Source organism: Humulus lupulus, chromosome 9 (assembly GCF_963169125.1).
Source record: "Humulus lupulus chromosome 9, drHumLupu1.1, whole genome shotgun sequence".
Classification (NCBI taxonomy): Eukaryota; Viridiplantae; Streptophyta; class Magnoliopsida; order Rosales; family Cannabaceae; genus Humulus; species Humulus lupulus.
In genome coordinates, this window is record NC_084801.1 from 163461082 (window position 1) to 163533170 (window position 72089).

The 72089-nt window shown below is 38.6% G+C and overlaps 4 protein-coding genes across 5 annotated transcripts; all 4 read left to right on the top strand.

Annotated features, from left to right (window-relative positions):
- Positions 1 to 4748: 4748 nt before the first annotated feature.
- LOC133800893 (pyrophosphate--fructose 6-phosphate 1-phosphotransferase subunit beta-like) lies at positions 4749 to 8673 on the top strand. The gene is made up of 10 exons (XM_062238998.1): positions 4749 to 5256; positions 5467 to 5520; positions 5612 to 5718; positions 5981 to 6086; positions 6755 to 6818; positions 6942 to 7030; positions 7538 to 7669; positions 7787 to 7957; positions 8047 to 8119; positions 8502 to 8673. The coding sequence occupies exons 1-10, from the start codon at positions 5200 to 5202 to the stop codon at positions 8531 to 8533; spliced, it is 885 nt and encodes a 294-aa protein (XP_062094982.1). The 5' UTR covers positions 4749 to 5199; the 3' UTR covers positions 8534 to 8673.
- A 1210-nt stretch (positions 8674 to 9883) lies between these two features.
- On the top strand, positions 9884 to 13079 carry LOC133800252 (cycloartenol synthase 2-like). The gene is made up of 9 exons (XM_062238205.1): positions 9884 to 10093; positions 10214 to 10327; positions 10901 to 11023; positions 11127 to 11249; positions 11325 to 11423; positions 11887 to 11943; positions 12330 to 12385; positions 12501 to 12725; positions 12805 to 13079. The coding sequence occupies exons 1-9, from the start codon at positions 9884 to 9886 to the stop codon at positions 12806 to 12808; spliced, it is 1011 nt and encodes a 336-aa protein (XP_062094189.1). The 3' UTR covers positions 12809 to 13079.
- A 32525-nt stretch (positions 13080 to 45604) lies between these two features.
- LOC133800894 (uncharacterized) lies at positions 45605 to 47401 on the top strand. Of its 2 annotated transcripts, none has more exons than XM_062239000.1 (3): positions 45605 to 45809; positions 46594 to 46794; positions 47116 to 47401. In XM_062239000.1, exons 1-3 carry the CDS (start codon positions 45699 to 45701, stop codon positions 47149 to 47151), a joined length of 348 nt encoding a protein of 115 aa, XP_062094984.1. In that variant the 5' UTR covers positions 45605 to 45698; the 3' UTR covers positions 47152 to 47401. The 2 variants fall into 2 exon arrangements, with proteins under 2 accessions (XP_062094984.1, XP_062094983.1); XM_062238999.1 differs by lacking the exon at positions 47116 to 47401 and adding an exon at positions 46890 to 47023.
- A 4170-nt stretch (positions 47402 to 51571) lies between these two features.
- LOC133800896 (uncharacterized) lies at positions 51572 to 54243 on the top strand. The gene is made up of 2 exons (XM_062239003.1): positions 51572 to 52150; positions 52228 to 54243. Exons 1-2 carry the CDS (start codon positions 51719 to 51721, stop codon positions 52459 to 52461), a joined length of 666 nt encoding a protein of 221 aa, XP_062094987.1. The 5' UTR covers positions 51572 to 51718; the 3' UTR covers positions 52462 to 54243.
- The last annotated feature ends 17846 nt before the right edge of the window (positions 54244 to 72089 follow it).

Below are 72089 nucleotides of genomic sequence, written 5' to 3' on the forward strand. Positions count from 1 at the left end.
AGGTTTTTCGTTAGGGCAAGCCCATTATGTTGAGAAAGTATTGAACAAATTTAACCATCTCAAGGTTAAAGATGCCAATACTCCATTCGATCGTAGTGTAAAACTAGAGAAGAATGAAGGAAGAGCGGTGGCTCAATTGGAGTACACTAGTGCTATAGGGAGTCTAATGTACGCTACCCAATGTACTAGACCTGATATAGCATTTGCGGTAAGTAAACTTAGTAGGTTTACAAGTAATCCAAGTGTGGATCACTGGAAGGCAATTGGAAGAGTCCTAGGTTATCTCAAGAAAACCAAAGGATTATGCCTTCACTAGTCCAAATTTCCTTCGATTTTAGAAGGATATACAGATGCAAGTTTGATATCCAATCTTGGGGACAACTTGTCCACAACTAGTTGTTTACACTTGGTGGAGGTGCAATTTCTTGGGGTTCCAAGAAACAAACCTGTATATCTCATTCCACTATGGAAGCATAGTTCATAGCTCTAGCTGCTACCGGCAAAGAGGCTGAATGGTTAAGGGATCTGTTGATAGAGATTCCCCTAATCAAAGATAATGTATCTACCATATCGATACATTGTGATAGCCAAGCGATATTGGCTAAAGCATACAGCGGAGTGTATAATGGGAAGTCTATACATATTAGTCTAAGACATGGATATGTAAGAGAATTGATTCAAAGAGGAGTCATCTCAATATCCTATGTGAGAACAAGTGAAAATCTGGCGGATCCTTTCACTAAGCCACTAACGAGGGATTTAGTGGCTGCATCATCTTAAGGGATGGGACTTAAACTCCCTAAAGAGATTCACGATTGATGGTAACCTATCTTAACACTAGTTATTCAACTAGTGTTAGGTTCAATAGGTAACAACAAGTCAATCAAGTGAATATTAGTTGTACTCAAAACAAGTCCCATCTGAGATGTTGAGTACTTGTGTGTTACCAAGTCGAGGGTTAAAACCAAATGGTTTTTTAATAGATTTCAGTCTTATGAAGACAAGTATTTTTGGTAACAAAATACTATAAGAATTCTACCTATATGGACCTAGGGGTGGTGCCGCCTCTCATGAGAATTGGGAGTATTCTCAAGAACGTCCATGAATGGAAAGTGCACATGGCCATTAACGGTGCAAAGCGAGACATAAAGGTCTCAAGTGAACATTGTAAAGGTGTGTGTGTTATCACCGATTTGTTATCATGAAAAGATGGTTCAATGCCTAATGCAACCAAATTTTCGACAAATTTTGTGATAATTACACTATAGTAAAGTTCAAGTTGGAAAACACTTTGCTTTATGCACTAATGCAATGACTCCTATGAGAGTTCTTATTTAATCAAGTGGGGGATATGTTATATTTTAAAATATAATGATTGATTAAATAAGTGTTACAATAGATAACTATTTAATCTAGTGGAGGAATGTTATATTATTTTATAATATAATGTAATATCATATTATATTATAATATAATGTTTTAGATTAAATAAATGTGACAAAGAGTGTCACATATTGTAACATATAATAAAGAGTTACAATATTTAGATATATGAGATATATCCAAATAATGTAACATATTTGGTGTTACAAATTTGTAACTTCCAAATATTACCCTTTATTGTGTAAATTTGGTGTTACACAATATTGAGATGAATTTCATAAAGCCATATGTGAAATGGTTGTTAGAGATATGATTTTAACCCCAATAATGTGTTTTGGGAGTTACAAAATCATTTGGGAGGGTTTGGAACCGTTTGGAAAAACAGCACATTTTTAAGTGCTGAAAATGGTCAGTGGCCGCGGCCACTGAATGTTGGTGTTCACAGCCAGTGGGACAGAGAGCAGTAGCCGCAGCCACTAATGTCTCTGGCCGCGACCACAGGCCAAAACTGACCATTTTTTCAGTTTTTTCAATCTTTGTTGAACGGCGCAAAAAACTCAAATAATGCTCAAATCTCTTTTTTAATTCCATATAAATCCAATTAAATATTGGTAACATCCATGGGGGTTGGTGGAATTTGAAATTCAAAGTGTGTCTCTAAACTCTATAAATAGGAACCTATAGCTCACTTGAAAGACACAACATTTCTATCCATTAGAGCACTTAGCTAGAAACACCTTGAGGCTTGATAATTCCAGAAAGCATTTCCAATATTTGAGAGAGATCCCTTAGTGCTTGAGTTAGGGGGAAATAAGCTTTTGGACAAAGGTTTTAAACCTTGTTCAAGTTGGTGATCCCCAACCCTCTTCACTTAGGTTGTGTAAGTGAGAGTTTACTTGTGTTTCTGTTCTTCATTTTATTCTATTGTTTTTCTTCTTATTCTCTTGTTCTATTTACTTGTATATTTTGTTTAAGAGTTGTAACCTTTTATTTTGGTCTAAACACTTAATTTTACTTGTAATCTTTTGCTTAGAGTTGTATTCTCACTATTCTCTTCTTCTTCATCATCTTCTTCCTTCTTTGTTTATTTGTAATTTTCAGTTATAGAGTTGTAACCTTATTTAATCAATCTATATTTATTTGTAATATTATTGCATAGAGTTGTAATATTCTTACCCATTTCCATTGAGGCAATCTATTTTTTCCTAACACTAACTCGAAAGAAAAGGGTGAGGGCCCAGTATATTGGAAATCATAAGGAAAGTATAATTTTGATAACTCGAGCTTGAAAGCTTGAGATAATGAGATTGGGCCTTTGGTTTGATTTGGAATTTGATCCGACGGATGGAGTATGAATATGACATTGGCGGCAAAAAGTTGAGATATGAAAAGACGTGGGTAGAAGTAGGGAGTGCTTAAGTACTCTAAGTGTGCAATCCTTAGCTGATGTGTGTCCATACTCAAGTATGATAGGTGGCACAATTTTTTAAAGTAGAAGTTCAAAAGTTTCCTTCTCATAGGATTCGAACCAACACTTTCGAGGGGGCAAAATGTTACACCCAAATTTTGAGGATAGAAATTATGGTCTCGAAAGACAGGCTCGTAAAATGTAAGCTCGAAATAAGTAAGTGTGTCATGTCATCAACATTTATGCGAATTGGGTTTGGCAGTTTCGCTCGGCATTAAGATGACAACCATGGAATTGGTGATCTCGGAACTACGTCTGGTCTCGAAGATGTTTTGAGGTTACAAATGAAGCTCGAAGCTACAAATACAAGGGTTCACACTTGTATAAATTTCTTGGTTTATTCTTGTATCTCATGTGTTGAGAATTTTCCATCTAGTCTAGGTGATTCTAAGGATACTTTGAAGACTGTGAAGAAATTTAAAGATCGGTTCAGTTTCTTGGTGATACCCAACGACAGAAAGGATTCAAGGGTTAGAGAAATTGAAGGAAGGACTAATACATTGCGATGCGTATAATGTAAGTGTTCTTATCATTATCTTTGTTTAAATTCAATTATAGAAACATGTTCTAGGTTTTCTTATATTAATTTGTTTAATATAAGATTTACATGAAAATAAATAAGATCATGTATAAGTTTCCCCAACAACTGGCCTCAGAGACTTTGGTAATCTTTATTTTCATGAATGAACATGTATAAAATTGATTGATATGTTAATGTATTAATTGGATGGTACATGTTATTGGTGCATGTGTTATGTTTACTTATGTAAATTTAGCAATAATTTCATTTTTTTTGTTTTGTTTTAGGATTGAAAAACTGCACAGATTTTTTTAAAAAAAAAATTGGACTGATTAGGTAGTGTGCGTACTGGGCACGCATGAAAAAGCCACCAGGACCCCGGCCGTACGGATCCGTGCGGCGTCGCTGCCGGACCCTGCAGTGACACTTTTTCGCCAAAAAAAATTAAATTGGATATTTTGTGCAGTTAAGTTTAAAATATTTAAAATTGATTATCATATGATTTTAGATATTTCAGTTTTTATAAAATATTTTGAATTGGTTATTTGATAATCAAGATATTTTTTATTTTGTTATAAATGAAATATTAAAATTAGTTATCTGATTATTCAAGATATTTTTCTTTTTTAAAATATTTGAAATTGGTTATCAGATAATTCTAGATATGTTAGATATTTTAAATTTGGGTAAAAGATATTTTGATATTATAAAATTAGTTAAAATATTAAAAAATAAAATATCTTGTCATTCCTAACTACTTAACAACCTAGTTTAAATTAATTATTTAAAATTGAATTTTGTTTGATAAATTATATTTTAGTTAATTTAATATTTTGCAACATGTTTAATTAATCATATTGAATTTTGTCTGAAGAATTCTATGCTAATTAATTATGGTATTTTTGCAAAATAGTATATTATTTGTGGTATATTTGCATAATTTAATAATACATGCTCATGTAGTAACATGTTAGGCTCATCCAATTAGTAACATATTAAGCATCATTATTAAGTTATTTTTTGTATTTGGGCTTTAAATATAAATATAAGGATGGCTCAATTTTTGTATTTGAAAAATGTGGGAAAACTCAAATAAAACTTTCATAAAATGTTAGGTTTTATTTGAGCCAAATTGAACATGTAAAGTTTAAATTCCTCTCTTGTGAGTGGTTCCACTTGTGAATGCCCATTTGCTTTGTATTATTAGATTGGGTCTATCAACACTACAGCAATATTTAGTATATATTACATTAAAGAATAGCATATATTTAGAAGTGCTATTATTAGTGTGGGATTAAAAACACACGGAAGACATATTTTGGCGCCATATGAATAAAACTCAGGCGCCAAAATGAAATTTTTTTTTTAGTCTCATCTGCCAAATTCCCTAAATCTAAGTTACCCGAAAGATTTCTCTCAGCCTCCATCTCTCACTCTCGTCTCATCTCTCCGCCCTCTCCACCTCACGAAGTCTCACTCTCGTCTCGTCTCTCCGCCCTCTCCGCCTCACGAAGTCTCTCTCTCATCTCGTCTCTCTGCCTCACGAAGTCAACTTTTCGGCCAGCCATCTGCCTTGGTGGTGCCGAGCGATTCTGACTCTAACGATTCGCAGAAAAAGTTGAAAATTGGTGTCGTTTTGTCGGGAGGCCAGGCACCTGGAGGGCACAATGTCATTTATGGAATTTTTTGTTATCATAATTCGTTTTCTTGCAGTTAATAATGTCCAATATGGTTGAGTTCATTCATTCTGTGCTTCCTGGTAGATTACTTGCAGGAGCGTGCTAAAGGCAGCGTATTGTACGGTTTCAGGGGAGGTCCAGCTGGAATCATGAAGGGCAAGTATGTGGAACTTACACCAGAATATATTTACCCGTACAGAAACCAGGTGAGAGTTTGGACTATGGTTTGGTTTTGTCATTTATGCAGTGGAGGTCCATGATCATGTGTAAAGATAGCTGCTTCTGAGTGTTCTAATTTTCTCAGAAGATATAGCGCATCCATTCTATTCTAGTGATTTATACAAAATTCATACATGCGGCTGCTGGCATTTTAACCAAGATATTGTATTTGATTGGAGAAAATTTTCTTTTATCAGGGTGGTTTTGATATGATATGTAGTGGAAGAGATAAGATTGAAACTCCAGAGCAGGTGACTTTTTTTTCTTTCTTCACAGTTTCATGTTAAGTTTTATTGACACATTAAGTTCATAATAAATTGTTTAAATGGATTTTCCTTTTAGTTTCAACAAGTTGCAGATACTGCCGCGAAGCTTGATTTGGATGGACTTCTTGTTATTGGTGGGGATGACTCGAACACAAATGCCTGCCTCCTTGCTGAGAATTTCAGGTATATAACTAATTTTTTTCTTTCTAGAAAAATCTTGCTTGGCAGATGGAACTGTTGCCTGTATTTGTCTTCATATGTCATTCATGTAATCCATGGATCCATCTATTTTTTAGGTGCTTGTATCAGTGTATGGGACCCATCCAAATAGAATTTAGGGATTCTTTATCTAACAGTTCGACAGGGTTACAGGAGTCTTGCCTTTAACACTGTTTCGTTGGTTTGTTTAACACAGTTTGGTTTTTTTTTTCTTTTGTTCAACCAGGGGAAAGAATTTGAAAACTCAGGTGATTGGGTGTCCAAAAACCATTGATGGTGACTTGAAATGCAAAGAAGTCCCAATAAGTTTTGGGTTTGATACTGCTTGCAAGGTGACTGTAACTAAAAGAAATTTTTTATTACTTGAACCCTTAAATTTCTTTGTGGTCCTTTCCATATATCGTGTAGGAAATTTTGGAGCAGCAATCTTTATTTTTTAGCAGATACGAACTTGAACCCCACTAGCTTGAAAATTTTATCCATGTACCTGATGATAATTTTATTTGTTGAAGCATTTTTTTTTTCACTGCCACTGGGTTATATTTATATTCCTAGAATCATCTTATTTACTTGCTAATTCATTATGGTCATGAACTTATGAATTTACTTTAAGCATCAACCTTTAAATGTTAAGAGAAGGAACTTCTCATAGAAAATTGTTTGCAGATCAGTTGGTTAATTGTTGTGTGGGCCATCAACTATAACTAGCAAGAAAGTTTGGTGATGTTGTGTTTGATGAAATAAAGTATATTATTCAATGTACCTTGTCCTGCTTAAAAAACTAATTAGGTGTTAAAGTTATTATTCTAACAGGTTTATTTCCTGAGAAATTAAAAAAAAATGCTTCATTGGATCATGTATATAATACTGACTTGATTAGCCTAAGTCTGGTTCTGCCTGATTTTCCTTGGCATGAATAGCGTGACACTTTCTATGATATGCAACTAACATATAAACTGAAGGAAACTAATAATAATGTGATGCACTTCATTTTATTCAGATATATGCAGAAATGATTGGAAATGTCATGATAGATGCCAGATCAACTGGAAAATATTATCACTGTAAGTATGCTGGTTGAAAGTCATGGAACATGTAGTTATTTAGCTTTTAGATTACATTTTAACCCATCTTATCTTTTGATTTGCACTCTACTGTGCTTAACGAAATTTAATTGTCAACTACAGTTGTGTGGCTTATGGGGCTTGCAGCTTCACACATAACACTTGAATGTGCTTTGCAAACTCATCCAAACATTACAATTATTGGAGAAGAGGTACCTTTGAATGACTTGTCTTGCCTTGTATAGCTGCTCGATTAAAATTTATACAAATGCAGTTGCACATAGATGTTCTGGTATGTAGACAAGGTACAGTGTCTTGATATGGAACACAATTTGAAAAGTTAATTTTGTTTAGTCGGTTCTATTTATAGAATCAGTATCGTTATGTTAAAGGTGTGTCCACATTGGGTTCGAACTATTAGTATTGACAGTATGCATTACTGAGTTACCGTGACCTTAAAATCTATTTTTGCTGATTGGTCAATCTTGTAAAATGTCTCCATTTACTGTGACATGGTGCAAACCTGCTTTGCAGCTATCTGCCATTTGAAAGAAAAATTATGAGACCTTGGTATTTCCTATTCATGGAGATATTTAAGATTTCTGTACCGCATTGAAACTTTTTTTTGTTAAGCAAAAGTCGTTGTTTGTAGATGAACCTGAAGTACTGTAATAGAGCTCTTTAAAAATATAATCTCATCAGGTATTTATCCTGTGCAGGTTGCTGAAAAGAAGTTGACACTGAAAAATGTTACAAATTACATTGTTGATATAATCTCCAAACGTGCCGAACTTGGTTATAACTATGGTGTCATACTTATTCCTGAAGGTCTAATTGATTTCATTCCAGAGGTAAAATTCTTGATCATATTGCTTTGTAAATTTATTCTTCATTTTTTGTTTGTATATATTTTGACCCACATTACAGTCAATTGACATGTACTTTTTTGTAACTTTTGCAATTTGCAGGTGCAACAACTTATCGCCGAATTGAATGAAATTCTGGCCCATGAGGCTGTCGATGAAGATGGGCAATGGAAAAAGAAACTTGTTGATCAATCATTACAGCTTTTTGAATTTTTACCTTCAGCAATCCAAGAGCAGTTGATGCTTGAAAGAGATCCTCATGGAAATGTTCAGGTATGTGCTATACATTACATTCAACTATTTCATTTGTACTGTTCTGGATATATTATGCAGTATTGTTCATTTACACTTATTTTCATTAGGTTGCCAAAATAGAGACAGAGAAGATGCTTATTCAAATGGTTGAAACTGAATTGGAGAAAAGGAATCAAGCAGGTGCAACTCATTTTGTCTGCGATTAGTTTTCTAATGATCCAATTGACTCGATATGGTTGGCGGACAAGATTAGAGCATAAATATTTAATTTCTAACTAGCCAATTCACCATCTATTAATATATAAACAATTTTTATTATATAATTTGCTTTGAAACTTGTAAAATTAGTTTTATTCTGCATACTATTTCATATGCCTACTATTTAATGTATGAATATATCAAACTATTACAAGTAAAAATACGGATTTGGATTGGATGATGGATTTTAAAAAAAAACATTGAATTTGAACTAATGAACACGTCAATTCTTTAGCTTTCCTGCCCTTTCCCATAGTTTTCTGTACAAAGGCCTAAAATTTTGTTAATTTACATGAAATTACAGAACAAAGATGGTGGTTGGGGTTTGCACATTGAAGGGTCAAGCACTATGTTTGGTTCCGTTTTGAGCTATGTTACTTTGAGGTTGCTTGGTGAAGAACCTAATGATGGACAAGGGGCAATGGAGAGTGGGCGTAAATGGATTCTGGACCATGGTGGTGCTACTGCAATTACATCATGGGGGAAAATGTGGTTATCAGTTGAGAATTGACCTCTATCCCTTTTTTACTTGAATATGTAGCTTGATCTAAACAGTGTTCTGTTTATTTGGAAGTCCAGCGTTTTCATTTAAATCTATCACAATTCTTATGTGATGATAGGTACTTGGTGTCTTTGAATGGTCTGGCAATAAACCCCTGCCTCCAGAGATATGGCTTCTTCCGTACATCCTTCCTATTCATCCAGGTCCTATATCTTCCGATTTCAAATTCTGGCCTGAGCATTCTTAAAATTCTCCTATGGTTAAAAATATCTTTACTCTTTTCCATATAGTCTGAACTTGTTGTATAAGAACAATACCATTACTCACGGTCATACTCATCAATCTAATGAATTAATATATAACTTCAAAGTTTGGACTTATGATATTATAAAGCTTGTCTTTTCGTATCCATACTGAAATTCAATTAACCAAAATGTTAAATAAACTCGTGTAATAATTTTTGTTGCAATTAATTTTTTTTTGGGTCTTTTCCCATGTTGCGGAATTTGGTGTTACATGGTGATGCTGACTTCAGTTCAGTTAAAATGTTGAGTGACAATTATCTTTTTCTTGTTTGTGGAATGGCTTTTTTCCTAATCCTGCCAAAATAAAAATCCTTAAAATTTTATTTTCCTTGTACAGGAAGAATGTGGTGTCACTGTCGGATGGTATACTTACCAATGTCTTTCTTATATGGGAAGAAGTTTGTTGGTCCAATCACACCAACAGTTTTGTCTCTAAGGAAGGAGCTCTTCACTGTCCCCTATCATGAAATAGATTGGAATGAGGCGCGAAATTTATGTGCAAAGGTTAGTCAAAAGGTTATTGTATTTCCAATCTAGTTGCATCTATCTAGGAATATGCCAATTATTCCCTAATTTATATCTTAGTGCAAAGTCTTCAACATTCTGGAGATATTGGTAACACATTTGATTGAGTCTTGATCATAGTAAATAGAAAAATAAAAAATATATATTTATTTATGTATACATAAATATTACTTTTGAATTTGATACAGTAACCACAGCAAACGTTTTCTCTTGCATACACAGCAACAATATGAGTTAACCAAAAAAATGTATATCCATTTCTAATGACCAAAAGGATTTCATGGTTGTCGTAAAGTACCAATTTTAGTTCCGAATTAGTTATAGAAAAACTTCTTTCCTCTCTCTTATCAAAATATGACATGTTTGTTTTCACAAGAAGATTTGTATTACCCGCATCCACTAGTTCAAGATATCCTCTGGGTGACTCTTCACAAGGTTGTTGAACCAGTTCTGATGAATTGGCCAGGAAAAAAATTGAGAGAAAAGACTCTCCGCTCAGCAATGGAGCATATACACTATGAAGATGAGAACACTCGTTATGTTTGCATTGGACCTGTGAATAAGGTATTGATGTTTTCAAATAGTAATCCTTATTATGTTGAAACTTACTTTTGTGAAGAGGGGAACACATAAAACCTCATACTTAAATCTGTGAAGGATTATAGCTATGACTATGATTTACAGGTATTAAACATGCTTTGCTGTTGGGTTGAAGATCCAAATTCAGAGGCTTTCAAGTTGCACCTTCCAAGAATCAATGATTATCTATGGATTGCTAAAGATGGCATGAAAATGCAGGTCCAAATGTTTCATTTTTTCTTAGCATTGATATTTGTGTTGCACTTTTTTCGTTTGGTCTGGTGAATCCATGTTTGTGTTGAGTATTAAACAACTTTTAGCTATAAAGAAGCAAGGAACAAAGGAAGAGATTTAACTTTTAGATAGGAGATTTCTTCTTTAGCTATTTTAAGTCATAACATGATACCTGCACAATGTTTGCTGTAAAACTTTACTCCTTTCAAGTAAAGTGATATTTGTTTGTTTTATTCTCACAACTTCTGAGAATCCAATACTTGTGACAATAAGTTGGCCTCTTTCGGTGTTTGTAATAGGATTATTATGTAATAGAGTTAGACTCAGCAATCCTATTACAAACACCGAAAGAGATTGCTAAACTACTACAGGTTTTTGTGCTTTAGGATGTTTGTAATTTCACTTTCTTTCAGATAATATTTCCTCTTTGTGGTGCATTTAAAAGAAAAAAAAATTCTCTGTGGAACACATTTGATAATTGCTTCAATTATGACAAATTTTGCGACTAACAGTTTGAGTGCTATGTTAACTTCCTATACATAAATGACTTTATGGCAGGGGTATAATGGAAGTCAATTATGGGACACTAGTTTTGCTGCTCAAGCAATTATGTCAACTGATCTTGTCAAAGAATACAGCATAACTTTAAGAAAGGCACATGAGTTCATTAAAACCTCACAGGTCAATGCAGCTCTGTGGTTTGAATTCAACTAATGCTTCTAAGTCCAATTTGATGCCTTCCCCACATTTCCTTCGTTGACTAGTTAGTAATATCTTTTTATAGGTTTTAGAAGATTGCCCAGGTGATCTTGATAATTGGTATTGCCACATTTCAAAGGGTGCTTGGCCTTTCTCCACTCGTGATCATGGTTGGCCCATCTCAGATTGTACAGTAGAAGGATTAAAAGTACTTGCATACAACGTTCAATGTTTTTCATTTATTTTATTTACTGGTTAATAATTTTGATGTCTCATTTCTCAGGCTACTCTTCTATTATCAAAACTTCCCTCAGATATTGTTGGTGAACCATTAGAGCCAAATCGTATATATGATGCTGTCAATGTCATTCTCTCATTACAGGTTGGTTATTCAAGGTTTTCACTATTATCTTGCTAGATTTTCTTATTGTTTCAATTAGTAATGAGTCTCATTTGAGATGATTGTAAAGGATGCTATAATGTACTAGGAGAATTTGTTTTTCATAGTGACGAACAGTAGTGGCACATTTAGAGTTACTTTTTAATTATCTTGTAATCTGAGACTGAAGAGCAAGTAATAAATCTCACACAATTTCTGTATTAAGTGTACTTTAAATGGGAGTGTGGGTACCTAATATGTCTGAATGTCAGTGGAATCATGATGCTCTAAGAATTAAGCTCTGTAAATGTATTAAAAGGGACAGATTTTAGCAGACAGTCCTGTTCTTTCTCCACTATCTTCATATTAATAGTTGAGATTCCTGTTTTTTTTTGCTTTGAAAGAAGAAATATCATATTCATGATCAGATCTTTTTTTTTTCTTTTTTGGAATTACAATGTTGCAGAATGGAGATGGTGGCTTTGCAACATCTGAACTCACTAGATCCTACCATTGGTTGGAGGTACTCCCCTTGAATTTTTTTCCATATTACTGTGTATTATGTCGTTCGAATCCGAAGTTAAATGTTTTGTTCCTCATGACATATAAGCTCTCTATTAACTTATGCTGATCGGATATTGTTTAATATCTGGATCTGCATGATAATTCAGAATCATTCATTTGATGTTATATTGCTCTTATGTGTGGAACACATCTTTATTTTTGGATCTGCATGATAATTCAGAATTATCTCAAGTTTAGCAATAAGACTAAATAAACAGCTTAAATTCATTTCTGAACTCAAAATCAAGTAATTTTAAAAATCAAATCATATAGTATATTTTGGTTGATACAATTTTGTATTTACCATTACATAGACTTATCAAAATTTTGTTTTTTGTTGGTTAGAACAGGACTACTAAGTTGGTGATCATGTTGGATAAAAATTGGCTACGCTTCAATAGGTAATAAGAATTAGGGATTTAATTAGTGCTAGCTTAGTAAAATTAGTAACTTACTGTATTTGTTACTAATATATTATAAATATGAACTTGTCTTTGAATTGTCTTTGAATTGTAGAGCCTCAGATGAGTATGGAGAAATTATTGCAGAAGGTTATTTTATCTCAAGTGACCCAAAGGATGAGGTTCACCATGTTCCTCTTGGGCCTAGTGCTATGAAAGTGGGGATAGATCTTGTGAGAAAGAATGATGCATTTTTGTGGAGGCCTTCAACAATTATGTCTACTATAGACGATGATGTAGGTAGTATAATTGCATGGCCAGCTGATAAAGTTATAATTAGGTAATTAACTTTTTTTATGTACTCTTTTAGTTTACTATAACTTTAAGTTGAAGCATTACTTATTTAAATGTTGTTGTAGCTAAACAAATGGACTCACAACAAAGACAAGTGCACAAAGGATGATGAATTGTAGGATGGAGAAAGTTTCACACATGGTTTACTTTTGTGTATCTTGTAATGTTTCTATTTTTCATTTTTGAAGTAAAAATTGTTCAAGATTATAAAATTTTATTATGTTATGCTTTCAAACTTAAGTTAGAACTAAGATCTCATGAAGTAGACACATTCATGGTTTGAATTAGTTATTGTTTAATGTAATACTTATGGTTTATCAATCTATTGAGAATTACATTTTATGATTAATTTTGAATTTTTTTTATCAAAATACAATAATGAAAATCTTTTAATTAAAAAAAAACCATATAAGTATACTTATCAAAATAAAATTTAAAATTTTATTACTATATGTTATGATTTAAAAACATATTATAAGCGTAAAAAATCGTTATGGTTTATATAATATAACAAACTAAAAATGTTATCAAAATAATCAAATGTAACAGTTGAAAAGTGTTATGAAAAAAGTACAAGATTAAACTTCAAATTTATAACCAAAAACTCTATCTAAATGTTATTATTTGAATATTATAGCACCTAAAAATGTGTTATTGAATAGTTTAAGATAACACCGAACATAACATTCAAAAACTGTTATAGTAAAGACTGGACTTTTAATAACAGGGGCTATGTTAGCATTTTCAGAAGTGTTATCAACAGTCCCGGTTAGTAGTTTTTAAGTGTTATGAATACTGTTTTTTCTTGTAGTGCAATTAATAACAATTAATGAAATGAAAGTTTAAACTCATGTCTTTTGGACCTTTTATGGAAGTATGGCAGCTTTAGTAGTGGGAACGACATACTGGACTCAGCCCTCCTCCATACAAGCTCAATTGTTAAGGCCCATTTGCCTGAGTTGGACTTAATTGTATAGGTTCATTATAATAGATAAATCTAAATATTAATTAGCAACAAATTAATTCTAATTTAATTGAATTTTTTTCAATGTGACACTTTAAAATTAATAGAAAACTATAGGACTTTGGTTTTAAAAATTTAATTTTTTTTAATTTTTCGGAGAACCATAGTCATTAATTTTTGGAGAAAATTAATAATAAAAATACTATTTTTAATAAAATAATGAGCTATTTTAATAATTATATTCGATATTCACCGTTGGTTTAACAAGGTTAATAGCTTAATGGGGCCTCGAGACACTTTGATTCGTCCCCCTACGGAAGGTGTTCATTAGTTATTTTGATAATGATAGATTTCGAAAGATAGATAATTATAGGGAAATTTTAGTTTGTATACTTGATAAAGGCTACTATTTAAAAAAAATGCTAGGCATATTAAAGATTTCAAAATAATGCTACTTTTTGGCACTTTACCTAAAATACCCTTACCATTTCCCCCTTCACTTTTCACTTCTCATTTCTCTCTTCACTCTTCCCTCTCTCTCTCTTAGTTCATTCTCTCTCACCTCGCGGCACCACCAACACCACCACCACACTAAATATTTTATTTCAAACAGATCTGGGCATGATTTTTGAGTTTTTTTTTTTTGCAATTTTTTTCAAATCTGAAACTCTAAAATATGCACACAAAAAATTGACCTTGCTTGATGGTGGTTCGATGGTGCTCGATGCCAGCTCAATGGGGCCTTCAAAATCATGATTTTTCATGAAAAAATGACTTTGCTCGATGGTGCTCGATGCAATTCTTGCAAGAGATATAATTTTTCACTCGGGTGTCCGTTTGGGGTGATTTTTTTTTTTTTTTGGGTATTTTTTCAAGATCTACACGTTTGACATGCTCATATGCACATTTGTGAAGTGTAACACTTGTAAAAAATACAAAAGTGCAAACATACCACATGTTTAAGACATCTTTTGGTATGTTTTTAAGTTTTAAACTTCCCAAATGTGCATATGAGCATGTCAAGCGTGTAGATCTTGAAAAAATACCCAAAATAAAAAAATCACCCCAAACGGACACCCGAGTCAAAAATTATGTCTCTTGCAAGAATCACATCGAGTACCATCAAGCCACAATCGAACCACTATCGAGCAAAGTCATTTTTTTCATGAAAATCTTGATTTTGAAGGCCCTAGCGAATGGTTGCTCGATAGTGCTCGATGCCAGCTCGATGGGGCCTTCAAAATAAAGATTGTTCATGAAAAAATGACTTTGCTCGATGGTTGTTCGATGGTGGCTCGATGATGCTCGATGCGATTCTTCCAAGAGGTGTAATTTTTCACTCGGGTGTCCATTTGGGGTGATTTTTTTTATTTGATTTTGGGTATTTTTTCAAGATCTACACGTTTTACATACTCATATGCACATTTGCGAAGTTTAAAACTTTAAAACATAGCAAAACATATCTTAAAAATGAGGTATGTTTTCATTTTTTGTATTTTTTTCAAGTGTTACACTTAACCAATGTGCATATTAGCATGACAAACATATAGATCTTGAAAATTACCCAAAATCAAAAAAAAAAATCACCCCAAACAGACACCCGAGTGAAAAATTATGTCTCTTGCAATAATTGCATCTAGCACCATTGATCCACCATCAAGCAAAGTCATTTTTTCATGAAAAATCATGATTTTGAAGGCCCCATCGAGCTGGCATCGAGCACCATCAAACCACCATCGAGCAAGGTCAATTTTCTGCAGATTTCACAGTTTCAGATTTGAAAAAAAAATCGCAAAAAACCCAAAAATCATGCCCAGATCTGTTCGAAATGCAGTATTTAGTGTCTTAAGTGAAATAAATATCATATAATAGAGAAACAATTAATTACCCATAATTTTCTACTCAAAGAATCATCAAAATGTATGTTTCTTTGGGTATATTGTGTTTATCTTTACAAGGTGGCCAAAGTTATGGATGTTTTTCTGGTGTTGGTGGTGGCGTCGCTACCATGGGTGGTGGTGTCGTGAGGTGAGAGAGAATGAACGGAGAGAGAGAGGGAGAGAGAGGGAAAAGAGAAGAGAGAAGAAAGAAGAGATACGTGTGAAGTGAGGGGAAATGACAAGGGTATTTTGGGTAGAGTGTCAAAGAGTGGCATTATTTTGAAATCTTTATTATGCCTAGTATATTTTTTAATTAGCACCCTCTATGATACATAGAATGTGAAATTTCCCTAATTATAGGTCAAAATTCTACTAGACTCACCCCTACGGTGACTACTGGGACTAAATATATGATTATCGAAACTGTAGGTCTAGCTCAAAAAATAAGAGATTTTGTTTTCTTATTTTTATCGAATAGTAGGTTGTTAATAATGGTGTCCATTATTAAATGAGTTTACAACTCTATTTAACTAAAGATATTTTTTTACTCTCGCCAAACGAGACAACGATATCATAGAATAGTTACAAACCTAAAAAAAATAAAGATATGATTATTTTGGTATTTTTTTTCCGTATCTTACATATTTATGGTATATGTTGTGCTATTTCTTGAAATTATAATGAATAGAAGTTTTATTGAGCAAAAGTGATAGATTTCTATTTTATTGATAACCGGTAATTTTAAGTAGGGTTGTGTTTGGAGAAAACTTCCTTAAGTGGAAGCAGAATATCAACAAGTGTTGATTGGTGACAACGCTAAATTCATCATGACTAAGGAATCCCCGGAAGTTATAGCTGAAGGAGCTACCAAGACTATTAGTGACAAATATGAGTGTTGGCAGGCAGCCAATAACAAGGCACGGTACTACATGTTGACTAGCATGGTCGACACTCTAAAGAAAAAGATGGAGAATGTTGGGACGGCCTACGAAATCATAGATCAGCTCCAAGACATGTTCGGTGCAAAGTCTGTGCATACTCGTTTTGAGGCCACCAAGAAATATGCCAATGCGCGGATGGCATCGTCTCAGCACGTTCGTGATCACTTGATCAAGATGACCAACTACTTTCAGGAAGTTGAACTGCATGGAGCAATTATAGATGAGGAGACTCAAGTCGGCTTAATCCTCAATAGCTTCTCTCCAGCTTTCCTGTTGTTCACCACAAACTATGTGATGAATAAACTCAACTATGGTTTGACGCAGCTCATGAATGAGCTTCAAACTTTTGATTCCATCATGGGTGGACCAAGCAAGGGAGGAGAAAAGAAGACAATTGTTGCTGCTGCTGATCCAGCTAAGGCTGAAGCTAACAAAGCTTCGTCTTCGAAAGCTAGAAACAAGAGGAAAGATGGGAAAAACACCAACCCAAGCCTGCAAAGACGAGTGCACAACCTAGTGCATAGACGCCTAAGGGGAAGAAAAAGAAAAACAAGAAAGGTACAGGTAAGTGTTTTTGCTGCAAAGAGAAGGGGCATTGGAAACAGGATTGCCCCAAGTTTCTTGAATCGTGGGAGGAAGTGGATGAAGGCGGCTTAAAGCTTAGAGTTGGGAACGGAGCATTCGTTACAGTCCAAGCTAGAGGAAGTGCTTGCCTGAAGTTCATAAATAAATATTTAATTTTGAAAGATGGATTTTTTATTCCGAATTTTAGTAGAAATTTAATTTCAGTTTCCATGTTGCAATTAGAACAATTTGTTATGACTTTCACAAGTTTTAATATATCTATTTATTTCAATGGATCACAATTGTGTATTACATGTTTAGAGGGCTTTATATTCTGTGACCTAACGAACCCCTCGCTCTTAATAAAGATTTATTCAAAGTAGCTAAACCTATGACCAATAAACGTCAAAAGATCGATAACGATAACATGACATATTTACGAAATTTGAGACTAGGTCACATTGGCTATGATAGAATTCAAAGACTTACAAAGGACAGGCCTTTGAGGGAACTCACCTTAGGTGAATTACAAGTCTGTGAATCTTGTCTAGAAGGCAAACTGATCAAGCATCCATTCTCTGTAAAGGGTGATAGGGCCAAGGAACCACTTGGACTTGTTCATTCAGATGTTTGTGGACCTTTGAATGTACAAGCCAGGGGTGGTTTTGAGTATTTCATCACTTTCATTGACGATTACAATAGATACTCATGTCTTTACCTAATATGCATAGGAAATTAGAAACATTTTCAAAGTTTCAAGAATTCCTAGCTATGGCTCAGAACCAATTAGGTAAAACGAGGTAAAGTTCTTGCGATCTGATAGGGGTGGAGAATATTTGGATATGCAGCTCCAAGATCATTTAACTGAACTTGGGATTTTATCACAACTTATTGCCCCGGGTACTCCGCAACAAAATGGTGTAGCGAAACTCCAGAACAGAACTTTATTGGAAATGGTTAGATGCATGCTTAGTTACTCAACTCTGCCAACTTCATTCTAGGGGCATGCAATTGAAACTGCAAATGACATTATAAATGTGGTACCGTCAAAATCAATCCCTAAAATACCTTTAGAACGCTGGAATGGTCATGAACCTAGTTTATGTCATTATAGAATCTAGGGGTGTCCCGCTCACGTCTTGAGGAAAAAGGAAGGAAAGCTAGAACTACGAACCAAATTTTGCATATTTGTTGGCTATCCAAGGCACTTGGGATGGACTTTTGTATAGTCATTCAGAAATGAAAGTGTTTACTTCTACGAATGTTAGAAAATGACTATGTCCAAAACATCAAACCGCACAACAAAGTAGTTTTAGTAAAGATGGTTGAAGAATTGACTCCAACCAATGTTCCATCATCATCAATGCAAGTTGATAATGAAATTCCCACTCTTCATGTCCAACCGACACAAGTCGATTTAAACGAAGAAAGTACCACTGTTCCTGAGAAAATAATCACAGAGCCTTGACGTAGTGGGAGGGTTTCTAGGAACCCAGTTCTCTATGGTTTGGATGGTGAAACCAATATGATTTTGGTGACACTAGTGACGATGATCCCTTGTCTTTCAAACAGGCAATGTCTACCCCTAAAAAGGAACTATGGCTCGAAGCTATGAAATAGGAAATGGAGCCCATGTACTCAAATTCTATCTGGGATCTTGTGGGAGCACCTAATGACTTTAAGGCCATTGGGTGCAAGTGGATCTACAAGAAGAAACGAGGTGTTGATGGAAATATCGAAACTTATAAAGCTCGATTAGTGGCAAAGGGTTATACCCAAAGAGAAGGCGTGGACTATGAGGAAACTTTTAGTCCGGTAGCCATGCTCAAGACCATTCGCATCCTCCTATCCATAGCAGCCGCTCTCTACTATGAGATCTAGCAAATGGATGTCAAAACAACTTTTCTTAATGGGAAGCTTGAAGAAGTCATTTATATGGATCAACCAAAAGGATTTAAAGTAGCTGGACAAGAAGGAAAAGTTTGCAAGTTGAATAGGTCCATTTTGTTGGTTTTTATAGATCAAATCATAGATTATACACAGTGGAATAACAATCAAAATTGTTAATTTAACCCCACAAGATTTCTAGATCTACTTCTTCACATATATATATTGAATCAAAGATATGAATAGAAAATTACCTCAAGTCCTTCTTTCCTGCTATCTTTTTGTACGGCAAAAATCCTTGAGATCTCGCATCAGGATCTTCCAAAATGTTCTCAACACACAAAGAACGAGTGTGGGCTCGCTATACAAAATAATAGGTAAAATCTATTTATCAGATGTTCTCAACACATGAGATATGATAAAGTTTGGACCTAAGTTTGTGAAGAACAGTGACCTATGCTTGTAGCACTGTTCTGTTTCTCTCAGAGAGATTTCACGATATGTTTTCTATCACTGAAAAGTATCGCTCTGAAAAAACTGATCTTCTATATTTAATATATCCAATATATTAAAAATAAAATATTAGTTATTTAAAACAATTTAAAAAATAACTAATCAGTTATCAAAAAAATTTTAAATAATAATATTTTAATCATATTACAATATCTCATTATTTATTTAATATTTAAATAACTAAAATTGTTGAACCAAGAATCTTCTAGAAGCTTCTTGTGCGTGTAGCACAGTGACTATGCACTGTGCTACACATCCACCACATGCCAGGGAAGGCATGTGATTTTTCCCAATTTTCATCATTATTTAAATACCAAAAATCTCAAAAATAAATTAATTCAAAATTAATTATATTTTTGTTAAATCAAATAATTAATAATTAATTAATTATATTGTATAATTATGTTTAGTGTATAGAAAAATATTTTGCTTATCAAATAAGTCATTTTGCCTATTTTTGTATTTATCTTTGTCAGTGTTTATTTGAGCCATTTCGGGGACCATGGACCTATAACATTAAGCTCCAATAAATTAATAACTAAATAATTAAATTTTTTAATCATTATAGTCAATTTATTAATCCTGATATTTCTCCACTATAAATTCATAATTGAACTACCCGGTTCAACATTTATTGTTTATTTATTTAAATAATTATTTTCATGTGATTGATAATATGTTCATGCATTTTGTGCCATACATAAAAAACCCACACAGTCATTATCATGCATCTCATTGGTAGAAACATGATTATTAGGATTGTCCTATATGTTCATATGATTTGTTTTGCGAAACCAATTGCATATAAATTACTTAGTTTTTTATTATTTAAAAATTTGGTAAAATATCACACCATTTTCTTAAGTCTTTATGACTTAATTTCTTTAAACTAACTTTATTTTAAAATTGTTTTTTAGTAAAGTTTAGATGAACATAATTGATAATTTAAAATTGGATATGGACCTAGAAACTTGCTTTCTTACCAATTTTAATTATGTTCATACTATTTAAAGGATCTATAATTAATTTGGAATTAACTAGGTTAAAAACACTTATTTCAAAATAGTGAGTGGGAGAGGGTTGATAACTCAACATAACCCGTGGTCTCCATTATTAATATAACACCGTGAGAAATGAATAGCGCCTCGCAGCGACTTTGCTTTCGTCCCTCTAAGGAAGGTGTCTAGACATATCAATATCAAGGCTATATTTCTTACACAGATAGGAACTAATGATGTTTTTTAGGTTTGATCGACCCTAAGGCGGCATGTCCTAAGTTAAGTTATGAACTCTGAAATAATGGGTTACACTCACAAAGTTATGATTAAGCTTTTGCAGTGGATAATCATAACTTGACCAAACTAAGCGGTACTTTAATGTTTAAAAGAGAAAATAATGAGTTATTTTAAGTTTTAAACAATAAATATAAGAATGTCTTATAAATTCTCTAAGATTAATTTGACCGATCCTAAGGCGGCACTTTAATTGTTAGAAAGTTTTATCGTGAAAATTAAACTTTATTTTATGTGTTTTAATTGTGCTCATGCATCACGTTTAATTTCCAACACCTTGATATTTATTTTTATAAATAGAATAATAATAATTGTATTTTTTTTTATTCAAAATATGTCTATCTCTGGTAATCCAATCACTGCATTAATCGCACAAGAAAAATTAACTAGTGATAACTTGTAACGACCCAACTATTCTAGACCTTGGACCATTAATAACTACTATACTAATCTTAAGAAAACGTACATATGAAAACACCATAACTTTATTATGTAAAGAAAAGGTTTAAATACATAAATATTTCGCTTACGATATGGGATCCCATTGTTTTGAAAATAAAGCAAAACATAACTTAAATGAATTGGTTACAAAATTAAGTGCGGAAAAAAAATAATACATAGAAATCATAACTAAAAGACTTAAAAACTTCATCCTCGAATCGAACGCGCAATCCACCGATTCCATCCTGCCTCAATACACATCCCCAAGCTGCCAAGAATCTTTCCACCGCCATAACTATTTTCCTGCACATATAAACATAAAGGAATGAGCCTAATGCCCAGCAAGGAAAATCTACTACAAGCATGAAACATAATCATACAGATAACTATAAGCTATAAACATATAACATATATCTATAAAGACGTACATCATATAAAACTATACTATTAATGGCCATTAAAACATGTGATAAACCATCTATGTCCCCTTTCTAATATCTGAGGTAGGTTAGATCACATGGTAGGTTTATGATAACCCATCTACGTCCCGGTAAATCATAACCATGAAACATAATAAAACATAACATAACATACTATAGCATAACTTATCATAACATATCAACATAACATATAAGCATATAAAACTATCCTATTTTCCTTACCAAAAACCGGGATGTGAGAACAAGATCGGGACTTTGGAACACTCCTAAAAACCATAATAGAAAGGTGAGTATACTAAGGAAAAGAGATGAAAAGAATGAACTACACCATCGAAAAGATACTTACCAACAAGAACCTCAAGTTCAAGAACTTAGATGCCTAACCAAGAATATAAAAGACTGAGTTAGGATTTGAGTAGAGAAGAACTATAAGAACAATACAGAAAGGAACTAGAATAAGGAATACCTTGAATGCTTCTATGACCGAACTATACCTCGAAATGAAATACACTATAACCTTACTTCCCAAGTGTTTATTAAGCTTATAATGATTAACCTTATAACCCAACCCAAGTGTTTATCACTCTATAGTCTCACTAGCACCTGGAAGGCTCTGATTAATGCTTGAAGAATGAATGAAAAAGCTTGGTGCTAGGTCCTATTTATAGAGTTCTAGGAATAAAAATCTTCTTTTTGGCTTTGAATAAAAATAATGAATTTAATTGAAAATATTTGAATATCCTTCAGCCAAAGGCTTAAGACTTGGTCAAATTGTTCAGAGATATTTAAGGAGTCAAAGCTTGATTTTTAAAACAAAAATAATAAAAACAAATAGAATCCTAACTTCTAACTCCCTAAATCTCGTAACTCTAAACTCCCCTGCAGTAAAATCAATATATCTGGATCTGTAGGGATTCGATTTAGACTCTCTTAATACCGTTAGAAAGCTAATTCCATTATCTACAACTTTTTAGAAATACTATTTTTCGAAATTCATAACATAACTAGGTAAAAAATAGGTCGGAAGTTACAGTACCCTAAAATTATGAAAAATCTATTTAATTATCTAAATCTCAAATAAATAAAATTGTGACAAATGTCATGCTCCTAACAAATTCTGGTGAAGACTAAGTCTTGTATTTCCCTTATTTTATCATTAATATAATAATTCCTTAATAATCATACATATGACAAGTGTATATTCCTATTGGCTCTATCTAAACCTTAGGAATAACCATGCTCATGACAAGTGTCATATTCTTATTAGCTCTATCTAAACCTTAGGTTATAATAATTATCATATTAATAACCAGCAATATTAATCAAACCTTATGTTATAATTAATATTCTTAAACTATAGGTTAAACTTATAAAATCTACAAGTGATACTACGAGTGTCCAACTAAGTCCCGGCTTGAACCAAAATCCACTGTCATAAACATACTACAACTACTACTAGCTATTACTATTACTACTATTATCTAAATAGCTAAGTAAAGTTCTTGGACTCTACATAACTTCATAAAATGGAAATCAAATATGAATATGTTGTTGGTTAGCGAAAACCACAAGTTTTTCCTAAATGAGGAATGTCCTGAAGAACCTAGCGCCACTGCCCTAAAACATGTTCGGGACAAATTTGATGCATGGATTCAATCCAATAACAAAGCTAAGTTGTATATGCTTGTGAGCATGAGTGATGTCTTACATACAAAGCATGAATCCATGGAAACTGCTTTTGAGATACTAGAATCTCTTAAGGAAATGTTTGGGCGCCCATCTGATCAAAGTCATCATGAGGCTACTAGAACCTACATGAATGCTAAGATGAAGAAAGGTCAATCTGTGCGTGAGCATGTCTTGAACATGATAAGTGTACTCCATGAAGCTGAGACGCCCGGAGCAGTCATGGATGAAAAGACACAAGTAAGCATTATACTTGAGTCTTTAACTCCTGCTTTTTCTACATTCACAACAAATTATGTCATGAACAAATTAAAATTTAACATGACACAATTGTTGAATGAATTACAAACTTTTGAGTCTTTGAACAAGACAATCTCAAGTCAGGCTGAAGCAAAACCATCTTCTTCTAAGAAGAAAAGGAAAAGCAATAACAATGACTGCAAACCTAAAAAGAACAATCCAAAAGAGGTAAAGAAGTCATCCAAGGGACCTAAGAATAAAAAGAACAATGACCCCAAACAAAAGGCACCCAAAGGAAAGTGTTTCCATTGTAATGTCGATGGTCATTGGAAGAGAAATTGTCCAAAGTATCTCGCCAAGCTGAAAGAGAAAAAGAAAGGTAAATTAGATTTACTTGTACTCGAAGCTTGTATGGTGGAACATGATAAATCATCTTGGATAGTTGATTCTGGTTCCACTAACCATGTTTGTTCTTATTTGCAGATGCTTGAGTCCGCAAAGCAGTTGGAGCAAGGAGAGATGACTATGAGAGTGGGAAGTGGAGCACTTGTTTCAGCTAAAGCATGTGGAACAGTCCGTTAAAATTTTAAGAACAATTTTCTAGTATTGAATAATGTTCTCTTTATTCCTGAAATTATTAGAAACATTATTTCTTTATCTTTGTTGCATGAACAAAATTTTGGCATTTCTCTTTTATAATAATGGGATTTATATTTCAAAGAATGGGAACAATATTTTTCATGCAAAACAAAGAGACAAACTGTACATGCTTAATCCAATTGAAAAATAGCTCAATAATTCTGAATTATTCAAAGTAGCTAAACCACAAAGTAACAAAAGACAAAAGGTTTTTAAAGAAAATGACACGTATCTTTGGCACTTAAGATTAGGTCATATTAATCTCGATAGGATAAACCGGTTAACTAAAGATGGACCCTTGAGGGAACTAACAGTTGGAACCCTACCGGTTTGTGAATCCTGTTTAGAAGGAAAATTGACAAAACGACCTTTCACTTCAAAGGGATATAGATCCAAAGAACCACTAGAGCTTATACATAGTGATGTATGTGGTCCAATTATCATTCAAGCTCGAGGTGGTTATGAATATTTTGTCACATTTACTGACGACTATTCTAGATACGGTCATGTTTACCTAATGCTTAAGAAGTCAGAAACTTTTGATAGGTTTATAGACTTCAAAGCCTTAGCTGAGAAGCAATTAGGTAAATCTTTAAAGACACTCCGATCTGACCGTGGTGGTGAATATTTGGATTCTGAATTCAAAGATTTCTTGTTGGAGCATGGTATTATATCCCAACTCATAGCACCTGGAACACCACAACAAAACGGAGTTTCAGAGAGAAGAAAGGACCCTGTTGGACATGGTCAGGTCTATGTTAAGCTACTCTTCACTTCCCTTATCATTTTGGGGATATGCACTTCAAACAGCTAACTACATTTTGAATGTAGTTCCGTCCAAAGTTGTGACAAAGACACCACTAGACTTATGGAATGGAAATAAACCTAGTTTACGACATTTTCGTATTTGGGGTTGTCCTGCTCATGTGCTAAGACCTAAATCTGGAAAACTGGATTCAAGGTCTGAAGTGTGTATATTTGTGGGCTATGCTCCAGAAACAAGAGCCGGATATTTCTATAGTCCAAGTGATCAAAAGGTATTTGTTTCGACGAATGCAACCTTTTTAGAACGCGAATATATGAATGATTTTAAACCTCGGAGCAAAGTAGTTTTACAGGAACTAATGACAGATAAAATTTCATCTCCATTTTCTTCATCAGTTAATGATAAAATAACTAAAGAAACCACGATTCCTGAAAAGGAAAAACCAGTGCAACGTCGTAGTGGGAGGATTTGTTGGATTAGCTTATACAGGATCTTTATTTATTTTTATGTATATCTAATATTAAACAAATTAATAGGAGATAGCCTAAAACATGTTTCTAAAATTGAATTCAAAGAGAAACAATGAATAGAATACTTACAGCATACGCAGCGAAATTAAAGAGTCATTCCTTCAGTTTCTCTAACTCTTGAATCCTTTCTATCGCAGAGTATTATCAAGAAACTGAACCGATCTTCTATTTTCTTCACAGCCTTCCAATGTATCCTTAGAATCACCTATACTAGTGTGGGCAATTCTCAACACATGAGATAGATACAGAGAAGAAGAAGAGAAAATAATCAAAGAGGCTTAGAAAAGGACTTGTGTTTAGAGAGAATCTAAAACTATCAGAAAACCACTGATTAAACTTATGTTTTGACTTCTCTCTAAGCACTCATTTTATAGACTCAATTAGGCCATATAATTTAATTAAAAAATCAATAAAATAATAGCCATTTTAAAGCCCTAGGTCGAAATTATCATGGGCTTTAGGCCCGTGAAATTTCCCATTTGATTATAAGCCCATTGGACTTAAAATCAAGGCCTATATTATTTTCTATTGATTTAATTAATTAAATAATTATTTAAATCCTTTACCAAATTAATTATTTATAATTTGAACCTTGATTTAAACTTATTTATTAATTTAGATATCAATTTATCTTAATTAATAAATCTGCCATAATTTCTCTTTTCTTCTCAAAATTACACAACCATGTAAAACTATCCAAAATTAACCTGGTCAACTTTGACAATTCTAATTGATAATTAAATCAGTTAATTGAGACTATTTAAATGATTTTATCCAAGGTACAATGGGGACCATGGGCCTATGAAATCAAGCTCCAATAAGTTGTCATAAATCTAACAAATAAATTTACTAACTTATTAATTCCTCGTGACTCCACTATAGACTCGGAATTGCACTCTTGAATTCATAGAACGCTCTATAACAAATATAGATACGCTGTTAATTATCCATTGTTACAACCATAATTGTCACTTAATCCTCTATAGACGGTCTACAATGAGATAGGACTAAAATATCGTTTTACCCCTCATTATATTCTATCCTTAAAACACTTAGTTCCTTGTAAATGATATTTCAGGAAACTAATTTAATTACTGAAATGAGATCTCTATCATTTAACACGTTGAACCAAACTAAAAGGAAACCATCGTTTCGCTTCTTCATCAGAAGCTATAGATGTTCATATCTATGATTAACACTCCCACTCAATTATACTACCGAGTTCCCAAGATGTAAGTATGGGCTAGTCCGTAGGGTAAGCTGGTAACGAACAAGTCAAAGAACTCAAATAATACATTCAATTAGAATACTAACCACTCAGAATTGAGATTGAATTGACCTATGGTCAACTATATGATATGACTAGAATAAATAATAACGGTATGTTTACTTATCTTATCAACTGTCAATATCGGTCCTGTCCAATATAACAAATACATCCGATCTCATCTACTTTGCTAATGTTCTGGAAAGAACATAACACTGTAATGTGTAAGTAGATCATATCGTAGATTGGCAAGTCAATGTAAATCTGGTGCACTTACTAATCATATGACTAACTTATTTTGAACATATAATCATATTTATATTCAACTGTGATTACGTCACTATAAATAAGATTAGCTATATGCTCGGGATTTAATAGAAGTTTATATTAAACAAATAATCATGAAAATAAAACATGTGAGCAAAGTGATTAACCAAGTCAAAAAATTAATACTATTCTTTTATTGATAATAAAATGAGATTACAAATGATTTGGGTTTTAATTAGGGCATAAAACCCGAACAGGATTGTGAGACAACTTATTCGCTACGAACATGAGGCACACGTTCTTGTATCAGATACAGAAAAGGAAGATCCATTGACTTTTAAAGAAGCAATGGAAGACCCTGATGTTGATAAATGGCAAGCTGCCATGAATCAAGAAATGGAATCAATGTATTCCAATTCTGTCTGGGAACTTGTAGATTTACCTGACAATGTTAAAGCAATTGGATGTAAATGGATCTACAAGAAGAAAAGGGGTGCAGATGGAAAGGTAGAGACTTATAAAGCAAGGCTTGTGGCCAAAGGCTACACACACAGAGAGGGTGTAGATTATGAAGAAACATTTTCTCCTATAGCCCTGCTTAAGTCCATTCGCATACTTTTATCCATAGCTGCCATCTATGATTACGAGATCTGGAAAATGGACGTCAAAATTGCCTTTCTAAATGGCCAACTTGATGAAACCATATATATGGAACAACCATAAGGGTTTATTAAGAAGGATCAAGATCAAAAGGTATGCAAGTTGTTGAAATCCATATATGGATTGAAACAAGCATCAAGATCTTGGAACTTAACATTTGATGAAACTATTAAAACATATGGGTTTGAACAAAATGTTGACGAAGCATGTGTTTATAAATATATCAAAGGTAAAGTTGTGGTTTTCTTATTCCTTTACGTTGATGATATCCTACTCATTGGGAATGATGTAGAGACATTATCAAATGTAAAGAAATGGTTGGCTGACAAATTCCAAATGAAAGATTTGGGATAAGCGAGCTATGTTCTAGGCATTAAAATTCTAAGAGATAGAAAGAACAAGCTCTTGGCACTTTCACAAGCAAATTATATTGATAAAGTTCTTGAAATATTCTCTATGGAAAATTCTAAGAAGGGTCAATTGCCGACTAGACATGGAATTACTCTTTGCAAGGATTAGTGTCCAAAGACACCACAAGAGCAAGAGGACGTGAGAAAGTATCCCTATGCATCAGCTGTAGGGAGCCTAATGTATGCAAAGTTATGTACTAGACCTAACATATGTTATGCAGTAGGGATTGTCAGTCGTTATCATTCAAATCTAGGTTTGGAACACTGGATTGCAGTGAAACATATTCTCAAGTATCTCAGGAGAACGAGGAACTATATGCTAATATATTTGGGTAGTGACCTTGAACCTACTAGATACACTGACTCGGATTTTCAATCAGACAAAGATAGTAGAAAATCTACTTCTGGGTCAGTATTCACTCTTGGTGGTGGAGCAGTTGTCTGGAGAAGCATTAAGCAATCCAGTATAGCTGATTCAACCATGGAAGCTGAATATATAGTAGCTTGTGAAGCAGCAAAAGAAGCAGTTTGGCTGAAAAAGTTCTACACGGATCTGGAAGTGGTTCCAGAAGTGGAGAAACCACTTGTTCTTTACTGTGACAACAGTGGAGCAATGGCTAATTCTAAAGAACCAAGAAGCCACAAGAGGGGAAAGCATATAGAGCGCAAATACCACTTAGTCAGAGAAATTGTACATAGAGGAGATGTGTCCATTCTGAAAATCGCATCAGAACACAACCTGGCAGACCCGTTTATGAAGACGCTTCCTGCAAAGCAATTCGAGGGTCATGTACATAATATGGGATTGACAGAAATGTCTTACTTGCTTTAAGTACAAGTGGGAGATTGTTAGGAGTATGTCCTAAAAGTATGTAAAGGACATTTATTATTTCAATGAATAAATAAATACAATGGTCTATTATTGTTATATTTAGATTATTAAATTATTGTTTGAATAATTTTTGTAAATATCAGAAAAATTCCATACTCATTATTGAGGATGTGATCTTGAATAAGTACGAGAGAACTAAGATCACATGAATGAATAAAAATAGTCAACAACAAATTGAAGTTAAGGAATTCTTTAATTGGGGTTGTAAGTACGGTTTACTGAGTATCATGTTGATACAAATAATCTAGATTTGGGTTATTGATGTGGTAAGACATCTCGGTAAAGGTGTTTTATATAATATGATTATATATGACATGGACCGATATGAATAAAAGTCTTTATCCAAAAACCATTTAATAATAAATACTTGTAATTCATATCATACCTGATGATCATTTATAGATCAACCTAAATCCTAAGTGTTCATGAACTCCTGTTCATGTTTATTAAATCTTTTGATTCATTCGTTAAGGCCTCTTCATAAAATGTGGCTAATGACTTTTGTTTTGGAGATTTAATATTATGAATGGCTGGGAACATGTATCAACAATACGGAATCTAATCTTTCCGAACGGATCGTATATTGGTTCCCTTGAGGGTTAATTCTGGAACTGAATGATTTTGAGCTCAAATCTATAATTAGATTATAGATTAATTATTCACTAGTGAATTAATGGTACTTAAGGAATAAGAAGTGAATTAGAAAGGTAAAATGGTAATTCTTCCATTCTAATTTATGAACTAATTAATTAAGGGTTGAACTATGGTAAGATGGTTATATCAATGGACAACTTAAAATAAGATTTCTATAAAAGTATATCTATAACATAAAGAGTTCAATTCTAAATTAATTAGTTCATAAATTAGAATGGAAGAATTACCATTTTACCTTTCTAATTTACTTCTTATTCCATAAGTACCATTAATTTACTAGTGAATAATTAATCTATAATCTAATTATAGATTTGAGCTCAAAATCATTAAGTTCCAAAATTAACCCTCAAGGGAACCAATATACGATCCATTAGGAAAGATTAGATTTTGTATTGTTGATACATGTTCCCAACCATCCATGATATTAAATCTCCAAAACAAAAGTCATTAGCCTCATTCTATGAAGAGACCTTAACGAATGAATCAAAAGATTTAATAAACATGAACAGGAGTTCATGAACACTCAAGATTTAGGTTGATCTATAAATGATCATCAGTTATGATATGAATTACAAGTCTTTATTATCAAATGGTTTTTGGATAAAGACTTTTATTCATATCGGTCCATGTCATATATAATCATATTATATAAAGCACCTTTACTGAGATTTCTTACCACATCAATAACCCGAATCTAGATTATTTGTATCAACATGATACTCAGTAAGCCGTACTTACAACCCCAATTAAAGAATTCATTAACTTCAATTTGTTGTTGACTATTTTTATTCATTCATGTGATCTTAGTTCTCTCGTACTTATACAAGATCACGTCCTCAATAATGAATATGGAATTTTTCTGATATTTACAAAAATTATTCAAACAATAATTTAATAATCTAAATATAACAATAATAGACCATTGTATTTATTTATTCATTGAAATAATAAATGTCTTTTACATGCTTTTAGGACATACTCCTAACACATTTATGGACTTAAGCAAGCTTCTCGTTCCTAAAATCTTAATTTTGATGAAATAATCAAAACCTATGGATTAGAACAAAATATTAATGAGCCTTGTGTTTACCAACTGAAGGCAAATCAAATAGTATCTTTATGTAGATGATACCTTACTCATTGCAAACAATGTTAAGAAATTATCAGATGTGAAGAATTGGTTGAGCACTCAATTCCAGATGAAGGATTTGGGTGAAGCAAGTTATGTTCTAGGTATCCAGATCATTAGGGATAGAAAGAACAGACTCTTAGCTCTATCTCAAGCAGCTTACATTGATAAAGTGCTTGAACATTTCTCAATGACATATTCCAAGAAAGGATGTCTACGTTCCCACCATGGAATTCATCTTCCAAAGAATCAGTCTCCCAAGACTCATGAAGAGGAAGATGCAATGAGAAAAGTTCTTTACGCATCTGCAATTGGAAGTCTGATGTATGCTATGTTATGTAGTGGGAGTAGTGAGCATGTAACGACCCAAATTCGATAATAAGGCTTAAGGGCCTTGATTAGTGTGCCTGGAGGGCATAATGGGAATTATGTGTGACCTTAATGAGTAAAATGCATGATTATGATTTAAAGCATGTTATATGACTATTTGAACATTTGAGATGCATGACTATGTGTATTAGTATGCATGTAGGCCCTGATTAGGTTAGAAGGGCATAATCGTAATTTTGGCCATTATGGGCATAACTGTGCTGATATATGTTATAATTGTCGAGACCACATTATTATGTGGATATATCTATGATCTGGGACTCGAGACGATCCTAGTGAGCGGTTTAGCGGAAAAGTCATGGCGGGGATTTATACCCGGCACGGGGTGAGCCTGGGGGTATAAATGGGAATTTAGTGAGTATATTGGAGTCTATTTTTACATTGAGGAATATTATTGGTGATTAATTAGATATCGGGAATTAAGCGGTAAATATTAGAGACACTCAAGGAATTAGCGGGAATCGGGTAAAATGACCAAAATGCCTTTAAGTGGATTAAAGGACTTGAGATTAAAGGGGAGGGCAGTAAGGTCATTTGGCTTGCAAGGGATAGATATGCTGAGGTTTTATACTTAGTGGGAATTGTAGAAAAGGGTAGAAGGCTGAGGAAAGAAAGAAAAGAAGGAAAAAGGAAGAAAAGGAAAAGGAGAAAACAGAGAGTTTCCTAAGGTCAGTTTATGCTTTCTTCATCAGTTTCTTGAGTATTTTTGGAGCAAAGCTCAGGTAGGAGCTAAGTTAGGTTGAGTATCAAGAATCCTAAGCTAGGCTTTGAGAATTGGCAGAGGTTTAGCAAGAACACCCTAACACTTGAGGTAAGGCTTTGTAGTTTCTTCAGTTTCTGGTTTTGGTTTTTGAACTATGGTGTATAAGCTGAGTTTGATGGGAACTTTGGGGAATTCAGGCCTAAGGTTGAGGAAGAGCAAGCTAAGGAGGTGTAGAGGTTGTCTTGAAATCGAATTCCCATTAAAGGTATGAAGTTCTGAGCTTTAACTTTGATGTTTTGACTGGTTTCTGCTGAGTTTTGAGTTTAGGGTCAGCTATGGTGAATTTTGGGATTAGGGATGCATGTGCTTGAGTTTTGGGTATTTGGGGTGCTTGGGATGAGTGGAGTGTGTTGATAAGGTTGTCTTTGAGTTTCGTGAAGGTTTGGAGAAGTTTTGGTTGAGTTTGGTTCGAGGAAATCGCAGGAGGGAAAATTGGGAGGCTGCCTGTCTGTGACTAGCATTACAGCGCTAGCCTTTGGGCGTTGTAGCGCTAGGCCAAGCTTTCTGGGGGATTTTTCTTCTGCTTGTAGCGCTGTAGCGCCCTCCTAAGAGCGCTGTAGCGCTGCCCTATTTTCAGAAAGGGATTTTAGGGTTATTTTCAAGAGTTTTTGACCAAGGGTTTGGGGTTTGATTCCATCACCTTGTTTGGTGGAACTAGGACTTCCTGGGGGCTCGGGATTGGCCCCGAGGCTAGGTTTTGGACTTGAGGTTTGATGATGACTTTGGCCTATGGTTGTGTTTAGGTGAGCGCTAGGGCTCGAGGGGGATCGTGCTCAAGGAGTCGAGTGATCAAAGCTAGCGAATTGAAAGGTAAGAAAACTACACCCAATTATATGCTTGTGATGGGACTAAGTGCTCCCGATATTTGTATTATGTCTGGTATTATGCCATGGGACATGTGATAGCGGCCTAAGGGTGCCGTACACAATACTTGCGCACAGGGCGCGGCTTGGCCACTGGTAGCCGAGAACAGCTTAATATTCACTGAACTCGGTTTAAGCGAGTCGAAGTCAGTGGGATAACGGAGGGAGCGGCCTGAGGGCGCTAGCCCTAGTTATCATTTGTTAACTGATATATGATATGAGTTGATATGTTTAGTATGTGGAATATTTGATTATACTGAATGCTTATATGGTTGAGAATATGTGATGCGATATGAGATACTGAATTGTCTGTTGATTGCTTACGCTCTGTTGTTGAGTTTTTTTGCTGGGCCTTGGCTCACGGGTGCTACGTGGTGCAGGTAAAGGCAAAGGCAAGTTGGACCAATCCTGAGATGGAAAGCTGCGGGGTTGAATGTGCATAGCCAGCTGTTCGATCGCCATGGTCGAGGAGTGGGTCAGGACAGGGATTGCCTAACTGTCTGTTTTGCCTTAATATGGCTTGATATTGTATTTAAACTTTATGACTTTTGTAAGCAGTCTTTAAACTTAATATTTTTGGGATCCCGTGTAAACAGGAAACGTCTCTTTATAAGAATGTGACTTTTGAGACCAAAACGTTTTAACCCTAGTTCCTTTATAATTTCAATAACACGTTTTTAATTTAACGTCTTGATTAGCAAGTCTAGCACTTTATAAACACACAGTGTAACGGTCTTGGCTATCCAGGGCGTTACAGAGCAGGTATCAGTAAAACCCAGGACCAAAACATTGGATAACAGTTAAGCATATTCTGAAGTATTTATGGCAGACTAGGGATTATATGTTAGTCTACAAGGGTGGTGTTCTAAACCCTGTAGGCTACACCAATTCAGATTTTCAGACTGATGTCGATGATAGGAAATCAACTTCAGGACTGGTGTTTACTCTTGGGGGTGGAGCTGTGATATTGAGAAGCGTAAAGCAGTCTGCGATCTCAGATTCCACCATGGAGGCTGAGTACATAGCTGCGTCTGAAGCAGCTAAGGAAATAGTATAGCTAAAGAAGTTATATTCATATCTTGGTTTTATTCCAAATATGGATAAACCACTTGTGTTGTTTTGTGACAATACAAGAGCGATAGCCAACTCGAAAGAACCTCGAAGTCACAAAAGGAGTAAGCATATAGAAAGGAAGTATCACATAATTGGAAAATATGTGGCCAGAGGAGATGTGAAGGATATGAAGATTGCATTTGAAGACAATCTTGCAGATCCGTTTACAAAGACACTACCAGAAGCTACATTTGATAAGCATATCAAGGAAATGAGATTAGTATAATTAAGGCATTAACTTCAATTAGTGAAAGTGGGAGTTTGTTGGGGTTTTATGCCCTAATTAAAACTCAATTTCTTTGTAATCTCATTTTATTATTAATAAAATAATAGAAATCAATTTTTGACTTGGTCAATCACTTTGCTTACTTGTTTTATTTTCATGATTATTTGTTTAATATAAACTTCTATTAAATCCTGAGCATATAGCTAATCGTATCTGTAACGACCCAAATTTACTAATAGGGCTTAGGGCCTTGATTAGCGTGCCTGGAGGGCAATAAATGATTTAATATGTTAATATGTGAATTTATGTGGGTATGTGATAGAGATGCATGTTTAGTTGAGTTAAATGTGCATGTGGGTCCCGTTTGGATATTAGGGGCATATTTGTGATTTTAGCCCGTTGATGGCGTAAATGTGATAAATATGATATGCATGTGATATATTTCTGTGTAGCATGATCTGAGACAGTCCTGGGGAGCGGTTAGCCAGAAAGTCACAACGGGGTTGAGAATCCGACTCAGGGCGAGTCGAGGGGTACTTTGGGTATTAGATGTATTATGGGGTTATCGGGTTATGGAAATAAATATTTGGAGAAATATTTGAGGATAGAATGTCTAGGAGGGAATATTGGGGAAATTTACCATTTTGCCCTCAGGGACGTTTTGGTACCCCGAGCCTTGAGGTAACCCTATAGATTTAAGTTAAATAAAACAAAATAAACGAACTGTTGGGAAACTTGGAGAAACCGACCTTAGACTCTACCATTCTCTCTCTTTACTCTCAAAGCTGCACTAAGGGGGAAAATCTTGAGGAAGAGAGCTAGGAAATTCAGAGTTTCAAGTTGGGGCTTTGGAGAATTGTAGCTTGGAATCTAGAGGATTGGCTCAGAAGTATAATCTAGCAAAGGTAAGTTCCTAATATGTTGAATTGTGTCAATTTATCAGCTGGTGTTAAGGTTGAATATCTGATTTTGCATGTTAGCAAAGTTTGAAATTTGTTCTTGATTGCTTGGCTGAGTTTGGGGCTAGACTTTGTTGGGTTTTGATGCTAATACTGTGTTAGAACCTTTTTGGTGATAATCTGGAATTGCTAGTTTGGTTTTGGGTGAATTGGTTTGAGGAAAATGCAGGAAAAGATGGAGATTTCTAGGTTTGGAGGCGAGGGTCGCGGCCCTAGAAGGGGCATGTCGCGGCCCGTGTGCGTGCGCGGCCATGGGAGGCCATGGTGTTTGATGCGCGCCGCGGCGCTTGGCCAAGTGCATCGCGGCCCATGCATGCTTCAGGGAGGTGCTAGCCTCTGTTTTGAGGCTAGCCGCGGTGCTTGTGGGTAGGGTCGCGGCTCTTGGTGCCAGTTTGTGTTTTTAAGTGTGTTTAGGCTTGGGAACTCAAAGGTTAAGGCTCGAGATGGATTTTATCACCCGGATTGATAAAATTCAAGGTCCCGAAGATTAGAGTTATGGCTCAAAGTTATTTAATGGATTAGAACTTGATGGATGAATATTGTTAATGCGTTGTGACTAGGATTTCGGCGAGGCTCAAGTTAGGGGACTGTGCTCGGGATATCGGTGCTCGGAGAGCTCGGGACGCAGGTAAGAAAACCACTGTTCCCATAGAGTTTGTATGCAGGGTTGAGCCCCAATATGTTTGAATTGCAGGGCGTAGCCCTTGATTGAGTTTGTTAGTGTTCTGTATATGTTATGTATGCTATTGTGAAATGTTCGGCAAGGGCCGGGAACGGCGCAGGCTGAGGTCGGCAGGGACTGGGAACGGCATTGGGCACGTTGAGGGCAAGGTCGAGTACGGCAAGGGGCCGGGAGCAGCGTCGAGCACGTGGAGTGCGAGTTGCCAGGATAAGACTCTAAAGGATACCTGGGATATCCTCACGGTGTGGACCGCAAACCCAGGGCCTGGTAAAGCGCCTGGGACGTCTTGGCCATATATGTTTAGCCTATTGAAGGCTTGTTTATATGCTATGTGTTTGTTTTGCATATGTTATCTACTTGTGGGTTTTCTTGCTGGGCTTTGGCTCACGGGTGCTCTGTGGTGCAGGTAAGGGCAAGGAGAAAGTCAACCAACCATGAGTATAGCAAGCATGAAGCAGCGTGTACATGTTTGGCCTGCCTGGCTGCCACAGCCAGTGGATTTTGGGAGATGATTGTAATAAAACCTAGATTTTGTCATTTAGCCGACTTGGTTGTACTTATATGTTGTAAATATTTCTAAATAGTATTTTGGGATCCCAAGTGTTAAACTTTCATGATTTTCAATGAAATAGTGTTATTTCTAAAGTTTCTACTCTGTTTGTGATTTAATTACACTTTTGTTTTAAAAGCCTCGATTAGCGAGTGATTGCACGTTTTTTAAACTCACTTAGTAACGGCTCTAAGGTAGTAGGGCGTTATAGTATCTATAGTGACGTAATCACAGTAGAATATAAATATGATTATATGTTCAAACATAAGTTAGTCCTAAGATTACTCAGTGCACAAGATTTACACTGACTTTCCAATCTACGATATGATATGCTTACACATTGTAGTGTTATGTTCTTTCCAGAACATTAGCAAAGTAGATAAGATCAGATGTATTTGTTACATTGGACTGGACCGATATTGACAGTAGATAGGATAAGTAAACATACAATTATTATCTATTCTAGTCATATCATATAATTGACCATAGGTCAATTCAATCTCAATTCTGAGTGGTTAGTATTCTAACTGATTGTATTATTTGAGTTCTTTGACTTGTTTGTTACCAGCTTAGCCTACGGACTAGCCCATACTTACATCTTGAGAACTCGATAGTATAATTGAGTGGGAGTGTTAATCATAGATATGAACATCTATAGCTTCTGATGAAGAAGTAAAATGATGGTTTCCTTTTAGTTGGGTTCAAGGTGATAAATGATAAAGATCTCATTTTAGTAATTAATATTAGTTTACTGAGACATCATTTACAAGGAACTAAGTGTTTTAAGGATAAAATACAATGAGAGGTAAAACGGTATTTTAGTCTCATCTCATTGTAGACCGTCTATAGAGGATTGAGTGACAATAATGGTTGTAACAATGGATAATTAATAATGTATTTATATTTGTTATAGAGTGTTCTATGAATTCAAGAGTGCAATTTTGAGTCTTTAGTGGAGTCACGAGGAATTAATAAGTTGGTAAATTTATTTGTTAAATTTATGATAACTTATTAGAGCTTGATTTCATAGGCCCATGGTCCTCACTGTACCTTGGATAAAATCATCTAGATAGTCTCAATTAATTGATTTAATTATTAATTAGAATTATCAAAGTTGACCAGGTCAATTTTGGATAGTTTCACAGAGTTATACAATTTAGAGAAAAAAATAGATTTTATGACAAATTTATTAATTAAGATAAATTAGTATCTAAATTAATAAATAAGTTTAAATCAAGGTTCAAATTATAAATAATTAATTTGATAAAGTATTTAAATAATTAATTAATTAATTAAATCAATAAAAAATAATACAAGCCTTGATTTTAAGTCTAGTGGGCTTATAATTAAATGAGAAATTTCACGGGCCTAAAGCTCATGAGAATTTCGACCTAATGGCTTATATTATCTATTATTTTATTGATTTTTTAATTAAAATAAATGACCTAATTGAGCCTATAAAATGAATGATAAGTGAGAGTTGAAATCAGATTTTTGAAAAGACGATCTGACAGGTGAATCTGAGAAAATTAGAAGATATATTTTGATGTTTTAGGGTTTTAGATTCTCTCTACAGCATAAGTCATTTTCTAAGCCTCAATATTCTCTTCTATTCTTCTTCTCTTTGTATCTATCTCATGTGTTGAGAATTGTTCACTCTAATCTATGTGATTCTAAGGATACTTTGGAAGACTGTGAAGAAATTTGAAGATCGGTTCAGTTTCTTGGTGATACCCTGCGACAGAAAGGATTCAAGGGTTAGAGAAATTGAAGGAAGGAATAATAAATTTCATTGCGTATAATGTAAGTGTTCTTATCATTATCTCTGTTTAAATTCAATTATAGAAACATGTTCTAGGTTTTCTTATATTAATTTGTTCAATATAAGATTTATATGAAAATAAATAAGATCCTGTATAAGTTTTCCCAACAGATCGTGCTCAAGGTCGCCTCGTCTATTTACTCAAGACTTGAGGTAAGAAAACTAGCATGTGCACATAGAGCATATTGGTTGTCATGCATACTAGCCTGGAATTATTGGTAGATGTGGTAAGTGCATATGTTGTAGTGAACTTATCTGTGAATGTTGGGTGCGATTGATATTCGGCCATCGTGAGTGAATGTGGGGCCGGTTGGCAAGCGTGTGTAACACAGGTTGTCGCCAAGCATGTGTAACGTAGACTGTGAAAGGTTGTGATTCCCACTCGCTCGGCAAGGTTGTTTTTCTTGAGCCGTGTAAATGATTCATATGACTGAAATAAATGTACTTGTAATTGTGAAACGTGTTTATGATGTATATGATTGGAATGAATGCATTTATCATCTATGAAGTATAGGTTTATTGCTTATGAATAATTGGATTAATATTATGCCTTGTGGTGGTTTTCTTGTTGGGCCTCGGCTCATGGGTGCTCTATGGTTCAGGTAAGGGCAAGCTTTGGGTAACCATCCATGAGTTTGAGAGCTTTTACAGGCTTAGTGCCTTGATTAACGTGCTGAGAGGGCAATGATTGATTTAATTATGTTAGTACGTGGTTAATTGCGATATATGTGTATAATTATGTGATTACTTGGATTAAATGATTATATGACTAGGTATGCATGTTTAGGTGAATTAAATATGCATGTGGGCCGCTCGTGTTGGTAAGGGCATATTTGTAATTTTGGCCCGTTGAGGACATAAATGTGATTATGTGTGTGTGTGTGTGTGTGTGTTGTATTTAAGACCACAGTATTGTGGAGATATATCTGTGATGTATGGTCCGAGACAGTCTCAGGGAGCGGAATAGCGGAATAATCACAACGGGGCCGAATACCCAACTCAGGGTGAGCCTAGGGATATTTTTGGAATGTAGCACATGTTTGCGGTTACCGGGGAACGGGTAGTTATTTAGCAATTATTTTGGTATGTCAGGATTAATTGGGGATTTATAGGACTATTTGAGGAATTAGCGGGAATGTGGCAAATGATGGGATTGCCCTTGGAGGCATTAAATGGCTAAGGATTAACCTAGGGAAGTTTAGTCATTTTGGAAGCTAGGAATAGACTTGGGGTAGGCTCTAGATACCAGCAGAATGCTTAGGAAGGAAGGAAAAACACAACTCTCTCTCAGCATTTCCCTTTCTCTCTCTCGATGCTCACTCTCTCTCACTCGGCTTGGAAGTTTTGGTGAATTTTTAGGAGATTGGCTGAGGATTTGAAGAACTTGAGGCTTGAAGTGCTTGGGGTTTAGCTCAAGTCGGATTCTCAATTGAGGTAAGGGTTTCAATTTGATTTTTCTATTGAGTTTATGGTGTGATCAAAGGGTTTTCATGGGGTTTGAACTCTAGGCTAGTTTTGAGGTTTTGATGAGATTATGGGATAGTTTTTGAGGTGTTTATACAGGTTAGGTTGCCTTGATACGAATTCTAGATTAAATACTGAGTGTAGGGGTTGAATTGGGTGTGAATTGGTAAATTTGGCTGAGGAAAACACAGTGAAAACATGGAATATTTCTGGGTTTTGGGCTCGAGTCGAGGCCCTGTTCTTCAGGCACCGCGGCCCGTGTGTGCGAGAGGGCTTGGGAGCCTCTGATGTTGCCCAGGTGTCGCGGCGCAGGTAAGGCGCGCCGCAGTCCGTATCCCCCAGAAGAGAGACCCAAAGCTCTCTGACTTGTAGCGCGTCGAGGCCCTAGGGGATGGGTTGCGGCTCAAATTAAAGGAAATGGTCAATATAGGGTTTTAAGCTCGGGAACCCAAACTTAAGGGCTCAGGAAGAATTCTACTTCCCGGTTTAGTAGGATTCAAGGTCCCGGAGGCTAGAATATTATTTTGAAGTTTTTAATTGGTTTAGGGCTTGATGGATAATTATTATTATTGCGTTGTGACTAGGTTTTACCGTCAAGGCTCAAGTTTAGGGGATCGTGCTCGGGATCGCACTAGTCAGTTAGCTTGGGACACAAGTAATGTAATGCCCCAGCGTTATAAGTAAGAAAAATGTTTGTGCCCGTAGAGCAGGGCATGGCCCGATTATCTGTGTTTAATGCTATGTGTGAATGTTCATAATTGTTATGCTATGTTTGTATGATCATGACTGATCGGCGAAGGTCGGGAATGGCGATAAGCATGTTGAATTCATGCCGTCATGGTATGGCCATCTAGGGTGTTGTACTCACCCGTTCGGTGAAGACCGTGAACCCAATGCCTGGTAATGCATCTGGGTCGGCATAGGCCGCCATGTGAATAGTTTGTTATCTATTTAAAGTTATGTATTTACTGGAATGAATCGATGTATGCTATGTGCGTGAGTTTTCTTGTTGGGCATTGGCTCACGAGTGCTCTATGGTGCAAGTAAGGGCAAGGGTAAGGCCGACCAAGCATGAGTTGGAGGGCGTAGAGCGACGCGTACATGTTTGGCCTACCTGGCTGCCACGGCTGGGGTTGTTTTGAGGGACATGCCATAAACATTTGGTTTTGTCGGTTAGGTCAACTGTACTCTAACATTGAGTTGTAAATATATTTTGAAACAGTATTCTGGGATCCCAATGTATCTCCTTTATAACTTTAATGAATGTCCAAACCTTTTATACTCAAATTTCATTAAATGAGTCATTATTCTGATTTAATCACACTTTTTAGCCAAAAACCTCGATTAGCGAGCTAATGACACATTTTAAAATCACATGGTAACGACTCTAAGGTAGTAGGGCATTACAGCTTTGGAGCGGCACGTACATATTTGACCTGCTTGGCCATCACGGTCAAGTTATTTTGAGGAACTTAGAACATTAGTTCAATTTTGCCGCTTAGGTCGGCTGTTTCTATAATGTTTAATATAACTATCTTTTTTCTTATCAACTTTTGGGATCTCGTGTGTATATTCAAACCTTTTAATGAAAATTTTAACTTTATTGACCAAATATTTTAGTACCTAAACCATCGTTTAGTTTTAATTACACTTTTGAGTCCAAATGATTTGTTTAACGTGTTAAGCACTATTTTAAACATACAGTGTAACAATCCTGGATTAGTAGGATGATACAATGCCTCTTTTAAATGCTTTAGATATTATTGTGTTTATAATTAATTATGTAGCTGATTGTACCTTGAAAAAAAATAAGTAACCTACTACTTTGTAATTATAAAAATAACTTAAACACTATAAAAATACCCTCAAATATTGTAATATAGTACTTTGTAGTCTATAAAAGTAACACAACAACGAAAAACAACCTTGTATAATACTATAAAAGTTACATAGAATAGTTATAAGTACAACAAAGACAACAACAAAAAGTAACATAGTTGTTTTCTAACACCAAAAAAATAACCTAAAATAATTATAAGCATAACAAAGACAACAATAAAAATTAACTGGGTACTTTGCAATCTATAAAATTAACAAAGACAACAACGTAAAAGTAACTCGGTACATTTAGATGCCATAAAAGTATCCTAAAATAATTACAAAGAAAAGAACAAAAAGTAACCTAGTACTTTACAATTTGTAGAAGTAACAAAAACAATGACAAAATGTAACATAGTAATTTTTTTTTATATGGTTTTCAAAGTACCAGGTTACCTTGTTTTTATCTAAAAGAGTAACCTGGTGTATCAAGTTGCTTTTAGTCATCTATATTTGTTATTGGTTTTAATATGCATTTCAAGGTACTAAGTTACTTTTTGATATTTGTCTTTGTTATAAAATGTATTAATTTACTTTTAGTATGTAACATATTGTTAGTTTTGATATGGTTTGCAAAATATTTTCTTTCTATTTATCTAAAAGAGTAATTGGTACACATGATACTAACCTTATATAGAATTAATGTACGAGATTACTTTTGATATGATTTTCAACATACTAAGTTACTTTTATGTTATTTTAATAAGTAACCTAGTACCTCAGATGGTAACCTAAGAAACAAGGTAACAAGTTACTTCTTATGATAACCTAATCTAGAAGAAAATATATATATATATATATACACTTAAAAAACTGTCTTTGAGTAAAACAAAAAACATATAAATTTACACAAATATCTTTTAAAAAGTGGATGAAATGATGAAAATACTTAAAAAAATTATGTGGTCTATCTATTATTATAAGAATCCAAATGTTTTTAGATTTTTTTTAATCTGTATAATTTGTTAAATTTTTTTTTTTAAATTAAGCTTGATTAATAAAAAAACTTAATTATTAAAAAGTATAAATTCATATATTATTAGCATAAAATATTAAATAGTGTAATAATAAAATTACAAATCATTGTACTAAATTAAATAAAATAAGAGGAGATAAAAAAAATGAAGAGATTGAGTACATAAAAAAAACAAATTTATAAACTATCTCCATACAAAATTAAAAAAATTGACGTTCCAAAAAATAATCATACAAGTCTCTGAATATCCTGAGAAAAAAAACATCTCTATACATTAAACAATTAATTAAAACATCTCTATACATTAAACAATTAATTAAAATCAAACATAAAAATATTTAGAGAAATTTATTATTTACAAAAATACCTTACCACATCATCAAAAAATACCGCATTCTAAAAATAATATACCTGAATATGAAACTTTCCCGAAATCCCAGTTTTCTTGTTTAAAAAAAGTAACATTTTGGTTACTTAAAATATTAATAAGTTACCAATTAATTACTTTTTCATGAAATTTTTTATTTTTATAGCATATTATTTTATATACATTTTGGTTACCTTCAATACTTATTTTTTGAAACTTTTTTATCTTAAGACACTGATTAGTCATTTTGAAGTTATGTTATGGTGTCTTATTACTTAAGATGATTTTACATTGTCAATGAGACATTTTTTAGAAACTAATAAGTTACAATAAAATATAACAAATTACTATATAATTTATTATTAAAAGTTACTTTTAGTACACTATACAGTAATTTTTTTATATTCTATTTAAATGTTACCAAATAATATCCTAAAGAATCTATGTTAAAAAAGTTACTTAGTATCTTTTAAATGTAAAATAAAAATACAAATTTTAGTATATTAAATTTTGATTAAATTTAAAATTTAGTTAATTTTTTTATTCTGATCATCTTTTCCGAAGATAGGCAAAAAACATAAGTTTTCCACGTATCAAAATGATCACAAAGATTTAAAGAAGATTTTGATCATTACAATATCACATTTTGGTCTTTAAACAACATAACATAAGATTAAAACAAAAATCGAGCAACGCCGTTAGAATAATAGGAAAATAATATGATTAAAACCTAACATTATATAAAAACTTTAACAATTTTTTTTTTTAAAAATCCTATAAATCAAAATTTTGGGGAAAAAACAATATTTGAGTTGGTCTAGAGTTAAATTAAGAGAACTTTACAAAAATATGGGAAAAAATAAACTAATTTCTATATTTATGGGCATTAAAGTTATGCCACAAAATATGGTAATTCCAACAAAAAAAAAAATTTAAATATGGAAATCCCACAAAATACTATGAACAAAATACCATAAAAAAATACACACTCTCTTTCTCTTACTTTCCTCTTTCTCTCCATCTCTCCTCTTTCTCTCCATCCCTCATGTATTCCTCACTTACTCTCTTTATTTTTCTCACAACAATGGCAACCAACCATGGCAGCCAACCATTTTCTCTCACAACAATAGGAGCTATCTCACACCGGCAAATGGACGACGTGTCTCCGGTCACCGCCGACGCCATCTCCGATTCGTATTCCTCTTCACATTCTTCTTCGTTTTCGCGTTCTTCTTCTTCTTCTTCTTCTTCTTCTTCTTCTTCTACGTCTTCTTTGTTGTTTTAGATCTGTTTTTTCTTTTCTTTTCAGATCTGGTTTTCTTTTACAAATCTAGTTTTTTTTTCTAAATCTGTCTAAGTAATCAGTTACTGTCATGATTCTGTTTTGTTTTCAGAACTGAGTTTTTTGTAGACTTAGCTGTAACCAGTTACCTTATTTAATTTCCTTCTTCATGGTTGTTTTTAAATCTGATTTTGTTTTTTAGATTTGGTTTAAGTAACCAGTTACTGTCACGATTTTATTTTATTTTTCAGATTTGAGTTTTTTTGTGGTCCTAGTTGTAACCATTACCTTATTTAATCTCATTCTTCATGTGTTAATTTTAAATCTGATTTTATTTTTCAGATTTGATTTTCTTTATAAAACTACCTAAGTAACCAGTTACCTTCTTCGATCTTCTTCTTCTTAGTTATTTTTATATATGATTTTGTTTTTCAGATGGAGTTGTTTTGTTTTGTTTTAAAGATTTGGCTAAGTAACTAGTTACTAATTAATTGTTATTTTGATAGGGGTAACCAGTTACCACCTTCTTCTTCTTCTACTACTACTTCTCAGATTAATTTTTTATTTTCTGAGGTTTTTTTTTTTTAGGTTTGGCTCAGTAACTAGTTATCAATCAGTTATTTTAATAGGGGTAACTGGTTACCTTCTTCTTCTTCTTCTTCTTCTTCTTTACTGGATGTATTCTGATCTGTTTTTTTTTCTTCCAAATCTGTTAGTAACCAGTTACAATTCACTTGAGTACTTGCCATGATAGTTAAAATTGATAGTAGTAACCGGTTACTGCCACATTACTAAAAAATCTAAATTTATTTTTATAGTGGTAATCAGTTATTATTTAAAATGAAATTAAATGACATATATACATCTCCAACAATAATCCAAAACATACATATGTATAATGACATAACCCAGACATCATCATCATCATCACCACAATTAGTGAAAGTCATTCTCATCACCTCATATTTGAATGTATATATAAAATTAATATAATAACAATAATAATACATCCATATATATAAATGTATACTATTTTATAATCTTATATATATATGTATATACATATAAAAATAATAATAGCAATAATATATGTATATATATAATGGAAAAAATTATATGGTTTAATGTATACGATTAATATATATATATATGTATATATTATTAACTTAAATATGATTAAAAAATATATAGTAATAAAAATATCCTATAATTAAAAAAAATCAATATTGAAATTATATGGTATATTTTAATAAAATTACAAAAATATGGGCCCATAAAAATATAAATAAATAAATTATGTCATACAAAACTTAAACTTAAGGGAAAAAAATGCCATATTTATCAAAGTTTAAAAAAAAATCCTATATTTCATGTAATTTCCTCATAAATTAATTTAAATTGAACGAATGGGCCAGCATATTCTGGGTCCAGCCAAAATGGCCCACAGTGGCCCAAATTGAAATTCCTTACCAGTATAAGGGGATAGGAAGAATTTGGAAGCAGTAGTGACCGATTTTGAAAGAGAGAATTTGAAGTTTGAAGATTGAAGATTGAAGAACACGATGCCGTGCCTTAATCTTTCCACTAACGTCAGCCTCGAAGGCGTGGATACCTCCTCTATTCTCTCCGAAGCTACCTCCGCCGTCGCCAAGCTCATTGGCAAGCCTGAATCCGTACGAAACTTCTCTCTCTAAACTCGTAGAAATGCTTTATTGTTCTTCCATTTGTAATTTTTGGGTTTTATCATATTTTAGTTAGTCTGGTTCCTCATTATTGTCCATGTAGTTCTTTTTTTAGTTGGAATTATTGGTGTAAGAGTTGAATATTTGGTTACGATGATAGTTAAGGGACCCATTTGGGTTAATTTTCTACACTTGGGACCTTAGTTCATATATAAACCCTAAGCAAGTAGATTTTGGGTACACATTGTATTATTACGGAAGTAGGGATTAATACCTATATGTCAATTACTCTTATTTTTTTTTATTGTTTTTATTTTTTATTTTGGGGAATGGGGTTCGAACTTGGGACACCTGACTTAACAAATACTATTGTTTATTCATTTTTTATTAGTTTAAAGCACTTAGGATAATATATAAACTAAAATGGTATATGGGTATCAGAGTATTTTTCCTGCTGAGTTAAGAAATGGAGTTTAATGAATGGTGATATTGTTTTCCTCAACATGCTCGAAGTAAGTATCTAGTACTGTTTTCTGGGTAATTATATGTTTTACTTTGTTTGTCTGTATGTTCATTTGGTGGTAATTAAGCTTGAGCTAAAAGTTAAAACCTTAACTTTGCTGTGTCTGTGTATGTGAGATTGGAAAAGAATATTTACTAAGACTGTACAATTATACAACAAATGAACTAAAAAACAAACTTCTCATGTATGAGTAGAGACCTAATATTTAATCCTTACATATCTTATTATGCTGTGACTTTTTGCTGTACACAGTATGTGATGATTGTGCTGAAGGGCTCAATTCCAATCTCATTTGGTGGGAAGGAGGACCCAGCAGCATATGGTGAGTTGGTCTCAATTGGTGGCCTTAACCCTGATGTGAACAAGAAGCTGAGTGCTGCAGTGGCTGCGATTCTTGAGACCAAGTTGTCTGTGCCAAAAAATCGTTTCTTCCTCAAATTGTATGACACCAAGGTGAGCCTCTGAACTTCTTAAGTTACTAGAATAGATGGGTGTGGCCATTCTCCTGCACACGTTTCTTTCTCATAGCATTCTTCCTGTTTGTTTAGGCCAACCAAACTCAAGAACATGCACAGTGTTTACATGCTTTACACCAGAACTAGAGATCATGTAAATAGTTATCCCCTTACTGCCGAAACCCTGAGCTAAAACTGTTTGAGCGTTCTTCAATCCATAATTTGCGTCGTAGGCTTCTTTCGATCACTTAACTAGCCGTTCATTCATGCTAAATTACATCCTTTTTTGCGGTTCTGATGCTTGTATTATTTTTTGCAGGGTTCTAACTTTGGATGGAATGGAACTACCTTCTAAAATCATCTATTAAAAACAAGAGATTTAGGTGAACCCTCATGGAGGTTAATGTATTTCAAACAGCTCCATATCTAAGAATTGGTCACTTCACCTTCCTAAGACTGGTAATTAAGACATTATATATATAGTATTTCCGTATTCACTTAGGTGTGGCTGAAAAAACTTGTATGCTTCTATGGTAATGGTATGTGTCCTTGGAAAAACTTGTGTTGTGTTCCATTGGCATTAAATCAAATCATGTTGACCACTCCATAGGGTACAGATGCCCTGGTTTGGTATCCCAAGCAAAAATGGCTTACATTTACAAATTATAATCAAGTGCAAATGCTTCTTCATGAAGTTATAGGCCACTAGTAGTCTCCTTAATAAATTTATTAAACCTCGAAACCATATATTCTAAGATCCAATTTGACCGTAAAAACCCATTTGTCTTGTGCAATTTTTATTGTTAGCATTATTATGTAGTTTTGGGATATATGAAAAGATTTCTTCCATGTTTAGTTAAATTAGATAAGACAATCCCGCCGATACTTTTATAGTTCATAAGAAAAATAAACAAAGACAAAAATACTATATAACACAACTTATATCAAATCTAAAATATAAAATATGTGTTGATGGTGAGAACTCATCATCGATGTTAAGTCGAAAAATTCAAAGACGCATTTAAGAAAATGATGAACTTAAAAGGAACTTAGAGAAGACTTGAAGGAGAAAAACATTTTACAACAATGGAGAAAAGATGGTCGTATATTACTCAAAACTTTAGTACACGGTGGAGGTCTATTTATGGCTGGGCTCTAATGGCTCCTGATATATGGTAGTCCTAGGGGACAAGAATGTACGTAGTTACATGGTCAGGGTTGCTCAGGTAGTGCCTACACTCTTTGTACGGGTTCGTACCACCTGTTGAGGCCCACCTCCCAAGCCTTGCGCATGGCCATCTCCAAACCCTGAAGTCACCCTTCTACGCAACATGGAGACTCATGCTATCTCCATTAAGGGATACATAAGTTGTTCAACACTTACACTATGTTTGGTTGGAGGGAGAAGAGGGTGGATGGAGAGGAGAGGAGGGTTGGAGGGAGAAGAGGGTGGATGGAGAGGAGAGAGATGAAAGGAGATTATAAATGCTCTTGTTTGGTAGGAGGGATTGAAGGAAGGAGAAGATAGTAAATTCTCTTTAACCTCCCATTTGGAATCCTTCCATTAATGGAAGAATTCATACTCACCCTCATAATTTGTTTAAAATTACAATTATGTCATCTCAAGTTATTATTAAAAATTAACTGTAAGACCAAGAGCAGGACAGAGGCGTGACCGTGACATCTGTATTCGACAAGTAGTGGTGGTACGAACCCGTACGAAGAGTGGATGCACTACCTGAGCACCATTGACCATGTGCCAGAGCCGACACCACTACATCCTGCCCAACTACCATAATAATGTAACTACGTACGTTCTTGTCCCCTGGGACCACTATGTATCAGGGGCCATTAGAGCCCAACCATAAATAGATATACACCCCTCAGACTAAGGGGTTGGAAAATTCACTATGTACTAAGGCAATTGAGTAACATACGAGCATATTTTCTCTATTGTTGTTGTTGACCCACGATTTGGCCAACTGACACGGAGTCAGAATATGTTTGATATGAATGAAAGAGATGAGAAGAACGTAATGACAAAAGTAAATAAGACACGGTATTTTATAGTGGTTCGGCCCCAGGATCTGGTAATGACCTACGTCCACTTAGAATGATATTGATATAAAAACCAGAAGAGTGATCAAAGAACTAGGGTTCAATGAGTTTCACTACTTTCTGAAGAACAATACAATATTCCTAGGGTAATTACTATAATCTCTGACGATTCCAAAAGCCCCCAAAAAGTCATCTCCCTTGAGCTATCTCTTGCTATTTATAGGCTCAAGGGAGATTACAAAAGATTGTTACAGATATTCTTTCCTGAATAATCGGATACTCAGGAGATTGTGTGAGATAAATTCGGGATTCATAAAGATCTTTCCATTAATGTCGCCTTGTACACGGAACTATCGACCAGACTGGTCGCAGGTAAGACAGGCTTGCACTGCTTCTAATGTGTCTTCTGGTCGATACTCTAGCAAAACATTTCCAGGTGTCAGCCACGTGTCCAGGGATCACTTGCCACGTCACCAATGCTAACTTTACGGATAACATTTGCCCCCCAAGTTTATTTATCACGAGCAGTAAATAAACTTTTGAACGAGCGACTCTTCGGTAACCCCGCCTGACGTGTCAGAACCCTCCGTGTGTTCTTGAAAAAAGCAACCTACCTTTGTCATATCACGTCCTTTCGATTCCCCAGAAAAGATTTCGACGGCCATCCCGCTTCCCCATACTTTGAAAAAGGGAAACTAATGATTACACTTTTTTCTATCAGAGACAAACTTATATAAGACCTTCGAAGCCTTTATTTTCTTTTTACGCACGCCATCGTCTCCACAAGAAAACCTAAAATCCAGAGCCTTTATCGTTCCTGAAGACCATTCCGTCTGCACTTTCAAGACCCCATTCGAGAGTTTCTTGACCTCTGAAGACCCTTCTTCCATCTTCACGATCACTTTTCTTGGTAAGTTTTCGAGTTCCCACGCTTCTAATTTTTTGTGATGCATGCTTCTGACTGTGTACTGTTTGAGTTTATCTGTTTCTGGTTTGAGACGCTTGTAAACAGAATATTTTGTAGGCGAAATAGGGTTACGAGTCAGTTTAAAATCCGGGATCATGCTTTTTAGGACGTAAAATCGAAGTAAAAATTCGATCTTTAGGCTAGTTGAAAAATAAATTTTTCCCGCCCTAAGGGGAGTTGAAAAAGCTTTTTCAAAAAAACTTTTTACTTTCACCCTTTGATCCGTTTTTCAAACTGTTCGTGTAGAAAAATTTAGCTTTTTGTTAGAATGCTGTTGTATAAAAACTTAATTTTTATACTCGACCAGCGCTATTCTAAAAAGCTTTTAAAAGTTTTCTATCCTCACCTCCCCATTCTTCTGTATGCAGACTTTAATGCCAGATTTGTGGGGAGGTGAAAGGCCTATTGACGACGACCTTCTCGCCCAACTGCTCGAGGGAGAAGATCATCCAGCTGACCGTGTCCACGAGATCCCTTTTTCGCGATCCTCTTCCAGACCCCATTCTTCTCTTCCAATTGGCCCGTTCCAAATCTTCAGGCAAGAAAAGACCCGAGTTTGAAAACAACCCAAATTCTCCTGCTCGGCCTAATTCGCAGGCAAGGGCTCCCTCGACCAGCAGTCGAGAAAATCTCGCTTCTGACCCTAATATCCAAATCAGGGCCAGCCCTCGCCATCAGAACTTGCCTGATGTCGAGTGGTATACTTCCCCGGCCAGTTCAGTGACTCTTCAGATGATTGCTAACTGCTTCAGGAGATTCCCCCTCACAGGGGTTTCCATTATACAACCTGCCGCATACCAGAGGGCTAACCTCCCCGGAGGTGTCAACAGCGCCTGGTCTCAGTATCATATTGAGGCGGGAGCTTATCACCCTCTTCATCCCTTTTTTGTGGGGGTGGCCAATTATTTTGGTGTCGCCCTCTTCCAAATAACTCCAAACGGATATAGAATGCTGGCCGCACTCTATATCCTGTATAAACTTAAGAAATGGCCAGAACCTTCACCCCACGAGGTCAACTATCTCTTTGACCTCAAGTCTAACCCGCAACAACACGGAACGGGTTTCTTTCATTTTTGTCACCAGGAAACCAATCGAATATTCCTGAGTGACACTACGCATATCTCGAATGTGGGGCAGTATAATACGGAGTACTTCCTTACCCCGGACATATCCAGCAACAATCTGGCCTTCGCACGAGGAGGTAAGCACCGTTTCTGACTGGCCGATACTTTTACTCAAGGTGTCTCCTTTCGTTTTTCTTAAACTGTAATCTGTTTTTCAGGCCCTTGGTTACGTCCAACCCCAACACCAGACATGGTGTTGAGGTCTAATACTCTGGCCAGGATGTCCGACGCAGCAAAAAGCGTCAAGATCCTGGTGACTGAAGAAAACTTGAGGCGGTCTGGCCTCCTGGCTCCTTGCCATGAAACTAGAGGGTCCGTGGTGGACGAAGCCACTACCGAGGGGGTTCCCGAGCAGCAACCTCCTGTGTCTCCTCGGAGGAGGAGGCCAACGGGGATTACTATTAGGGAGCCCACGGGCAATCCTTCCGCAGAAAGGCCTTCTGCTCCCCAAGGCAAGAGGAAACAAAAGGCCAAAGAGCCAGCTGTGGATTTGGGAGAGTCCTCTGATGAGAGCGGTAACACTATTTTACTTTTAAATGGTTTGCCAATTCCCTGTCATTTGTTCGACGGGGAAGGCAACTTTACGTATACTCCAAAATTAGGGCCAGATTTCTTCATGCCAGATAATGAGTATATGACTAATAGAGTCAATAGTGTAGCGACCAGTAGTTGTAGCTCGGGTATTCACTTTGTTGCCTTTCTTCTGTTGCATATAATATATTTTCATCTGCCTCTTATTCTTATCAGTTTCCTGTGTTTACTTGCATGCAGATATGGCCACTCCCATTATCTTTGACATGTACCAGGCCGAGGAGGAAGAGGAGGTTCCCCAACTCCAGTGGAGATCCAAGAGGAGAACTGGCGAATCCAGCCGAGGCCCTCCAGCCAAGAAGGGTCGAACAGAAGACCTTCCCAAGGACGCGCCAACTGGGCAAACTCCTGGGCCAACGGGGCAAACTCATCCACCAGCTCCTACTGAGAAGCAGACTCCTCCTGCCCCACCAAATCCTCCGGCTGCGCCCACTAGAGAGGAAATCACTCGTGAAGAAGCTCTTGGGGCCAAACTCATGAGTCGTACCCTTCGATCAGCAAGGGATCGCCTTGACCGCATTGGCAAAGGTGACCGTGTCAGAGATGCAATGGTCGAGGTTGAAAACATGGGGGTCGACCAGGTTCTGAACAGGGCCCTGAATGAAATCTCCAGTGTGGGTATTTCTTCACTTTTTTAAGTCTTAGTCTTTTATTCTTCACAGTAGGTTCTAACTCTTTCCTTTGTTCACAGGCCTTGCTATCTGCTATCACTTCTCGTACCCGTATCCAGGCTTCCATCGAGCAGGCCAAGGCAAAGGCCACTGAGAGGCATCAAGTGAAGGTGGCTGAGGAGCTTTCAGCTGCAGAGGCTAGGCACGCCAAGGAGTTGGAGGCAATGGCTCGAGAAAGGGATGCTGCGGTGACCAAATTGTCAGAGGCTGAAGCTGCAAAAGATGTCGCGGTAAAGTTGAGGCAGCAGTATTGAGAGTCCAACCAAACCCATCTTTGCGAGATCAAGCATCTGGGAGAGACACTCAAGTCCAAGGACGAGGCTATTGTCACTCTTGAAGGCAAGGTGAAGCAGCTGGAGCTTGACAACTCCAAAAATCTTGAAAAGTACAAGTGGACGACGCTCCGATGTTTCTACAACTTCTGGAAACATAATCAAGGTGCCGACTTTAGCTATCTTTCGGAGGAAGTTAGGACTACTGAGTTGGCTCGCTGCACCTCTCAACTGGCCGAAGAGGAGGCAAGACTGAGGATCCCTGCTTCTCCAAGCATCGTTGGTGTAGAAGAAGAAGAAGTTGTCGAGGACGCAACCAACCAGGATGTTGCCCAGGACCCTCCAGCCCCAAATGCCTCTTAAACTTTCCCATTTATTTTTTCTCTCTTTTTGGCCACACGGCCTACGGGTCGTGATGTAAAGACAATAATTTCTTTTTAAACTTTGCTGCACGGGTAGCAAATCTTTTTTTCTTTTATTCAAACAGTTACATCCAAGCAGCAATGCTTGCGGTGTAAAAGCTTAAATCTTGATGCTATAATATCTTTATTTATTATAACATTTGTCCATATGACCGAACTTAGCATAGTACTTTGGCATGATTTAACAAAACATAAATTTTGAAAAATACTCTAAGTACTGCAGCATGCTTTCACTCATTTTGTTCATGTGTTTACATACCTTGCGAGTATGCTTCGCTATCGATGTGCCTTATATGCCCCCCAAGTGATCGAGGAGCTTTAGGTCCTAGGTCACTTGCCTTGACCATGGCCTGTTTGAACATTCCTGTTCGTATGAAAATTGATACTTGTAATACAGCAAAACAACACACGTAATGAACAAATACTTGTAAACGTAAATTCACAATGGTTGGCAAGAATGACTGACTGCGCACAGTCCTTTATAATCTCGTATTAAAAAAATGGACTAAACATGTCTTTACGAGTGATTCTATAATAGAACCTTACATATACGAGTAGTTAGCCATACAACGTGGCTAACCCTCTTTGCAAAACTTGTAAAAATTGAAATTTAATACAAGCCAGTCCTTTAAAAAGGGTTGTTTACTGATAATACTTGCGCAGGTGTTCTCCATTCCAATAGCGGGGAACGAGATCTCCATTTAAGCGTGCAAGTTTGTATGTGCCTGGATGAAGGACTTCTTCAATTTGGTAAGGTCCTTCCCAATTGGGTCCAAGCACTCCAGCAGTAGGGTCACGGGTATTTAAGAAAACTCGTCGTAACACCAAGTCACCGACATTGAATTTTCTTTCTTTAACTTTGGAGTTAAAGTACCGGGCGAATTTTTGCTGATATGCACCAACTCGGAGTTGAGATTTCTCTCGTATCTCATCAATTGAGTCTAGGGACTCCATCATTAGCTGGCTGTTCTGATCCTGGTCGTAAGTCAAACACCGATGTGAGGGGGGATCTAACTCAACAGGCAACATGGCCTCATACCCATAGGCTAGGGAAAATGGAGTATGTCCTGTTGCTGTTTGGTGAGACGTTCTATACGACCAGAGGACTTCAGGCAACTGCTCTGGCCACGCTCCTTTAGCTTCTTCAAGTCTTTTCTTCAGGGTGTCTTTAAGAGTCTGGTTTACGGCTTCGACCTGCCCGTTTGCTTGGGGGTGTGCAACTGAAGAAAAGCTTTTAATAACTCCATGCCTCTCGCAAAAATCGGTGAATAAGTCGCTGTCAAATTGGGTCCCGTTGTCTGAAACTATCTTCCTGGGCAAACCATATCTGCATACAATGTTCTTGATGACGAAATCAAGAACTTTCTTGGTCGTGATGGTTGCGAGTGGTTCAGCTTCGGCCCATTTGGTGAAGTAATCAACTGCCACAACTGCGTACTTTACTCCGCCTTTCCCTGTAGGCAGGGATCCAATCAAATCTATCCCCCATACCGCAAAAGGCCACGGGCTCTGCATCTGCTTCAGTTCGTTTGGAGCTGCTCGTGGAATCTTGGAGAACCTTTGACATTTATCACATCTTTGTACATACTCCATCGAATCCTCGTTCATCGTTGGCCAGAAGTAGCTTTGCCTTAGAATCTTTTTTGCCAAACTCTGCCCCCCAGCGTGATCCCCGCAGAAGCCTTCATGCACCTCCTTCATGAGCTCCTTAGCCTTTTCTGGTGTAACGCACCTGAGTAGTGGCATTGAGAATCCTCTTCGGTACATAACACCACCGACCAGTATGTACCTAGCAGCTCGTCTTTGTAGAGTTCTGGCTTTGTTCCTATCTGTTGGGAGCGTACCATTCATCAGATACTCCAAGTAAGGCGCCATCCATGTATCCTCCATTCGAATCTCCATACTGGACTCAGTTGCTTGTATGCTCGGCTTACTCAGTCTTTCAACTAGCACAATGTTCAAAGTGTCAGCATCCTTTGTGCTCGCAAGTTTGGCTAAGGAGTCCGCGTTTGAATTCTGATCTCGCGGGATCTGTTGGAGGGTGTACTTTGTGAACTGGGCTAGCAGGTCCTTTGTTTTATTTAAGTAGGCTACCATTTTCAAACCTCGCGCTTGATATTCTCCTAGGACCTGATTCACCACCAGCTGTGAATCACTGTAGATATCAAGCGTCTTTATGCTCATATCCTTTTCCATTCTCAATCCAGCGATGAGTGCTTCGTATTCTGCTTCATTGTTTGATGTAGTGAAGTCGAACCTGATGGCGCAGTGAAATCGATGCCCTTCCGGCGTTATCAATATCACTCCCGCTCCAGCGTGGGATTCGTTGAATGAACCGTCCGTGAATAGCTTCCACGAAGGAGTTTTGTCTTGAGGCACGGGCGCCTCAGGTAGTTCGCACTGCTCACTGTCTGGGAGTTCGGTGAACTCCGCAATAAGATCGGCTAAGACTTGTCCCTTTACTGCTGCTCGCGGTGAATAGGTTATGTCGAACTGCCCTAGCTCGACTGCCCATTTTAACAATCGCCCAGCCGCCTCGGGTTTTTGGAGGACTTGCCGAAGGGGCTGATCAGTTAGAACTGTGATAGGATGGGCTTAGAAGTAGGGGCGTAGCTTTCTAGAGGCCAGGATCAAGCAATATGCTAACCTCTCGATTGGCGGATATCTCAGTTCTGCCCCGATCAATCTCTTGCTGACATAATAGACTGCTTTTTGTGCACCTTCTTCCTCTCGTACTAGCACCGCGCTGGCAACAACTTCAGTAATCGCCAGATAAATAAACAAAGTTTCTCCTTCGATTGGCTTTGATAAGATGGGAGGCTGTGCCATATGAGCTTTCAACGCCTGGAATGCTTGCTCGCAGTCTTTTGTCCAATCAAACTTTTTATTTCCCCTAAGTAGGTTGAAGAATGGGACGCACTTGTCTGTTAATTTTGAAATGAATCTACTTAGGGCTGCGATTCTCCCGGTTAAACTTTGTACATCTTTGATCCTTTCTGGCGACTTCATGTCGATCAGGGCCTTTATCTTGTCGGGGTTGGCCTCGATTCCTCTCGAATTTACGATAAACCCCAGAAACTTCCCTGATCCGACCCCAAAGGAACACTTGAGGGGATTTAATTTCATTTGGTACTTGTTTAACACATTAAAGCACTCTTGTAAATCCCTCACATGCCCTTCTGCTTTCTTAGACTTTACCAGCATGTCATCCACATATACCTCCATGTTTACACCGATTTGCTCTTTGAACATGTGATTGACTAATCGTTGGTAAGTCGCACCTGCGTTTTTCAGTCCGAAGGGCATTACTCTGTAGCAATACAAGCCCGTATCGGTCCGAAAGCTGGTGTGATCCTCATCAGGGGGATGCATGCTAATCTAGTTATAGCCCGAATATGCATCCATGAATGAGAGGATCTTATGCCCTGCAGTAGCATCGACCAGCTGGTCGATCCTTGGGAGTGGGAAGCAGTCCTTTGGGCAGGCTTTATTGAGGTCTGTAAAATCCACACAGGTCCGCCACTTGCCGTTAGGCTTGGGGACCAGCACCGGATTGGAGACCCACGACGGATAAAAAGCCACCCTTATGAATCCATTCTCCTTTAGCCTTTCGACTTCTTCTTTTAAGGCTCGTGATCTGTCTTTATCAAGCAGCCTTCTCTTTTGTTGCACGGGTGGAAAGGTTTTGTCTATATTCAGGACATGGCTGATTACTGTAGGATCTATCCCAACCATGTCTTTATGCGACCAGGCGAAGACCTCCTGGTTTTTTCGCAGGAATTCCACCAGTGCATGCTTCGTGGTAGGCTCTAAGTTTTTCCCAACTTTTACGACTTTGGTTGGGTCTTCTTTGTCGAGTTGGACCTCCTCCAGGTCCTCGACGAGTCCAACTTTTTCCTCAAAATCCCCAAAGTGAGGATCCAAATCTCCATCCTCACTTTGGGCAACACCCTATTTGGTGACTTCATCACTTGATTGGGCTCGCGTATCAACTGCCGTCTGCAATCTATGTGGGGTAGTGCTTCTCAACGTTCCACTTTTCGCCTTTGTGATCGAGGCGTTGTAGCACTCCTTGGCTTCCCTTTGGTTTCCCACAACGCGTCCTACCCCCGCGTCTGTTGGGAACTTCATGGCTAGGTGCCACATAGAGATGACGGCCCGTAGATCAACCAGTATGGGCCTTCCAATAACGGCGTTGTACGCCGAAGGACAATCGACCACTACAAAAGTGGCGAGTAATGTCCTTGTTGCAGGCGTTGTACTCGTTGTTACTGGGAGTTTGATCATTCCGGCTGGGGCGAGTCCTTCTCCAGAGAAGCCGTATATCGTTTGATTGCAGGGCTCCAAGTCTTTTACGGATAATTTCATGCGTTCCAGTGTTGACTTATACAGGATGTTCACCGAACTTCCTGTATCGATCAGTACCCTCTTCACCATCATATTGGTCATCTGGATATCCACGACCAGCGGGTCGGAATGTGGGAACCGGACGTGTTGAGCATCGCCATCAGAGAAGGTTATCTCACCTTCCTCTGACCGAGCCTTTTTTGGTGCACGGTCTTCCACAGTCATCATCTCGATGTCCTGGTCGTGGTGCAGAGTCCAAGCATATCGCTCTCTGGCCTTTCCGCTATTTCCCGCGAGGTGCGGGCCTCCGCAGATGGTTAAGAGTGTTCCAGCAACGGGGGCAGGCTGTAATGGTGGCGAGCGTTGGCGTGTGGACGCTTGCTCGTTGCCACCCGGAGCTTCTCGTTGGGAATTTCCCGAGGCCCGTACGTATCTTCTCAAGTGTCCTTGTCTAATAAGGAACTCGATTTTGTCTTTTAACTAGTTGCATTCATTAGTGTCATGTCTGTAGTCGTTATGGTAACGACAGAACTTGGTAGTGTCTCTTTTCGAAATGTCCTTTCAAATGGGTCCAGGTTTCTTGTAAGGCACACTGGAGCTTATGGCCTGGTAAACCTCTCCCCGAGACTCAACGAGGGCAGTGTAGTTAGTGAACCGAGGCTCATAACGATTACCCTTAGCTCGTTTGTTGTCAGAGGTGGAAGGCTCGTTATACAACCATTTTCCACCATTCTTGCCATTACCGTTGTCGTTCCCGTTGCCTTTGCCGTTTCCATTAGGTTTGGAACCGTTGGCGGGTTCGGCAGCCTTCTTACCCTTGTTCGAGGGTTTTCCATCATCAGCAATGGCTTCTTCGAGCTTGATGTAGCGGTCAGCTCGGTCTAAGAATTCTTGGGTAGTTCTCACCCCTTCCTTTCGGAGACTCTTCCAGAGGGGAGAACGATGTTTTACTCCTGCAGTTATGGCCATCATCTTCCCTTCGTCCCCGACCGTCTTTGCTCCAGCTGGAGCTCGCATAAAACGTTGGATGTAGTCTTTCACTGACTCCCCATCCTGCTGGCGAATTTCGACTAGCTGGTTTGCTGCGGTCGGGTGTATACGACCAGCATAGAACTATCCGTAGAACTCTCGTACGAACATTTCCCAGGAAACAATGCTTGCGGGAGGGAATTTGAAGAACCACTCCTGCGCAGCTTCAGAAAGTGTTGCAGGGAAGATCCTGCACCGAGCGTCTTCGGACACTTTCTGAATGTCCATTTGAATTTCAAACTTATTGACATGCGAGACTGGGTCCCCATATCCGTCAAATTTTGGAAGCGTAGGCATCTTGAATTTGCTGGGAGTTTCGGCGTTAGCTATCCTTTGTACAAAAGGAGTGCCTTTCCTCCTATCGCGGTCGATGTATGAAGTCCTTCCCCCGACCAGTTGCTGCACAGCCTGGTTGAGGGCGTCTATCTTGGCCTGCACAGCGGCAGGAATCGCTGTGGCCTCTGTTGCCGGGGGGATGTTCTCGCCATGCCTCTCACGGCGATCATTGAGTACATTTCTCAGGTCCTCTTCTCTTCTCTGCTGCTCGCTACCCCCGAGCCAATCGAAGACATTATTTTGTCTGGGCTGCCCCCCAGCATCCTGTCTATTTGGTTGGTCATCTTGAGGTACCTGGCTCCTGCCTTTACCTCTTTCTCCATTCCTCTCACCGGCATTTCCTTTGCCTGAGTCGGCCTCATTGTATCCGTGGCCATCTCTGAACCTCGACTGGCTATGGTGAGATCGACTGTTCCCTCGATGTCCATTCCTGGCTGAACCATCCCGAGCGTTAGAGGGTGGCCTGCGCTGGTCGTGGTGTCCCAATGCATCATCGTGCCGTGGGGGGCCCCAGACCGCAGAGCCTAACTCTGAGTCTCTCCTGTTACCAGGAGGGTACTGACCTCTATTCGGCAGGTTCGACCCATCATCCCAATGGCGCCTAGGGCTGCGAGGCTGATGCTCGGCCTTATTCTGCCTCTGTTGCGAGGGATTACCCCAAGCAGCTTGGGATGGTGGTTGTGCCTCAGGATCCCGTGGGACATCGTCATGGGGCATCTGAGGCTGCTCGGGCCTTTGCGGACTCGAAGGCTGGATCGGTGGGCTTGGATTTGGACCCCTCTAGGGTGGTCCATTCACCGGTTGGTCAGGCTGCGAGGCGGGTGCAGTCTGATTTCTGGCCAATAGCAAGGCTGCCATGGCTTCGTTCTGGCGGCGGTCCACCTCCGCCTGCCTTTCGCTTAATTCTGCGCGCTGCCGATCAATCTCCTGCTGCTGCCGTGCCATAACTTCAGCGGCAGTCTCCTGATTGGCCTTCAGACTAGCCAGCTCTTCCTGCAACGCGCCCAGGGTACTCTTCAATGTTGCATCATCCATTTCCTCCTCCTCAAAATCCAGTTGTGGCTCATCCTCTGCCATGCTTGCAGGAGGAGGAGGAGGTGGCAGGTTTGACGGTGCAGCGGCGGCTGCTTGTCCAGTTTTCTTTCCAGCTTTCGCCATTAGTTTTCTCAACAACGATAAATCAAGCTCTCAATGAAAGCACCAGAATGTTGACCCACGATTTGGCCAACTGTCACGGAGTCAGAATATGCTTGATATGAATGAAAGAGATGAGAAGAACGTAATGACAAAAGTAAATAAGACACAGTATTTTATAGTGGTTCGGCCCCAGGATCTGGTAATGACCTACGTCCACTTAGAATGATATTGATATAAAAACCAGAAGAGTGATCAAAGAACTAGGGTTCAATGAGTTTCACCACTTTCTGAAGAACAATACAATATTCCTAGGATAATTACTATAATCTCTCACGATTCCAAAAGCCCCCAAAAAGTCCTCTCCCTTGAGCTATCTCTTGCTATTTATAGGCTCAAGGGAGATTACAAAAGATTGTTACAGATATTATTTCCTGAATAATCGGATACTCAGGAGATTGTGTGAGATAAATTCGGGATTCATAAAGATCTTCCCATTAATGTCGCCTTGTACACGGAACTATCGACCAGACTGGTCGCAGGTAAGACAGGCTTGCACTGCTTCTAATGTGTCTTCTGGTCGATACTCTAGCAGAACGTTTCCAGGTGTCAGCCACGTGTCCAGGGATCACTTGCCACGTCACCAATGCTAACTTTACGGATAACAGTTGTAAAAAGCTTTTCTCCTTCAAGTTTTCTCTAAGTTCATAATTTTCTTAGATACATCTTTGAGTTTTCCGAGTTAATATCATCGTTGACGAGTTCTCACTGTCAACAATTTGTAGTAAATTGTTATCCCCGTTTTACCCCCGGATGCGTGGCACGACATAATGGGTCTATGGGCTCTCTCGAAGTCAAAGACCCAGCCTAAGCCCAATGGATATGGAAGAAGAAAGTCCTAGTGGTCCAATCGTCAGTAAGCCCAACATTGTACGATGAGTGCCACCATAACGAGGGAATCAGGACCAAGATGCGGACCCAACTCATCTTCCTAGTTCCAACCTAATGGCATCATCCGGGATGCGAGTAAGGGTGGCGGGCTCAACAGTCTGAGAATGGACTGGGACGTTAGTAAATAAACCCAAGCTTTGGTAAATGAACTAGGGACCTAGTAAACAGACCGGGACCTTAGTAAATGAACCCAGGCCTAGCATTCGGGTGGGCAGGATTGAACTTCCCTGAAGCTGACACATTCCCGAGAAACACGGAGTTTGGTCTCCTCAACTAGCCTGCAGAAGATATTACATATGGAATGTACGCTGTTTTTGGGGAATAGTACTGCCACTACTCTGGCATATCCTATCCCCAGGATCTCCTTAGAAGCCCACGCGGACTAGTCTGAGGCTACGTACCGCTGTCAATTGTAAAGCTTGTTATGCCCAAGCTGGCCCAATGGGCCCTGATTAATGTGTATTATTTAGCAAAGTCCTTTGTATTTAGCCTCCATTAGCGAGCAAACCATAATTATATCCCTATTGGGCCCGGATTAGTCCGGCCCAAGCCCATTGCATCCAACTGCCTATAAATAGGACCAGTTGTGCACTGTAGAAGGGATCCCCGAATTTTCTCTTGTAAGCAATTACTCTGCTCAGACTTGCAGAAAACTCCATTGTAAAAGCTTTCTAAGCTCTAATACAATAGACTCGTGGAATAAGACTCATTAACGCCCCAACCACGTAAAATCTCTGTTTGTTTATCTTCAATCCTTTCTTTTTAGCTCTTATTTCTCATAATTCTAGTTTTCGAAAAACTCGGTAAATATTTTGGTGCTTTCATTGAGAGTCGAAGAAAGCTTGAAAAGATCTTGAAAGTCTGCAACAATGGTGAACACCAAACAACACTGAATCTTGAAAGTCTGTTTGTTAAGATCATGAGATTCTGACTGTCACAATCACCCTCCCTTAGGGGTCAGACGTCCCCGTCAGCCACATTTTTGGCTGGGTCAAGGCTCTGTTACAACAACAACAAGGCAATGGAGAACCATTACCCAACCAACCATTCCCTCAGGACCAACCTGAGGGAACACTTTATCAGGAGCCCCTGCTCGACAATTCCCAGAATTTTGAGGACGGGGCTGACTACGAGGAGGGTTACTATGAGGGAGACGAGGAAAATGAAGGGGAATACCAGAATCACGAGGCTGAAGATCCTGTTAATCTTGAAGAAGAGATGAATCCCGAACAGGAGGACCCAGAAGTGGTCCGTCTGAGACAACAAGTCCTGGATCAAGAGGCTAGGATAGCTGAACATAAAAAGGCCACCCGCCAAATGCAAGAGTCCTTCCTGGCTCTTCAGACCCTCATTGCTGCCCAAGGATTGGCAGCTAATCCTCAGACCGTTCAGATTCCAGGAACGCAACCGTCGGCCCCACCGGTTAGGACTGGCGCGCCTAAGAACACGAGCCCAATCCCTCCTCCGAGACCACATCCCGGAGACGGCCCGTCGAATCCGGCTCAAGAAAAAGGAAAAGCCAAGATGGCTGATTCTATGGGAAAAGCAAACCAACAGAGGAAAACTCATCCCGTTCCAAAAACTGGGGTGAACCCAGGGCAACTCCCTAGGAAAGAACGGATGCGTCCTATCCCAGGACGGGATCATCCAATCGATCCGCAAGGGAAGCGCCCGCATGGTGCCGAACCCCGGACTTTCCCTAGACAAATGGAACGAGAACACGTTTTTATCCCAGTGCCTCCGTGAACAAGGATCACAGAGGACACCAGCGCGCGGAAGATCTGGAAGCCATTAGTTCGGGAGACGATACTTCCCAGATAGACTTGCGTGATAGCCTAAATGCCCGAAAGGAACGGGCCCGGAAGGAGAAGATTTGCCCCCGAGGGGGCGATCTGAGGAATAACCTCAATGATATGAGGAACGAAAGAGTTCCCCTGGATGATGGAATGGCCAAACAGTTCATGGAACAGTTGGCCGCATTAAAGAAGGTCACTGACCGCTTGGTCTGGAAACAAGAGGGAGGAGGCTCGAATTCCGAAGAGGAGAAAAATAGCCATGTGCCAAACACATCTTGGATGTGGTGCTACCAAAAAGGTTCAAAATACCGAACCTACCTACTTACACTAGGAACGCAGACCCCAGGGATCACTTGTCCCGCTACAACTGCCTGATGACTGTAGCCTACGTCTGCGACAACGGCAAATGCCTTTGCTTTTCGATCACTCTAGCCGGACCTGCAGAGGAGTGGTGGAAAAGACTTAAACCAGGATCACTCCAGTCCTAGTCCGGATTGTAATCGGCTTTTCGCAAACAATTTGTGGCTGCTATGAGGATGGATATGCAAATCATCGCCCTTACGAATGTCAAGCAACATCCCACAGAGACCCGGAGGGCCTATATCCAGCGCTTCACGGAAGAAGCATCATAAACCAGAGTGGATGATGGACAGCGCCTGGTGGCTCTCCAGGCCGGGACCAGGGCTCGATCCCCACTCTAGGACGATATGCAACGCAGCAAGGCGGCCACCTCGAGGAATTTATTAGGAGGGCACAAGGTTTTATCAACTGGGAGGAGGCCCGAATCCAAGCTTTCGGGTGGCAGCCGGCCTCCCAATCAAGTGCCCAGACCTTTCCCGATTATGGGATGCAATATCCCACAGACGATTATCCGACACCCCCGGCAGCGCCAAGATTAACTAGCACTCATGGAATGACCTTCATTACCCCTACGGTCTTGGTCCTACTTCATCGGGGTATGCACCAGCACAATCTGCCCCATTCTCCAGGTACGGCATGGCGCTGATCGGATACAGTTCCGCCCCCGGCGGAGCCCAGCCGTCTTAAGTTAGGGGAACGGAGGCGAGCGTGAACCCCTCCCGAGGGAAAAGATCGGGCAAAGGACATAATCTATCTGAGCCCTCCAACAAGGGCAAAAAGGGTTACGAACCCTAATATACAGAATATACCAACCTGGTAGACATCAGGGTGAACATATACCTAGCGACGAGGAGTAGGTCCATTATCGGAAACCTACCCCCATGTTCAAAGGTGGAAAGAACTCAAGGGACACCAACAAGAGGTGTGCCTATCACAAGGACGTGGGTCATACGACCGAGGAATGTCGTCAACTGAAGGACGAAATTGAAAATATGATCAAGTTAGGGCATCTCCACCAATGGGTCAGACTGCTAGTGGAAGTTCCGGGACTGCCAGTCGCTCCCAGAAAACCTATGGCCCCAAGTGTATCTGGATCGTACCGACCTCCCCAGGAAGGGTACGCCACAGGTTCGAGAGCACAAGCCCCTCATGGCGCCCCGATTGTGCAAGCACCCGGGTCCGGAATGTCCTATTCTTCCGGAACCGCGCCCCAACAGATAGATGGTCATGTGTCCACTATATCGGGAGAGCTGCATCTGGGAGGACCGTCCCAAAATAATCAGAAACTCTACCTCAGTGAACTCGACCAGGACCACGAGGTATGCGCCTTGGTTTAGACTCCGGCGCAACACCCTAAGTTGATAAACTTACCATCACGTTCATGGAAGAGGACGCTCGGAACGTCCACTTCCCGCATCATGATCTGTTGGTCATCGATGCCCAAATCGCCAACAAAATAGTGTCCAGAGTGTTGGTAGATGACGGAAGCTCTGTCAATTTGCTGTTCAAGTCGGCCTTCATTGCAATTGGCTTGACCGAGTCAGATCTGGCCTCATGTCTAATGCAGATCTACGACTTCAATGGGGATTCATTGCTCCCCATGGGGAAGATCCAATTGCCCATAATGTTGGGGAACTAGATTCAGGGCTCGTTCAAGTTTTGCACGTTCGTGGTAGTGGACTGCCCCACTGCTTACAACGTTATTTTCGGTCATCCCGCACTGGTCGATTTCGACGCCATCACCTCTGTTCGCCACCTCTGCATGAAATTCCCTTGCGACAATGGAGGGGTGGGAACTGTCCGGGGAGATTAGAAGAGCGCCCGAAAATGCTATCACATCTCTGCCCGACTAATTTACATGGTCCACGAAGAGACTCTTGAGGAAGAGAATTCTGATCCAATCCCGCCCCCGCAATCGGTGCGAAGGTTGGTCCGGGAGAAAGATGAATTGGATTCGCAAATAGGAGCGGACAGGACACTCGAACCCATGGAGGAGGTAGAAGAGGTGTGTATCAGTGATAGCGACCCAATCTAAGTAATCTGAGTCGAGAGAAACCTGAACTCAGAAGTCAGGGCTGCTATTGTCGCCCGAGTCAAAGAGAATTAGGGTGTGTTGGCCTGGTCCCACTCGGACATGACTGGAATCAATTGCAACGTCATATGTCACGCCCTGAACATTGACGTAAATGCAACTCTAGTTCGGCAGAAGCAAAGACCTCTAGGGGCAGAGAGGGCCGAGGCCCTCAAATTGGAAGTTGAAAAGTTATCCTCAATCAACTTCATTCGAGAGGCCTTGTATCCCGTTTGGCTGGCCAATCCGGTGTTGGTACCAAAGCCAAACGGAACGTGGAGAACTTGCATCAACTTACTAACCTTAACAAGGCATGTCCCAAAGATTGCTCCCTTCTGCCCCGGATCGATCAAATGGTAGATGCAACATCCGGGTATGAAGTGTTGAGTTTTATGGACGCCTACTCCGGCTATGATCAAATCTCAATGCACATAGTAGACCAGGAACACATCAGCTTCCAGATAGATAAGGGTGTGTACTGCTACATCGTCATGCCCTTCGGGCTCAAAAACGCGGAGCCACTTATCAGAGGCTGGTTAACAGGATGTTCCGAACCCAATTGGGAAGGAACATGGAGGTTTACATAGATGACATGCTGGTCAAGTTCAAGAGCTCCGAGAGACACGCTGATGATCTGGCAGAGGCGTTCACTATCATTCGGAAGTATGGGATGAAGCTTAACCCCAAGAAGTGCACCTTTGGCGTGGCATCTGGCAAGTTCCTGGGCTTCATAGTAAGCCCACGAAGAATAGAAGCCAACCCGAACAATATCAAAGCACTGATCGAAATGCCCTAACCACGGAAGCACAAAGACGTTCAGAACTTGACGGGAAGAATAGCGGCCCTAAGCCCTTTTGTCTTGAAGTCCACGGACAAGTGCATCCCGTTCTTCAATATCCTTCGCAGAAGCCAAAGGTTCGAATGGACTGCCGAATGTAAAGAGGCCTTCCAGAAGTTGAAGGAACATTTGGCCCAAGCGCCAATCTTGTCGAAGCCAGTGGATGGGGAGTCGTTATACCCAGATCTGGCCGTGTCCGAGCATGCCATCAGCGTCGCACAAGTGCAGGAAGATGGAAAGGTCCAGCTCCTAGTCTATTAAATGATCAAAAGGTTGTTTTGCTTAGTGATTGTGTCCTGGAAGTTGATACCTTACTTTCAGGCTCATGCCATAAAGGTATTGACGAACCATCCCCTCCGGCAAGTATTACAGAAACCTGAATCATCGGAAGACTCCTAAAATGGGCCATGGAGCTTAGTCAGTTCGACATTGCATATGTCCCCAGGATTTCCATCAAGGGGCAAGCCCTGACCGACTTTATCGTGGAGTATACCGGGATCACTGAAGATTAAGAACCTGTCAACCACGTCACACCTCTGTGGAAGGTCTTCATGGACGGAGCCTCAAATGAAAATGGGGTCGGGGTCGGGGATCATCTTAATATCCCCCAAGGACATTAGTTGCAGAGCGCCCTACACTTCCAGTTTGAAGCGTCGAACAACGAGGCTGAGCACGAAGCCATGTTAGCCAAATTACGTCTGGCCCGGGAGGTAGGGGCAGCTAGTATAGAAGTCTATAGCAACTCCCAATTGGTGGTCAGGCATATTTCAGGGGAATACCAAACAAAGGGGGAAATGATGGCCGCCTACGTGACGCGAGCCCGGGAATTACTCCAATTCTTCAAGAAATATCTCATCCGCCAGATCCCCAGGGAACAAAATGTGTTTGCATACACATTGGCAAAGTTGGCCACGTATGTTGAAGTAGAACTCTCGGGGCTTGTTCCGATCAACCATCTTCCTGCACCTAGTAATTAGGCTCCCGTAATCAACGCCATAGATTACTCCACGTCTTGAATGGACCCTCTCATCCACTACTTCACCACGGAGGGTTGCCCGTGGACAGGGCGGCCGCCAAGAAAGTTCAATACCAGGCTCCCAGATATGTCATAATAGATGGAAAACTCTATCGCAGGTGGTTATCCATGCCATATATCTAATGCGTGTCCAGGACTGAAATGAGTGCAATCATGCACAAAGTGCACAAAGGTTTTTGCAGAGATCACACAGCCGAACTCAGTTTGTCCAAGAAAATCCTAAGACAATGATATTTCTGGCCAACGATGAAGAAGGATTGTGTTGATTACGTCCGCAAGTGCGAACAATGCCAAAGGTATACGAAGATCATGCGAGCCCCTCTAACGAAAATAACCCTGATGACCAGTCCCTGGCCCTTTGCAGTATGGGGAATTGATTTGGTAGGATCACTCCTGACCGGGAAAGGTGGTGTAAAGTATGTCATCGTGGTTGTTGACTATTACACCAAGTGGGTCGAGGCAGAACCAATGAACACCATCACCTCCAAAAAGGCCATGGACTTCGTCATCAATAAAATTGTGTGCCGATACGGCCTCCCTCACAAAATCATGTCCGACAACGGGAAGCAATTTGATAGCGTCCACTTCACTGACTTCTGTGAAAGACATGTCATCATCAAAAGCTTCTTTGCGATCGGCAGGCCTCAAGCAAACGGGCAAACAGAGGTCGTGAACAAGATTTTGAAGGGGACATTAAAGAAAAGGCTTCAAGCCTGCAAGAGCAAGTGGCCGGAAGAACTGGCCCGCGTCCTATGGGCATATCGGACCGCAGAAAGAACGTCTACTGGACACACTCCCTACTCAATGGTATACGGATGTGAAGCGGTTATCCCAGTGGAAACGACAGTCCCGTCTCACAGACGAGACACATATGAAACCTTCTAGAACCACGCCTTACTCCAAGAATCCTTAGATCTCATTGAAGAGATCCGGGAAGAATCTCAGGTTCAGCTGAAGATGTACCAGGGAAAGATCGTCAGGCACTTTAACAATAAAGTTAAAAGTCAAAATTTTGAAACTGGTGATCTAGTCCTTAGAAGAGTCTTCCCTGCAACCCAAGATCCGGGAGTGGGGGTTCTAGGATCAAACTGGGAAGAACCCTACGAAATCCAAAATCAAGTATGTCCGGGAACGTATCGCTTAAGGCAAATAGACGGAACAGAGGTCCCAAGGGCCTGGAACGCAGAACACCTCCGCCAATACTATCAGTAGTCGGGAGGGCCTGATTTTGTTATTAATTTTTCTTGTAAACGATGTATGCCCTAGGGCGATTTCTTACTTAATAAAAATGGTGTGTACAAAACATTATAAAGAAATACTGTAAAGAAATAAAAGTTTGTGTCCATCTTCGTTTTTTTGTCTGACAAGTTACCCAAGACTATTGTCTTCGATCACTTGGGGGGTATGACCATCTATACGAACAAGTTCAGGAATAAAAACAAAACAGGATGCAAAACGCAAAGTTTAGTCCTGACCCGGACCGTATAGACTGGGGGTAGCAAAACCCAACAAAACCCAATAGGACGCAAGGCTCAGGTTCAATCCTAACCTGGACACACATTGTCCGTGGGGTACAAAATCCAACAGGACGAAAGGCTCAGGCTCAGGCTCAGGCCCAGTCCTATCCTGGACATACATGGTCCGGGGGTGCAAAACCTAGCAGGACGCAAGGCTCAGGCCTAGTCCTAACCCGGACATACATGGTCCGGGAGGCACAAAACCCAACAGGACGCAAAGCTCAGGCCCAGGCCTAACTTGGACATACATGGTCCGAGGGGTATAAAACCCATAGGACGTATAGCTCAGGTCCAGTCCTAACTCAGACATACACGGTCCGGGAGTACAAAACTACTTCGATATCTCTTTTTTTTTAGTTCCTATCCACGTAATTTTGAGAATCTGTACCTAAAAAATGGTTGGCCTAGCATGGTCTCAAGTAATCGAATCTCTGTTCATGTCTCCTCTATAATGGCCCAGAACCATTGGAATGTGAGTCTTAGGTCAAAGTTGTTTAAAATTAGACTTATAAATGGCCCAGGTCGTTGGAACCTGACCCCTAGATTCGAAATAAGCTAATCAATTCATCTCTGATGGTCCAGATCATTAGAACCTAAACATCAGAATCAGGACAAATAATTATGACGATAGTTAATTACTTCCTAACGGTCCAGGCTGTTAGAACCTGAACGTCAGGATTAAAGCGAGATAACTAATTAAGTCGTATCCAAAAGAAATCTCTAACGGTCCAGGTCATTGGAGCCCGAACTACAAGATCGGGATGAAAAAGCTAAAGTCATATTCATAAGTCCGAAACGGTCCAGGCGATCAAGACCCGAACACGGGTCCCCGGACAGGCTAATTGCCTTCTACAACCTTTCCCTAGTGGTCTTGGCTGTTGGAACTGAGACCGAACATTCGACTCATGTTCATGCAAAGTGGTAAAACACTTAGTGAATTTTGGAGGAAAAATAAACGAATAAAAAAGGGAAAACGTTGTGCAAGAAATAAAATCAATATATAAAAAAAACAAGAAAAATTGTCTTGGACGCATCCGCATCCACAAAAGTGATACAAATATAAACAAAAAAAAGCCTTGATTACAACTTAAAGGCCCAGGCCTAGGCTTTGCCCTGATCCAAAACATCCAAGACCGTCTCGTCTTGCTCGTCCCTGGCCAAAAGCTCTGCATCAGCTTTCTCCTTAACCTCAAATTTAGCTCTCTTTACGGCCGGATCGGGATAAATGTGGAGGTTAATGTCCTTGTCCTAGAGCCATGCCATGTAAATGGCCTCGTCGAAAGTGGCCTCCAGCAAAGCATCAACCTGCTCCTTCTCTTGGCGAACCTCCTTGTTTTGCTTTACCTCCAGCTGAAGAAGGCTGTCCAGGGTCTGAACCCGGGACTCGAGGGTTGCAACCTTCTCCTGGTCCTGGCGAGATTGAGCCTCAGCTGCTTCCAAGAGGGCCTTGGCTGATGCTTCTGAGCCTCAAACACGAACAAGCTCCGCCGCCAGGCTATCCACCAACTTCTTATGGTCAGCGTCCTTCCTGGACAAAGCTTCCTCGTGTTGAGCTTGAATCTGACTAGCCTCCTCGCGGTCAGCCTTGATCTGAGTAACTTCCTTGGCCAGTACCTCCTTAGCGGCTTCCCGCTAGTTCACGACCCCCTCTAGCTCCATCTGGGTTGTCTCCAGCTTCATCACCATCTCGGCCACCAGATCCGCGTTCCTATGAGCCAACAGGGCGTCTTGGAACAAACCAAAGTTATAAAATATATAAGTAATAAGTATGGTAAAGTAAAAGCTCACACGGGCCTGTGAATTACCACGGTGGTCTGGTGACGAATGGCCTGTGAGACAAACAAGACATCTTGGCTGGCCAAGGAAGCGTACCGCTTCAACTGGAGGGTAGACATGGTATTTCCCACCTGGGCCAGCAAATCTACAGCCAACGAAGCCGTGTCCTAGCCCAGCTTAGGCTGAAACCCAGTCTCGGCTACCAGTCTGTCCACAATAGGTTGGGGAGCATTGAAAGCCTTTGGACGGTTGGAAAATTCCACCTTCCGCCGGATGGTCAGGGCCCAGTACACCTCATCTCGTTTGTCCTGGCCTTCTTCCCAAGCCCGGGACATCATCTTCGTCCTCTCCTCCTAGAGGACCAGATCCCCTTCATCTGGGAGAGCTGGGTTGACAGGGAGCCTGGGCGCATCTGGGAGTTGTTGCGTGATGATCAGGCTCTCCCTTAAGGAGTGCTCCTCGGCCAAGGCAAGATCCTTGGTCCTGGCCCTCTTGGCCCGCTTTGAGGAACCTTCGGCGGCGGAGCCCGCTGCCCTTTTCTCTGCCCTTCCACCCTCAGATGGCTCCTGATCCAAGTTAATAACTTGGAGAGGAGCAACTTAGGGCGGGATCGTTTCGACGGGCGCTACCGAGGATGAACTCGCAGCTGGAGCCCTCTCAGAATTATCCGGGATTGGCCTAGAACCCCCGAGCACCAGCTCCATGACCTTTTTCGCGGCCGAGCTCTTGGCGGTTTTCTTTGCCGACGCCTTGGCCGTGGCCACCCTGGCCTTTAGGGGTGTTCATTGAATGACATCCAATGTTTTTAAGCCCATCCGATCTGATCCAATCATCCAATTGGATGTTGGATTTTTGGAACCGATCCGATCCAATCATCTTGAACCAACCGATCTGATCCGATCCAATGGATGATTGGATCGGTTCGGTTCCATCCATTGGATGCATCCATTGGTTATCTGTTGGATCGGATCGGATCCATCCGATCTTTTAAAACCTTTATTTAGGCTGATTTTTTAAAAATATATATATTATTATAAAAACACTAATTACTCATCCAAATAATAAAAATATTTAATTGTAATGTTTAGTTTAGTGTTTTTTTAATCATCCCATGTGTGCAAGCCTATAGTAAGCTACAATGAGGTATTGGATGTAATTGGATGGAAATTGGATCAGTTCGGTCGGTTTTTATTGGATGGCAGATGGTCATCCAACAACTGACCGATCCAATTTGGATTTTTAAAAATTACATCCGATCCGATCCAATAGTAATTGGACATCCAATTTTTGGCGGTCGGTTTTTTTTGGATCGGTCGGTTTTTATTGGATCGGATATTTTCTGCACACCCCTACTGGCCTCGATTATCTCTTTCATCTTGGCCACGAGGTTAGACATTTCCGGATCACCTGAAATAAACGGAGAAATTAATCAGACATTTCCATATGAAGGGGGACTGGAGTGAAAAATTAAAGCAAATATCAAGGTTTAAAGTCCTCCGGGACGAAACCTTATCTAAAGAACGGGCATGACTCAACTCCCCTAGGGCAAAGGAATGAATGCAATTCCCCATGTCGTCTAGGTCCAGAAAATTACCGTACTGTAGGAACTCGGACGAGTACATGAAGGTTAACGTATCCAAGACAATGGGGCATGGAAGCCCCACTTCTCTGACAGCCCCGATCAGGTAATCTCGGTACATTTTCCTATCCCTAACTAAGCCCTCAAAGTGAGAAGCATAAGTTAAAAGCAAAGGCGAATTACCTTGCCCCGAGATGCTGGCTCTGGGAGCCCCAGTATTAGGATGAGCTCCCTTGATAAGGGCGTCCAGCTCTTCGGACGCGGCCCTCACTGCTTGGCGGGCCTACTCTTCCTTCCTCTTCTCCGCGTCCGCCCTAACCGCGGCCTCCACAGCCTCGATATGCACGAGGGCCAACTCCTCCCTCAAGGTGGGATCCCTTTCACATTGCAGCCCCCGGAGGCTAGGGGCCTCTATTGT

Excerpts from the sequence above, each read along its gene's own strand:
- LOC133800893 (XM_062238998.1), top strand. The coding sequence starts at position 5,200 with ATGAAGGGCAAGTATGTGGAACTTACACCAGAATATATTTACCCGTAC. Across the intron at positions 5,521-5,611 it reads AGATTGAAACTCCAGAGCAG|TTTCAACAAGTTGCAGATAC; the intron begins GTGACTTTTTTT and ends TTTTCCTTTTAG. Across the intron at positions 7,958-8,046 it reads ATCCTCATGGAAATGTTCAG|GTTGCCAAAATAGAGACAGA; the intron begins GTATGTGCTATA and ends TATTTTCATTAG.
- LOC133800894 (XM_062238999.1), top strand. The coding sequence starts at position 45,699 with ATGCCGTGCCTTAATCTTTCCACTAACGTCAGCCTCGAAGGCGTGGAT. Across the intron at positions 45,810-46,593 it reads TCATTGGCAAGCCTGAATCC|TATGTGATGATTGTGCTGAA; the intron begins GTACGAAACTTC and ends TGCTGTACACAG. Across the intron at positions 46,795-46,889 it reads TCAAATTGTATGACACCAAG|GCCAACCAAACTCAAGAACA; the intron begins GTGAGCCTCTGA and ends CTGTTTGTTTAG.
- LOC133800896 (XM_062239003.1), top strand. The coding sequence starts at position 51,719 with ATGGCCACTCCCATTATCTTTGACATGTACCAGGCCGAGGAGGAAGAG. Across the intron at positions 52,151-52,227 it reads CCCTGAATGAAATCTCCAGT|GCCTTGCTATCTGCTATCAC; the intron begins GTGGGTATTTCT and ends CTTTGTTCACAG.
- LOC133800252 (XM_062238205.1), top strand. The coding sequence starts at position 9,884 with ATGACATGTTTGTTTTCACAAGAAGATTTGTATTACCCGCATCCACTA. Across the intron at positions 11,424-11,886 it reads ATGTCATTCTCTCATTACAG|AATGGAGATGGTGGCTTTGC; the intron begins GTTGGTTATTCA and ends ACAATGTTGCAG. Across the intron at positions 11,944-12,329 it reads GATCCTACCATTGGTTGGAG|AACAGGACTACTAAGTTGGT; the intron begins GTACTCCCCTTG and ends TTTGTTGGTTAG.